General features: G+C 44.5%; 2 protein-coding genes across 6 annotated transcripts; one reads left to right on the forward strand and one right to left on the reverse strand.

The window, feature by feature from the left end:
• The first annotated feature begins 10,682 nt into the window (after positions 1–10,682).
• On the forward strand, positions 10,683–30,272 carry LOC142661549 (interferon regulatory factor 3-like). Of its 3 annotated transcripts, none has more exons than XM_075838966.1 (11): positions 10,683–10,781; positions 11,789–11,859; positions 14,328–14,518; positions 15,578–15,743; positions 17,994–18,097; positions 19,904–19,958; positions 21,845–22,054; positions 23,289–23,369; positions 25,632–26,000; positions 28,587–28,705; positions 30,043–30,272. In XM_075838966.1, the coding sequence occupies exons 3-11, from the start codon at positions 14,354–14,356 to the stop codon at positions 30,205–30,207; spliced, it is 1,434 nt and encodes a 477-aa protein (XP_075695081.1). In that variant the 5' UTR covers positions 10,683–10,781; positions 11,789–11,859; positions 14,328–14,353; the 3' UTR covers positions 30,208–30,272. The 3 variants fall into 3 exon arrangements, with proteins under 3 accessions (XP_075695081.1, XP_075695083.1, XP_075695082.1); XM_075838968.1 differs by having other exon boundaries at positions 19,907–19,958; XM_075838967.1 differs by lacking the exon at positions 10,683–10,781 and adding an exon at positions 10,810–11,276.
• Positions 30,273–33,868: 3,596 nt separating this feature from the next.
• SCAF1 (SR-related CTD associated factor 1) lies at positions 33,869–59,673 on the reverse strand. 3 transcript variants are annotated; one of them, XM_075840217.1, is made up of 11 exons: positions 59,581–59,673; positions 56,147–56,343; positions 54,790–54,844; positions 47,671–47,780; positions 47,199–47,335; positions 46,550–46,674; positions 42,841–46,398; positions 39,689–39,771; positions 36,300–36,566; positions 35,942–36,070; positions 33,869–34,545 (listed from the first exon to the last, which is right to left on the reverse strand). In XM_075840217.1, exons 2-11 carry the CDS (start codon positions 56,318–56,320, stop codon positions 34,360–34,362), a joined length of 4,824 nt encoding a protein of 1,607 aa, XP_075696332.1. In that variant the 5' UTR covers positions 56,321–56,343; positions 59,581–59,673; the 3' UTR covers positions 33,869–34,359. The 3 variants fall into 3 exon arrangements, with proteins under 3 accessions (XP_075696332.1, XP_075696330.1, XP_075696329.1); XM_075840215.1 differs by having other exon boundaries at positions 59,446–59,654; XM_075840214.1 differs by having other exon boundaries at positions 59,454–59,653.
• Between the last annotated feature and the right edge of the window lie 12,416 nt (positions 59,674–72,089).

Consider the following 72,089-nt stretch of genomic DNA (forward strand, 5'->3'; position numbering starts at 1 on the left):
GGGGGGGACTCTGTATGGCGTTACCTACAGGGGAGGGGACTCTGTATGGTGTTACCTACAGGGGAGGGGACTCTGCATGGCGTTACCTACACGGGGGACTCTGCATGGCATTACCTACAGGGGGGGGACTCTGCATGGCGTTACCTACAGGGGGGTACTCTGCATGGCGTTACCTACAGGGGGGTCTCTGCATGGCGTTACCTACAGGGGGGGGGGACTCTGCATGGCGTTACCTACAGGGGGGGACTCTGCATGGCGTTCTCTACAGAGGGGGCTGTATGGCGTTATCTACAGAGGGGGTTGTATGGCGTTATCTACAGGGGGGGCTGTATGGCGTTATCTACAGGGGGGGTTGTAAAAAAGGCACTATCTACAAGGGGGGGGGTTGTGTGACACCCAGGGGAGGGGGGCCCCAGTCAAAAGTTTGCTATGGGGCCCAGTCTTTTCTAGTTACGCCGATAAATAGATAGATAGATAGATAGATAGATAGATAGATAGATAGATAGATAGATAGATAGATAGATAGATAGATAGAGTACAAAGGTCCAGTAGCACAGGCAGTGTTTGGGTGCAAGCCCTAGGGAATTGACCAAAATCCTAGATATACAGCAATCAAAAAATAGGCAGGACTCCGTAGTATTAAGAAGCAAAAATCAAAGGTACTTTATTGCCCTCTGTGCAACGTTTCAGCTCTGTCCTTTAGAGCCGTTCTCAAGCAAATGACATGGTGAAAAACCACAGTTTATAACAAGGTGTCAATCAGCAATACAAATTAAACAATCAAGCATAAAAGATGCATAAAAAGTGAAAACATAGTGTACAGAATACAGCGTATAAAAAGCATATGGATAAATAAATACGTTATGCATTAGTGTATCACAGAAAAAATAGACCTCCGTGTATGGTAAAATAGTATAGTCTAAATTACCACTAAACATAACATATAAGTGTTCACACATGTGCAATAAATGAAGAGATACATTTTAAAATGAGATGGTATCACCTTACAGGTTCCTAATCACCGCCATGCATGCGTGGTGAAGCCTAACTAACCAATGTGAACCCTTAGGGTATCTCCACACGAGAGGTGCCTTCTACGGCTGAAATGACAGACTGTTTTCAGGAGAAAACAGCTGCCTCGTTTCAGCCGTAAAAGCTCCTCCTCGCATTATGCGAGGCGTCTGAGACGCTCGTAAATCTTGAGCCGTGCTTCATTGAGTTCAATGAAGAACGGCTCAAATTACGTGGCAAAGAAGTGTCCTGCATATAATGTATATAAGTGTCCTGCATATAATGTATATAAGTGTCCCGCATATAATGTATAGAAGTGTCCTGCATATAATGTATATAAGTGTCCTGCATATAATGTATATAAGTGTCCCGCATATAATGTATATAAGTGTCCTGCACTTCTTTGCCGAGGCAGTCAATTTACGCGTCGTCGTTTGACAGCTGTCAAACGACGACACGTAAATTACAGGTTGTCTGCACAGTACGTCGGCAAACCCATTCAAATGAATGGGCAGATGTTTGCCGACGTATTGTAGCCTTATTTTCAGACGTAAAACGAGGCATAATACGCCTCGTTTACGTCTGAAAATAGGTCGTGTGAACCCAGCCTTATACACTAAACTTAAGAGGCGGAGGAAAAGAGCGAGAGAAAGAGAGAGACAGAGACTCTTCTTTTAGCAAATGTCCAAAAAAAATTAATTAAATGAGATTGTTACTTGGACCAGAGAGTTCTTATGGGCTCACATATCAAAATTAAAAGAAAAATCTTGCAATTACATAACAAAATGTAGCACAAAAATATAAAATACGAAAAAGAACCTCATAAAATAAATAACAAATAAACAATATGGCCACCGTTATAATTTAATACTTGGTAGGCAACCAAAACTGTCATCATCGGATCCACAGGTGTTTCTGCTGATCCTTCTACTGTAAGTAGAGAACTCAATGCTATGGGTCTGAAGAGTAGAACATTTGTACTGGACAGGACATCTGAGATGCAGGGCCGTTTTAGCACATTGCTGGGTCCAGTGCATAAGTTTTCATGAGTGGGCCCCCTTCCGGAACATTTTGTTCATTGTCTTCCGATGTCTACACAGTCAATTAAACATCACAAAAACAATTCTATCTATTAGACGTGCAATTTTTTAGACACATTAATGTGAGAGATTTTGACTCACTGGTGACGCCTTCCCAGATTGGAGTTGTTCCATTTACTTTATCTTCTCTTTCTGACCCAGACCGCCATGAAGACTTCTTCCAGCAAAACTTGTCTCTGCAGGATTTGCTGTCTGAACATATTTGGCTCTATGCTTTTACAGAATCCAACACACCTGTTCCCCATCCTGCTGCTACCTGCATTGCTGTACCGGTTGCTGCCCCATTTTCTCCGTTACTGTACCTGCTGTGTTGTACAGTGCCCCCAAATAGTGAACTTCAGATATATTAGAACAAATTAAAAAATCCAACAACAGAAGAATTTGTGTCATAACCATAGTTAGATAGTGCCCCATATAGAAGTAGTACCACACATGATACTAGTACCCCTCTTTGTGTCCCACATAGAATGAGTGCCCCTTTATGCCCCAAACTGTATTAGTGCTTCTCTTAATGCCCCACACAGTAGTAATACCCCCTCTTTGTGTTCTACAGATTAACAGTGCCCCCTCTGTGCGCCACACAGTTAATAAATCATTCTACAGCGACATAACAAGCCAGAGCAAACTGCTGTAAAAAAAACAGGATGTACTAATCAAACAAAGAAGTGTCTGGCACTCTGAAAACAATTAGCGCAACCGAACCGAGAGCTCAGTTTTATTGAATTATTTTGAGATTTACCTGGATGCTGTTTTGGTTTGTCGCGTCTTTATTTTTTGTCTATTGTTTACATTATACACATAAATATACACTGCCGTTCAAAAGTTTGGGGTCACCCAGACAATTTTGTTTTTTCCATGAAAACTCACACTTATATTTATCAAATGAGTTGCAAAATGACTAGAAAATATAGTCAAGACATTGACAAGGTTAGAAATAATGATTTTTATTTGAAATAATAATTTTCTCCTTCAAACTTTGCTTTCGTCTTGGAATGCTCCATTTGCAGCAATTACAGCATTGCAGACCTTTGGCATTCTAGCTGTTAATTTGCTGAGGTAATCGGGAGAAATTTCACCCCATGCTTCCAGAAGGCCCTCCCACTAGTTGGATTGGCTTGATGGGCACTTCTTGCGTACCATACGGTCAAGCTGCTCCCACAACAGCTCTATGGGGTTGAGATCTGGTGACTGCGCTGGCCACTCCATTACAGATAGAATACCGGCTGCCAGCTTCTTCCCTAAATAGTTCTTGCATAATTTGGAGGTGTGCTTTGGGTCATTGTCCTGTTGTAGTATGAAATTGGCTCCAATCATGCGCTGTCCACAGGGTATGGCATGGTATTGCAAAATGGAGTGATATTCAAAATCCCTTTTACCTTGTACAAATCTCCCACTTTACCAGCACCAAAGCAACCCCAAACCATCACATTACCTCCACCATGCTTGACAGATGGCGTCAGGCACTCTTCCAGCATCTTTTCATTTGTTCTGCGTCTCACAAATGTTCTTCTGTGTGATCCAAACACCTCAAACTTCGATTCGTCTGTCCATAACACTTTTTTCCAATTTTCCTCTGTCCAATGTCTGTGTGCTTTTGCCCATATTAATCTTTTCCTTTTATTAGCCAGTCTCAGATATGGCTTCTTCTTTGCCACTCTGCCCTGAAGGCCAGCATCCCGGAGTCGCCTCTTCCCTGTAGACGTTGACACTGGAGTTTTACAGGTACTATTTAATGAAGCTGCCAGTTGAGGACCTGTGAGGCGTCTATTTCTCAAACTAGAGACTCTAATGTACTTGTCTTGTTGCTCAGTTGTGCAGCGGGGCCTCCCACTTCTCTTTCTACTCTGGTTAGAGCCTGTTTGTGCTGTCCTCTGAAGGGAGTAGTACACACCGTTGTAGGAAATCTTCAGTTTCTGGGCAATTTCTCGCATGGAATAGCCTTCATTTCTAAGAACAAGAATAGACCGTCGAGTTTCACATGAAAGCTCTCTTTTTCTAGCCATTTTGAGAGTTTAATCGAACCCACAAATGTAATGCTCCAGATTCTCAACTAGTTCAAAGGAAGGTCAGTTTTATAGCTCCTCTAAACAGCAAAACTGTTTACAGCGGTGCTAACATAATAGCACAAGTGTTTTCAAGTGTTTTCTAATCATCCATTAGCCTTCTAACACAGTTAGCAAACACAATGTACCATTAGAACACTGGAGTGATGGTTGCTGGAAATGGGCCTCTATACACCTATGTAGATATTGCATTAAAAACCAGACGTTTGCAGCTAGAATAGTCATTTAGCACATTAACAATGTATAGAGTGTATTTCTGATAAATTTAATGTTATCTTCATTGAAAAAACTGTGCTTTTCTTTAAAAAATAAGGAAATTTCTAAGTGACCTTAAACTTTTGAACGGTAGTGTATATTTTTTGCAGGATAAAAAAGAAAGCCCTCTATTGAAATGATTACTATTAGAAAATGAATTAACCATTGGAAATATAACGCATGTTTGGCAGCACCTAACATTAAAGGGGTTGTACCGCCACAACAACTTATCACCCATCCACAAAATGAAGGGTCATTGGACTGTCACCCAAGAGGCGTGCACCCACCTAATTTATCTGTCCGGTGCTGCTGATTTTTGCTTTATTCCCAGAATAAGTGATAAGTGTTTGATCACTGGGGGTCCCACCGATCAAGAGAGTGGGGGTCCCAAACCCCTATATGAACGGAGTAGCAGGTCACGGATGCGTGCTACTGCTCCATTCATTCTCTGTGGCACTGCCGGACATAGTCCTCCGGTATCTCCGGCAGTCCCTTCGAGAATAAAAGGAGCGGCAACGTGCATCCGTGACCTGCCTCTCCGTTCATACAGGGGTGAGAACCCCAGCGTTCAAACACTTATCACTTATTCTGTGGGTAGGTGAAAAGATGTTGTGGTGGGACAACGCCTTTAAAGAGGCTCTGTCACCAGATTTTGCAACCCCTATCTGCTATTGCAGCAGATCGGCGCTGCAATGTAGATTACAGTAACGTTTTTATTTTTTAAAAACGAGCATTTTTGGCCAAGTTATGACCATTTTCGTATTTATGCAAATGAGGCTTGCAAAAGTACAACTGGGCGTGTTGAAAAGTAAAAGTACAACTGGGCGTGTATAATGTGCGTACATCGGGGCGTGTTTACTACTTTTACTAGCTGGGCGTTGTGTATAGAAGTATCATCCACTTCTCTTCAGAACGCCCAGCTTCTGGCAGTGCAGACACAGCCGTGTTCTCCAGAGATCACGCTGTGTCGTCACTCACAGGTCCTGCATCGTGTCAGACGAGCGAGGACACATCGGCACCAGAGGCTACAGTTGATTCTGCAGCAGCATCGGCGTTTGCAGGTAAGTCGATGTAGCTACTTACCTGCAAATGCTGATGCTGCTGCAGAATCAACTGTAGCCTCTGGTGCCGGTGTGGCCGACACGATGCAGGACCTGTGAGTGACGTCACAGATCTGCACTGCCAGAAGCTGGGCGTTCTGAAGAGAAGTGGATGATACTTCTCGTCAGAGCGCCCAGCTAGTAAAAGTAGTAAACACGCCCCGATGTACACACATAATACACGCCCACTTGGACTTTTGCAAGCCTCATTTGCATAAATACGAAAATGGTCATAACTTGGCCAAAAATGCTCGTTTTTTAAAAATAAAAACGTTACTGTAATCTACATTGCAGCGCCGATCTGCTGCAATAGCAGATAGGGGTTGCAAAATCTGGTGACAGAGCCTCTTTAAGGCTAGGTTTAACCCGGGGTGGAGCCATGGTGCTAGAAATGTGGTAAAGTATACAAGAAAAACTTGTTTGACTATTTTTTCCTGTACAATTTGTGGGGTGTTGATTATTTAAAGAAGCTTTGAGATTAAAGGGGTTTTCCGGAAGTAAAAAATTACTTTTAATTAAACTAAACAATAAAAAACATTTAACTTTGTAATGCACTTACGTTTGATTAGCTGGATGTATCGTCGTATCCCCTCTTCCGTCACGTGACCGCTTGTCCATGTAAAATTTGCACTTCCTGTGCATACCCGTCCATTCGTGCCTAACTTCCGGTTTGCGGTTTCCGGTTTTCACAGTGTACGGTTACGTCATAAATGACGTAACTGTACCACGTGTTTTCCCCATCTGCTTAGAGCATGCGTGGTTGACACTATCACGCATGCTCTGTTAAATGATATGGCTGCGTCTTCAGCAGCCGTGTTTCATTGCGCATGCGCAAGTTTTAATACGTGGAGACGGTGTGTACTGTGACGGCCGTGCCTGCCGTCGCTCGCTCTCTCCTTCTCCTCCTCACAGTCCGAAGCGCATGTGAGGAGGAGGAGGAGGGTGTTTATTTGCTCACTGTAGGAGCGGAATCCCCAAGCCCGGGATTGGGGATTCCGCTCCAGGAGAAGTCACAGACTTCACTGTGTCCATATATGGACACAGTGACTTCTGAAGCGGAATCACCGGCGAATTGGCCGGGGATTCCGCCCCAGGAAAAATCACTGACTTCACTGTGTCCATATATGGACAGTGACGTCAGGGACTTCTGAAGCGGAATCCCCGCCGATGTGGCCGAGGATTCCGCTCCAAGAGAAGTCACGGACTTCACTGTGTCCATATATGGACAGTGACGTCAGGGACTAATGAAGCGGAATCCCCGCCAATGTGGCCGGGGATTTCGCTCCAGGAGAAGTCACGTACTTCACTGTGTCCATATATGGACACAGTGACTTCTGAAGCGGAATCACCGGCGAATTGGCCGGGGATTCCGCTCCAGGAAAAGTCTCTGACTTCACTGTGTCCATATATGGACAGTGACGTCAGGGACTTCTGAAGCGGAATCCCCGCCGATGTGGCCGGGGATTCCGCTCCAGGAGAAGTCACAGACTTCACTGTGTCCATATATGGACAGTGACGTCAGGGACTAATGAAGCGGAATCCCCACCGATGTGGCCGGGGATTCCGCTCCAGAAGTACCTCACTTCACTGTTCATATATGGACAGTGAAGTGAGCGATTTCTCCAGAGCCGTCCCCTACAGGAAAGTAGGGGGGTGGCACTATCTACAAGGGGGGCTGTGTAGAATTGCCTATAGGGGGGCTGTGTGGCACTACCTACAGGGGGGCTGTGTGGCATTACCTACAGGGGGCTATGTGTCATTACCTACAGGGGGGCTATGTGGCATTACTTACAGGGGGGGCTATGTGGCATTACCTACAGGGGGGGCTGTGTGGCATTACCTACAGGGGGGCTGTGTGGCATTACCTACAGGGGGGCTGTGTGGCATTACCTACAGGGGGGCTGTGTGGCATTACCTACAGGGGGCTGTGTGGCATTACTTACAGGGGGCTGTGTGGCATTACTTACAGGGGGCTGTGTGGCACTGCCTACAAGGGGGCTGTGTGGCACTACCTACAGGGGGGCTGTGTGGCATTACCTACAGGGGGGCTGTGTGGCATTACCTACAGGGGGGCTGTGTGGCATTACTTACAGGGGGCTGTGTGGCACTGCCTACAAGGGGGCTGTGTGGCACTACCTACAGGGGGGCTATGTGGCATTACTTACAGGGGGGGCTATGTGGCATTACCTACAGGGGGGGCTGTGTGGCATTACCTACAGGGGGGGCTGTGTGGCATTACCTACAGGGGGGCTGTGTGGCATTACCTACAGGGGGGCTGTGTGGCATTACCTACAGGGGGCTGTGTGGCATTACTTACAGGGGGCTGTGTGGCATTACTTACAGGGGGCTGTGTGGCACTGCCTACAAGGGGGCTGTGTGGCACTACCTACAGGGGGGCTGTGTGGCATTACCTACAGGGGGGCTGTGTGGCATTACCTACAGGGGGGCTGTGTGGCATTACATACAGGGGGCTGTGTGGCATTACTTACAGGGGGCTGTGTGGCATTACTAACAGAGGGCTGTGTGGCATTACTTACAGGGGGTTGTGTGGCACTGCCTACAAGGGGGCTGTGTGGCATTACCTACAGGGGGGCTGTGTGGAATTACCTACAGGGGGGCTGTGTGGAATTACCTACAGGGGGGCTGTGTGGAATTACCTACAGGGGGGCTGTGTGGAATTACCTACAGGGGGGCTGTGTGGCATTACCTACAGCGGGAAAACCGAGAAAACTGACCAAAACCGCCGTTTTTTATAGGCCGACACTCAGACCCTCTCGTGTGAATAGAGCCTAAAGGTAGTTGATGACGCGCCGTGTCTTTACAGAGTCGAAAGTGCTGTCTTAGCAAAGACACGGAGCGTCATCAATCACAGAACACGCCCCCTCCTCTGACAATCTCGTCGTCCACACCTTCTCATCCTTCTTCACACTTGTAGTTCCCGCACTGTGTGTGTATATATGTGTGTATATATATATATATCTATATATATCTATAATTTTGTGTGTGTGTATGTATATGAATTTGAGCATATGTATATGTATATGTATATATATATATATATATAATTTGTATGTGTTCATATATATGTATGTGTGTATATATATATATATATTCACACACACACACACACACATTTTATATATATATATATATATATATATATATATATATACACACATACACAAAATTTTATATATAAAAATATATATAAATAGTGAGACACACTAAGGCCATGCACATGACCGTAGCCATGTGTACGGCCGTGATCTTTGGGTCGGCCTGCCCCGGAGTGTCACCCGCGAGCCACCCGCAAATCGCGGGCCGTGCACATGGCCGCGTCCATTATTTTCTATGAGCCTGGACCACAGAACACGGCCGTACTAAGAAATGTCTGTTCTTTCCGCGGTCCAGGGTCCTGGGCCATGCACGGACCTTGGAAACCACGGTCTTTTGCATGGGCCCATAGAAGTGAATGGGGCCGCAATTCTCTCGTGGATTTTCGGGGGAATTGCACCCACAAAAGCACGTTAGTGTGTATGGGGCCTTACATACATTTATAGTACATTATGTAAAAAAAAAGAAACGTTTTACCATTGTTTGGAGTAGTGTTTGGTGTTTGCTTCACTGTAAGGCCCTGTTCACACAGTTATTTGCAGGCAGAAAATTCTGCCTCAAAATTTCGCTTGAATTTTCAGGCAGATTTTGATCTGCCTCCACGCCGTTTGCCACGATTTTCGCCCGCGGGCATTGAGCGCAACGGGCAAAAACGCTGCGAAAAACGCTTTCTCTGCCTCCCATAGATGTCAGAGGAGTAAACGCCCGAAGATAGGGCATGTCGCTTCTTTTTCCCTCAATGGCCGCGGGCAAAAAACGTGGCAAACGGCGTGCAGGCAGGTCAAAATCTGCCTCCAAATTCAAGACAGAATCTTGATGCAGAATTTTCTGCCAGCAAAAAAACTCAGTGTGAACAGGGCCTAATACAGGATCTATTGGAACAGATCCAGCAGCAGGTGAGGTAAATGTGCTGACTGGATTGTGTGTACCGAGATGTCTGACTTAGGTGGAGTGGGCAGACTTAGGGCATGTTCACACGGCCTATTTTCGTCCGTTTTTCAGGCGTAAACTCCCGAAAAACGACTGAAAAATCTGAAGCAGAACGCCTTCAAACATCTGCCCATTGATTTCAATGGGAAAACGGCGTTCTGTTCCGAAGGAGCGTTTTTTGATGTGTTTTTTTACACATAAAAAAACTACCGCTTTTGGAGCCGTTTTCCATAGACTGTAGTGAAAAAAGCTCCAAAAACGGGCGTAAAAAACGCAGCGAAAATCGCGATTTGCACAAAAAAACTTCTGAAAATCAGGAGCTGTTTTCTCTTGAAAACGGCTCCGTATTTTGAGACGTCTTTGCCTGTGAACATACCCTGACATTTATCAGGCTGTGGAAGGGGCGGGGGAGGGAGATGGGTGCCTGTACTTTGATCAGGGATAGATGGAGGCACAAAGGATAATGATGATTATTACTGTGTAAGGGCTTATTCAGACGAACGTGTAATACGTCCGTGCAACGCGGGTGATTTTCACGCGCCTCGCACGGACCTATATTAGTCTATGGGGCCGTGCAGACTGTCTGTGAGTTTCATGCAGCGTGTGTCCGCTGCGTAAAACTCACGACATGTCCGATATTTGTGTGTTGTTCGCGCATCACGCACCCATTGAAGTCAATGGGTGCGTGAAAATCAATCGCAGCACACGGAAGCACTTCCGTGGTACGCGCGTGATTCGCGCAACAGCAGTAAAAAGTATGAATGAAAACAGAAAAGCACCACGTGCTTTTCTGTTTACAAACATATAAACGGAGTGTTATAATGATAGCGGCTGCGCGAAAATCACACAGCCACGCATCATACGCTGCTGACACACGGAGCTGTTATGGACCTTTTGCGCGCACAAAACGACGTGTTTTTTGCGCAAGCAAAAGGCACACGCTGGTGTAATCCGGCCTCAGACAGTGTGCAGGGAGGGAGAGTCTGCCTGTAATCTGTAATTAGAGCAGGGAAGGACCATGTGACCATAGAGGGGCGTGGCAGTATGCAAATAGCTGAGGTGCTTTGGAGGAAGGGGGAGGCTGCAACTGTCTCCTCAGATGCAGCTGGGGATCATGGGTATGGTGGGTTACAAGACAGGAAACAGCCAGTAAGGGATGTAAACAAACAGAAAAAGCAGCAGTGACGATGGAAATCAAACAGAAACTGGTTAGAAGTTTAATAGGGGGTATTAGGGAAGGCAAATCAAGGCTGGGGGACATTTTTTAGATTCTTTTTTTTCCTGGACAACCCCTTTAAATCTCTTAGGCTTAAGATAGTGGAGAGAATGTTTCCCGCTTCTCTCGTGGTCTAGGTTAATAGAGGGAGTTACGCTTGCTTTCCTGGCAGTCAGGGTAATAGAAGGCTTAACGCTCCCTTCCTTGGTGATCTAGGGTAGTAAAGGATATCCTATTTTATTCCCTGATGCATGGTGGGTAGTTTACTCATCTCCCAGCAATGGGTCCTACCGTGATAGAACAATGTGGACAGGAAGTTGAACGCCATGTGCTCATCCCATTTAGTTTCCCTTCCTGCCCTGCACTTATAACACAGATCAGTCCGAGGCAGGGACAGTGCAGACTGCGCACCTATGCCTGATCAATAAGGAAACAATCAAGGGGTATGGCGCTGCCTGGATCCCCGAAATTCGATTCACACTTTTTAGTAAGATTAATTTTGTTTTGCTAGAAAGTACATCTTATACTCCGAAAAATATGGTAATTATAGAAAATGTTCGTAGAGCTAGAATCATATAATGATCTAACTTCGGTTCAGTACAAACACGAGGGTCTGGATATTATCTCCATTATACAGACAGTTAAATGCCCATCTGAAACTGTCCTTATAGTATGTCAATAAATGCAGGATTTGTACTTTTATTCCTGAAAATTTGTACTCATTTTCTGGTAAGGCGGAAAAACTTTTAGCCTTCTGAGAACCATATAAAGAACATTTTCAAGTTATAAAAGTTATGCAACATCCCTTGGTTGAACTTGAGGGACATGTGTATATCTTCGACCGTACTATGTAACTATGTAAGTTATAAAAGAAAATGTCTTTAGCGCCACCTAGAGGTACAAAGATCCTGCTTAGTAACAAAAGAGGGTAGAGCCGGAAATAATGCAGAAGTCTGGAAAATGAAACTTAGGCTCATATAAAAGCTTTACACTTTCCAGATTACTTGAAACCTATACAGACTGCGATGGATGGTGAGAGCTTGAAGATCTTGATAGCTGCAATATATTAGGTCAGTACAGTCCATCTTCTCGCAGACATTATATATAAATATCTATATACATATCTATATATATATCTATATATATAGATCTATATATATATATATATATATATATATATATATATATATATATATATATATATATATATAATATCCAAAAATGGCAACAGAACTCTGCAAACACTAATGCCACCTAAACACTATAAATAAATGAATATGCATTGCTGCTGAATCTACTTACAATGTTGAGGTTCTTTTGATCAAATTGTGTGAGCCTACCTGCCACGACAAGGCAACCGCTATAGGGTGGGTCCCTACGCTGCTCGTACCCCCAGAACTGAGACTAAGCCTACATATACATGGGGATAGTAGGAATATATATATATATATATCATGTGGCCATCGTATATACAATTTTTAGCATAATTTTTCTACCTTCTTATTGCCTGACACCAATGGGACTATTAATAAATGTTCAAATTTAAAAAAAAAAAATACTGTATATATTTTAGTGTATGTTTGTGCAAAATTTTCCATTTGGACCTTCTAGAATAGCAACTGAATAGGATCCGTTGATGGATCGAAAAATGTGAACGTCAAATGTGATTTAATATGTAAAACACAAAAACATAAGTGTGACCCTTAGGACAATTTTCACATTTTGGGTTTGAAAATCGTCCATAACACCTAGACCCCTTGTGGTTCTAAGGAACAGGACGTAGATTATGATAGAGTTCTGTCCTGTTCAGTAGAACCCCAGGTTGGGGGTCCAGGTGTTGCAGCTGCAATACAGACACTAAAATGCAACTGTATTATGATCTCGTGAGATTGACCAGGGCTTCATCGGGATAAATATTGCACTAACACGTTATATCATATATGTTGTTTTCTTATAAGGTAAAATGAAGTTGTATGCTACGCAAAAAGCTCAAAAATTGTAAAGTTCTTTTAGAATTGCATGTAATATTATGCAATCACAATTTTACGTGATATCACAAGGCTATTTTTATATTTAGAACGCAAAAAAAGAAGAAAATCAAAGAAAATGAAGTGTAAAATAGGTTGCGATGTACTTATCGTATGATCTTGGTGCAACTTTCAAAATACTTTTTTATTAAAAATTATTTTTACTTTATGAGATACAGCTGCTTTCTATCCTGTATACAGAGCAGCTGTATCGAGCGCTGAGACCTGAATCCGTCAGGTCAGTGAGACTGACGGGTTCAGTGACAGCGGGTCCTGCGTGTCTCTGACATGCAGGCTCGTGTGATAGATAACAGGTGGGTCCTGTGTGTCAGAGACACGCAGGACCTGCTTTCACTGAATCCGTCAGTCCCACGGACCTGAGAGATTCAGGTTTCAGCGCTAGATACACCTGCTTTGTGTACAGGATACAGAGCAGCTGTATCTCAAAAAGTTAAAATAATTTTTCATAAAAAGTATTTTGAAAGCACCAATCACACTGATACACATTTTTATTTAAAAAAACAAACAAAACGATTTTAAAGGTGTACATTAAAGTTAAAGTTTACCTCCAATTATAAAGAAAGTGTTCTGGATTTTGCAAAATCATTTTTCTATATAACTTGTTTAGTGAATTCTGCTCATAACTTTGCAGCAGGAGATAAAACGGAGGTCCGAGGGCCCGCACCATAGAATTTATTGTAATCCTGTGTATTTAAATTTTGCCCAACTCGCTAGACCTGTCGGACAGTTTTCTTTTTCTTACTCTGCCATATAAAACCCCTTTAAGCCTTCATATTATGTCAGACCTCCTCTGGTTCTACTGAACCAAACTTGGATCACCCTAGGGTTTAGTGATCATCTAAGTTTGATCTAGTAGGACCGTGGGGGTGGTCTGGGTGACGTGGTCATAATTCAGAAGCTAAAACTGCTGCGTGAAACCATCCTTAAAGGGGTTGTATAAGAATAAAAAATGATCCCGTCTGCACAGGATAAGTGATATTTGTATGATCGCTGGGGGCCCTATGGCATGGACGCCCAATTAATCACGTTAACAGGGGTCCCTAACCCCTTTTTTCTCCTCACTGCTTGACCGCAGTGAGGAGGACATTAAAAAGAGCGGCTCTATTTAAGCTTTTCCTTACTGCGGTAGGCGAAGTTAGTGTCAACACGGGTTTGGGACCTCCGTTCTTGTGATTGGCGGGGGTCCCAGCGTTGAGCTGGTGGATAAGTGAGAATTGTCGACTCCGGGAATACCCTTTTTAAACCATGGAACAGGAACCAGCATTAGAATTTCCACACAAACCAGTGCTTGCCGACACAGCTGAAAATGGTAAGAAAGGGTTGTCCCTAAAGGAAATCCAAATCAATGGATTTTATTCGCTACTCTAGGGTAAAAGTGTATCTCCGATGACACTAAAAAAAGTTGCTAGAAACAACTATGGAGATAAAGTAATTTCATGTTACTGTTAGACTTTACCATACAATTGTAACACCATTGCTTTGTATTTCAGTCTCCTACTCACCACAGGCTCCAAACATGAGCTCCCAAAAGCCTCGTATTATCCCATGGCTCATCAGTCAAATTAACAGCAACTTATACCCAGGGCTGGAATGGGTAAACAGAGAACATACTCAATTCCGGGTGCCTTGGAAGCATGGGCTTAGGCAGGACCTGTCTTTAGATGATTTTAAAATTTTTGAGGTAAAAACAAATTTTTACTATTATTGTTGATTTATCCTGAAAGTCGTTTACGCTGGACCTCTGGTAAAGGGATTTTTTTTCGTCAAGACAACCCCTGTCCATGTCTCCTATTATAGCATATGGACATCATAGAGGGGGGGGGGGGTCCTTTGCATAAGTTATGGCCGCTGCAAGGAAAATATCTGGCTGGTGATTTAACAGGCAGATTTTTCATCTGGAGTCTAAGAAAACAGAAGAAGCTGTTATGGTGGCCATATTGGTTGTCAACAGACGTTGAGAACCCTGAATAAAAGGTGGGGGGCAGTGTTTTTTGAAGGAGGAAAATGGAGAGTAATAGTCCCATACTGTGCCTATATTATACAGTGCCAAAAAACATTACAATACAGTGCTTAGTCCAAAACAGGGCCTAAATAATACTACCATACAGTCCCCAGTCCTTGACTCTGCCTAATTAATACCACCATACAGTGCCCAGTCACCTACTGTTCCTAAATAATATGATACAGTACCCAGTCCTCTACTGTGCCTAAATAATAACACCATACAGTGCCCAGTCCCCTACTGTGCCTAAATAATACCACGATACATTGCCCAGTTCTCTGCTTGCCTAAATAATACCACCATACGGTGCCAAGCAATAGCACTATACAGTGCCTAGTCCCACACTCTGCCTAAATAATACCACGATACAGTGCCCAGTTCTCTACTTGCCTAAGTATTAACACCATACAGTGCAAAGCAATAGCACTATACAGTGCATAGTCCCATAGGACATATGCCTAAATAATACCACCATTCAGTATTGTACAATTTTTCACAATTTACATTTTTATGGTAGGACTTATTTAAACAACAAGATCTGAGGGAAGGTGGACCTTTAAATTAAAAGGAGCCAAAGAAAAGCCATTCTCCAGCTGCCAAAAAGTGACATTTGACATTATTTTATGTGCAGTGGGCAGAACTAACAGTAGCCAATAAACCATAGATTATGGATCCATAGTATTGTGAAAGAAAATAGGTATTGTGGTAAATTATAACCAAATCTCATTGTCTCCACAGGCCTGGGCCATAGCCAGCGGTTGTTATGATCCCTTGACGGAAAAACCCGATCCAGCACGTTGGAAAAGGAATTTTCGCTCTGCTTTAATTCGGAAGGAAGGCATCCGTATGAAACTAGATCATGGCTCAGATTCTGTGAATCCCCACAAAATATATGAGATCACCAGTAAGCTTATTTTTTAGCAATAAGTTTATTAAAAGTTACAAAATAATTCTAACTATAGTGTATATATATGAGGGGGCACTTTGAGAGAGGGAGCCTAGTTCTGGTTGGTCCCATCCCTTTTGCTTTGGAGGACTCTCTAGAGGAACTGCATTGTTAGCTGGTGAATGGTGCCAAGAGTTAAGAGAGGGTGTGGAGGGAGAAAAACACCAGGCCCTTCTATTCTGGATGGCAAAACTAGACACCGTAAGAAGGGCCCAATTTGATCCATATTAGAATGGTGGGGGTCCTATTCTTTGGCACCCCGCCGATCACCTGTTTTAAGGGGACACAGCACACGTACGAGCGATACAGCATTGTTTACATGGTTTCCTGCTCACTCGTACTTTGCACGCGCTATTACATGTGTAGCGGCTGTGCAAGGGACAGTGGTGCAATACCTTATACAGCCTCTACAAATGTAACGGCGTGTGCCCCTTCAAACAGCTGATCGGCGGTGATGAGAATGAGAATCGAACCCTCACCAATCTAATATTGATGGACTATCCTAAGGATAGGCCATCAATTTAAAAAATCTGGATAACCCCTTAAATATTATGGTAGTCAATATTATATTTTGCTTGTCAGTATTATATTACATTGATCAGTTTAACATTACATCAGTCAGTATTATATTGCATCAGTTAGTTATTGGTGTGATTGACTACATTATGGTTCTGTAATAACAAAACATTAAATTGTCATCAGCTAATGTCAAAAATCCCCTTTTTAGTGCTTTATTCACACGAACATGTGTCAAAACGGCCGTGAAACATAGTACTGGATGCGTTTTCACAAATTCCTCATAGACTTGAGTCTATTGATGGATCCGTGAAAATGGGCAATAATAGGACATGTCCTATTTTTTCACAGGCCGTTCACACGGTCTGTTAAAACAACGGCCATGCGAATAGCCCCATAGAAGTATATTGATTTTTATGACGCCGTGTGACGGGTGACGGCCATTAAAAAAAAATGTCCGTCACACGACTGATTTCACCGTTCGTGTGAATAAGGCCTAATATTTAATAACATATACCTGACAAAAAAATTTTCGCACAGTTAAAGGGGTATCCAACAACTTATTGAGAACCTGTAATCTTCACAGATGTCATTAAATTATAACATCGGTGTAATATCCTAATAGCATTATGCTAGTAAATGTTATTGAATCCCCTAAACAGCCCCCCAAAGTGCCAAGCAAGGGTACTAAAAAGAAAGCACTTCCTGGTTCTGTGGGGTCACCTGGTGTATCACATGATCCCACTGAGCCAGTCAATAGCAGTAAAAATAATCATGTGACATACATTTCACAGCAGCTCAGAAACAGAAGTCACAGAATCTTTTTCAGAGCTGCTGACTGGCTAAGAGGGATCATGTGATATACAAAATCATTTGTAGAACCAGGAAGTGATTTATTTTCAGCTCTCTTATTTGGCACTTTGGGGGGCTGTTTAGTGGGTGTAATTATAACTCTATTAGGGCATCACACTGATGTCCTTATTGAAATAGGTCGGTCATAGTTCTCTTAAAATGATTATTTTATAAATTGCATGATTTAAAGTGTAGCTAAACGTTTGACAAACTTCTGACATTTCATAGTGACATGTCAAAAGTTTGGATTGGTGGGGGTCCGAGCACGGAGACCCCCACCAATCGCTAGAACGAAGCAGCTGAAGATCTCGTGTGAGCGCTCAGCCGCTTCGTGTCTATTCGGCTTTTTCCGGAAAACCGATGTATCGGAGTACGGGCTCATAGACTTTCTATTGAGTCCATACACTATACATTTATTTCCGTAAAAAGCCGAACAGAGCACTTCAGCTGCTTCGTTCTAGCGATTGGTGGGGGTCTCAGTGCTCGGACCCCCACCAATCCAAACTTATGACATGTCTCTATGACATGTCAGAAGTTTGTCAAACGTTTAGCTACACTTTAAGAATTTTTTTTTAATAAGAATAATAGGTTAGATTCGACCATTGTATTTTTTTGAGATGCAAATCAGTGGAATGCCAAAACTGGCGAATCAAATTGTTAATCTCTGGTCAAAATTATAGTAATTCTAGTCCACAAAAGTTCGTATATTACCAAAAACATCAATAGTACGATGCCCTCTAGTGGTCTTATCGAGAAAGCCTTGTAGTACTATTTGTAAGAAGTGTTTCTCTAACTTTCACATATTCCTATTGAAAGAGACCAATCCCTTGTCTCTTTAAGTTCCAGCGCAGGGAACCATTCCTGTTGAACACTTTAACAGCGCTACTGCGAACCCAACTTCACACCCAGTCTCCTCCGACAACCAAGAAGTGGGCACAACAATGGTGAGTTTATATTTTTTAAAGTGTCTTCAATGATCCCTCAGTGCAGTTACATGATCATCATCTTTTTCCACACTGGTGGTTTAGTTACATTTATTATATAATTATAATGTCTTTGTAATGAAATACAGCACTGACTTCCTTCTGAGCTCGTGCTTATAATACGGAGCAGCCAACGTAAACAAGCAGAGCTGCAGTGTAAAGCATAGAGTGGCAGAGCAGCCGCCTGAATTCCTGATGAGACTCCAGACTACTTCAGACTCCTATCAGACAATGCAGCTAAGCTTCAGCAACTGATCATAGCTGTACTTTAATTGTATTTCCACATGGGTTGGATACGATGCAATAAAGTATGCAGCGTATCCAAGCTAGAACCCACAGGGATGACCGCCAGCGAACTGACGAATTTGCTATAATTTACACAATATATTGGCATCAATTATAGCGAAATCTTAATTTGTGGTGCATGGGCAGCCTAAAATGCGACAAAATTAATAAAAGCCGTGCGCCTTACTCCAGTGGACTTCACAGAGTGGTAAATAGATAAGTAAATCGATTCTACACACATCAAATTAGTCCAAAGTATCCAAAAGTTTCCGATTCAGCAGAACACAAAACCTTTAGGGATTTGCAACGCAGGAATTGCAACAAAATGGCGGCCCATGGCAAGCGCCGGCCAACATTTTACACACTAGAAAAACTATCACATGACCTCAAGTCAACTTTTCTATAATGCCTTGCAGGAAAATGCACTGTGGTTATCCCTCCCTCCTGCACAGCCAATCAGGAGGGGTATAGGTAGATGATGTTACTAATGCTGGCTTTTAAAGGGGTTGTCTACTTTATATATAATGTTTTTGAACAGTGGATAAGGGGGATATATGGCACTTACTAATATACCGTGTTTAGAAGTTCTGCCCCGTTTTATTTCGCCTCGAAGCCCCGCCCCCTGGTTATTTAGGTCTACTCCCGGGACAGACCCTCTGCTCTCGTCCCAAATATGGCTGCTGATGGAAGGGCATGGGACGCGACCCTATTCATCAGCGACTCCTAATGCACTGCGCCTGCTCTAGTGTTCATCTGCACTTGCAGGCACATTGTATTACAATAGAAGACACTAATGGACGGGTCTCGTCACGTTCCCCTCCATCAAGGATCATTTTTGAGTCTAGAACGAGGGCCCTGCCCCGGTAGGAGACCTGCATAGCCAGAGGGCGGCGCTTTAAGATGAAATAAAACAGGGCAGAACTTCTAAACATAGTTTATGAGTATGTACCATAAATCTATTAACGTTATATATAAAGGGCTTGTATTTTATACACAGTCGTAAAAGAATCCGACATGAGTTTTCAGGGCATTTGGGGCACCTGCGATTCCCAGTGAATTTATTCGGACTGAATAGAACCCTGAAACGAATTTTGGAAAATTTTCTCATCGCTATCAGATACTAATGTAATAGAACTGACTGTCGCCCTGCATTATAGGAGCTCCGCTAAATTGTTAGCAACATCGTAGTGTATTTAGAAAGTTACTCAACTATTTAATGTAGAATACATAACTTGTAAAATGTTGTTTAAAGGGTAACTAAACTTTTCAAAAACTTTTGAAATGTCATAGTGACACGTCAGTTTTGATTGGTGGGGGTCCGAGCACTGAGACCACCGCCGATCACTAAAACAAAGAAGCGGAAGCGCTCACGAGTGCGTTTTGCTGCTTCCTTTCTGATCGGCATTTCAAAACTTTTTTAAAGTATCGTTACCCTTTAAGAGTGTCATGTTATATACATTATTATCCTATTATCGTCCATAGCAGAAAAACCTCTTTGAAGAACTGGAGCTCCTGAATCTTTACCAAGATGAAGAAGGTAAAACTTGACTTATAACCGATTTCTGGTACGTTAGGATTTTAGTTTCAGGGGATTACGTATTTACGTTTCATGCAGGGGCGTAGCTAAAGGCTCATGGGCCCAGGTGCAAACTTTGAGTTTGGGCCCCCCTACGCATCTTCTCTCTAACTTTCAGCTGCATTACTGGGTCTCTAAAGTAACCCCTCAAAACAAAAATATATACATCAGAGACGAATAAAACAACTTTTATAACACGGCAGGCTTACAGTGGCGCAGTTCTATGTATGATCGTATACCTAAATAATGAAGTCACCAAATAAAGGTCATATACCAGCTCTACACAGTGAAAAATTAATACACTACAGTTGTATCCCGATTTCCCTTTTCTACTCTATCCATGCCAGACCGGCATGACTTCTTCCAGCCACCACTTGTCTCTTCACACAAACTACAAATTATGCTGTTAGCCCCAATAGCCCTCTTAGTGCCCTCTCCACCTTAATAGTGGCCCCATTTGTGCCCCAAACTGTACTAGTGCCCCCTTTTGTTCCCTACAAAGTAATAGTGCCCCCACCACAAAATCAGAATGCCTTTTTTGTGCCCCACAGTAATACCCTCCTTTGTGCCTTATACAGCCACAATACCAACTTTTTTGCCCCCCACAGTATATTTGATCATTCTCTTATTGCTGGAGGCGATCGAGAGACCAGGGGTCCCAAACCCTCTGAGCCTCCTCACTGCACCCCTGCAGTAAAGAGGAGCTTGAATGGAGCGGCTGTTGAGCATACGCCCGCCGCACCATTCACGGTCTATGACAATGACGTAAATAGACTTTGAATGGAGCAATGTAGAGTGCATGCACGATCACTGCTCCATTCAATGTCCTGCTTACAGTGAGGAGGAATGGGGGGGTTTGGAGCCCCAGTTCTCATGATTGGTGGGTGTCCGAGCGAAAACAAAATGATCACTAAGGATAGGTGATAATTTATGATTCTGGCAAAAAAAAAAACTTTATAAACCTTTAGGAGCAGCCTCTTTATTTTTTATAGTTTCCTAATGGACACTGGCATAGCAGAGCTGTGTGCTTCACATTACAGCACAGCTCCAGACCTCCAGTAATGTGCAATCATGACCCACAGTAACCTCTAGCCCCCTTATCAGTGTCTTCCCGATAACTGGAGGCTGAGCTGTCCTGTGATGAATTATGACCCTCAGTAACCTGTTATCAGTGTCCTGTCTGCGCTGCTCTCACTGCTGAATCCTCCCGTTCTGTCCTCTATTTGCAGGATGGAAAGAACAGAGAGAGAGACAGCAAAGATCAAACAGTATAGGGAAAAACACTAAAGAGAGACAATGTAATTACAAGTGATGCCTGTCCAGAACTCACATAGATGTGGGGGAACGAGCAGGGATGAGACATGAGCTTTTTCCTTACACAGCGTGCGGCAGCGTGTGTATCTAGGCTCCTCCTCCCCTGTCTCCTTCAATCCAGTGCCTCAGAGCACAAGAAGGGAGGGGGAGTACACACGCTGATACACACAAGCTACTGCTCATGCGCTGTGTAAAGATCGATTTTTATCTAAGAAGCAATGATACGGACACTAAGTGTGGCGAGGGGGGCCCGTGGGCCCCTCAGGCTTAGGGGCCCGGTCGCAACTGCGACCGCTGCGACCCCTATAGCTACGCCACTGGTTTCATGTATTAACATAAAGACTTCTTCTGAAATCATAGAGATAGAGATATCCCGCGATGAATTTTTTCCATAGGAAAATTGTTCTTCTCGTAGCATACAGGGGCTTTTCCATTTTCATGCTTAAAAAACTTCAGTCATACGAATAATACCATTTTCTTAGAGATTTGTAAGTTACGTAAATTACCGCTCCTGTCTTTATATATCTTTTCAGAGTTGTATCTTCCTCATGAGGATTTTCGAGGCATTATGGAAGAAATGAATGTCAATAAAGCATTATTTGCTGAACAAACCGTCTTCAATAACGTTACATTACCACCAGAAGATTTAGGTGGTGCCGCTGCCGCCGCCCCGTTTTTACAGGAAGGCGCTTGTGCTGTTTATAGTGATATTCCACCATATGCAGCAGCTGGAGTGCAAGATGGTAGGTCCTGCTTTCTAGCTCCGCTCCATGAAGACACAGCTATCAACATTGACCCTAAGGCCAAGTTCAGACATAGCAGATTTGCTGCGTATTTGCGATGTTGAATCGGCAGTAACAGTGGATTGGGTTTTGAAATTTTGTTGCGTAATCGCCGTGGATTTCGCCACAGATTTCTTCCATTACGCCTGAACTTGGCATAACATAGCTATATCGTCTTACAAGGTTCAGAGTCTAAGGCTATGTTCACACGCTTACTAAAAAACGTCTGAAAATACGGAGCTGTTTTCAAGGGAAAACAGCTCCTGATTTTCAGCCGTTTTTTTTAGCAACTCGCGTTTTTCACAGCCGTTTTTGGAGCTGTTTTTCTATAGAGTCAATGAAAAACGGCTCAACAAGTGACATGCACTTCTTTTTCACGGGCGTTTTTTTACGCGGCCGTTTTTCAAAACGGCCGCGTAAAAATACACCCCGTCGGAACAGAATGCTGTATTTCCCATTGAAATCAGTGGGCAGACATTTGGAGGCGTTCTGCTTCCAATTTTTCGGCCGCATTGCCAGGATCTTGCTAGGAAGTCAGTGCATAGAGATCATTATTATTAGGCTTCATTCAGACGAGCGGGAATTACGTCCGTGCAACGCGCGTGATTTTCACGCGCGTCGCACGGACCTATATTAGTCTATGGGGCCGTGCGGACATGTGCGTGATTTTTACTCAGCGTGAGTCCGCTGAAAAAAAGTCACGACATGTCCGTTCTTTCGGCGTTTTGCGCGAATCACGCACACATTGAAGTCAATGGGTGCGTTAAAACCACGCATGCCGCACGGAAGCACTTCCATGGGACAAGCGTGATTCGCGCACCAGCTGTCAAAAGGATGAATGTAAACAGAAAAGCACCACGTGCTTTTCTGTTTACAAACATCCAAATGGAGTGTCATAATGATGGCGGCTGCACGAAAAGCACGCAGCCGCGCATCCTATGCTGCTGCCACACGGAGCTGGTAAGTGGTTTTTGCGCACGCATGAATCGTGTGAATCCAGCCTTACAACGTGGATACAATTTTTGTACATTACAAAAAACTGAATGTAGCTTTTTCTAGGAAAGTTGGGTGATGACCAATATGGCAGCTTTACAGCACCCACAATGATTGTCCCCCAACTTTCCTAGACTCCTTAGTATTAATCTGCCATGTTCACATTTGATTGGAATTTTATTAATTATTTATTTTTTTGCAGAACAAGTTCAGTTCCAACCGGTTCAAGACAAGGAGAACTTCCAGCACAATATTCTTAAACATTTCAGCTACAATTCACTTGGTAAGAATCTCAACATAATAATTGGAAGAAAAAAATAAGGCTTGGCAAAATTTCGGACAGTTTAATACAGTACCATATTAAAAGAATTTCATCGGATTTTAAAACTCATGTATACTAATTATATTGTCACTGCCACACGAAGCTCTGTCCTAAGGTTAGGTGAACAAGTCACTGCCCCTCACAAGGTCACCACACTCATCTCCCGCTGCTTTGAGCATTAATTAATTAATCATTAAACTGATTAATCCCAGGCTGTTCTGTCCCTATCTACATCATGACTCACAGTCTATGTTCTCACTAACATAATCACATGAGTAAACAGGTCACTGCCTCCTGCAAAGTCAGCACACTCCTCTCCTGCTTCTTTCACCATTTTAATCATTTGATAGAATACCATGTAGTCAATCTCCACCTACTTCGTCAGTGATGACGATGCCTCAAATTGATAAAGATAATGGGGGAAATTTAATAAAACTGGCGTTTCAAGTCTTAGTCTAAAACACGCTGGTATAAAATGCGCCTAATTTATTTTGTCAGTTTCTGGAGTAAAGTATAGTAAATTTGTCGGGACGCAGGATGGGCCCGCCTCTTTCCGCACGGCTCTACCCACTTTTTATAAGTGTGTTTTAGTACCTGATTTGTTTTCACATTGTAAATCATGTGATTCAAAGTTTATGTCATTCAAAGATTCCTCTTTGCAACACACGATTTAGGCCTAGTTCACATCTGCGTTGGAGGCTCCGTTAGGGACCTCCAACTCAGATTCCGCCTAAAAATACTGGAAAAAATACTGCCGCATGCTGCGCTATTGTTTCCAGTAAAACCACAGACACCCCAACAGAAAACCAACGGAATCCATTTTAGTCAATAGGTTCTGTCGGCCGCAGGTGGTGTCCGTGGTGCAACGGAAGCGGCGCTTCCGGTTATTCCCTTGTTCTGCTGCTCTGATGGAGCAGAACAATGGAATAACGAACGCAGATGTGAACAGAGCCTTATTGTGAAATAATGCCACAAACGCTATAAACGCAAAACACATGTACACTTGCGTATTTTGAATTAGTTAAAAAAAAGAAGACAATCAAGGTAAAACCTCACTAGCTGGCTGAAAACGCCAAACCAACCCCTTTCTGCGATTCAAAAAAAATCATGCCCCAAAAAATGCAGGAGAAAAAAAATGGCACCAAAAAAGTCAAACTGTTTGAAGTGAGTTTCATTTTTCCTTAATTGTCTTCCAGCTAATATCTGGCACAGTGATTTTAGCAAAAAAAATAAAAAATTCAACAAAAACAATGCCAGGAAAAACAGCATAAATAACATGGCGTTCCTCTTAGGCCTCATGCACACGACCGTAGTGTTTTTCTGGTCCGCAAATTCCAGGACCGTGTTCTGTGAAATGTCCTCCGCAGTTCATCCGTATGTAATCCGCAAAATGCGGATAAAAAAAAAAGCCTAGGTAAAACAGGATGACGACAGAACTCATTCCCGGTCGTCGCCTAGCAACACTTCCGCAAATCCGCAAACTGCGGTTGACACATGGAGGTGTATCCGCAATTTCCACGGGCCCATTGACTTCTATTGGCATGTCCGCATCGAATTTGCGGTCCGTAATAAGACATGTCCTGAGTTTCTGCGGCACGGATTTGCGGACATGCGGAGACCCGTGAAAACACGGATAGTGTGTATGGGCCCATAGAAATGAATGGGTCCGCAATTCTCCCGTGGATTTGCGGGGGAATTGCGGACGCAAAAACACGTTCGTGTGCATGGGGCCTTAGGGTATGTTCACATGGCCTATTTTCGGCCGTTTTTTGTGTCGTAAATGCACGAAAAACGGCTGAAAAATCGGAGGCAGAATGCCTCCAAACATCTGCCCATTGATTTCAAATGGAAATACGACCTTCTGTTCCGACGGGGCGTTTTTTTTACCTGGCCGTTTTGAAAAACAGCTGCGTAAAAAGAACGCCCGCAAAAAGAAATGCATGTCACTTCTTGAGCCCTTTTTGGAGCCATTTTTTATTGACTCTATAGAAAAACAGCTCCAAAAACGGCCTTAAAAAACGCAGCGAAAAACGCAAGTTGCTTAAAAAACAGCTCCTTGAAAACAGCTCTGTATTTTCAGAAGTTTTTTGCTAAGCCTGTGACCATAGCCTTAAAAATGCTGTATGTGAAGAGACCCTCACATTTCACATTATCATGTAAATTAATTATTTGCTTACATTAATCAAAGTATTGTAAAACCTTTTGTTCCTCTTTTTACTACAGTTACAGATTTTAAAGTCGAAATTTATTACCGGGGAACCTTGGTTCAAACCACAATGGTGACAAACCCACATGGATTCTATATCACTGCTGAAAAACAGCCGGTTCAAGGCGACTACTTAGACCGTGTTTATCTGCCGCAGCCTGAAACAGTCGTCTCCGATACATTGTTGGTTGAAGCCGTCAACTTACTTCTGACAAAGCTGAGAGAAGGAACTCTTGTGGAAGTGCGAGAAGGCGTGATCTGTGCTAAGAGATTCGGCCAATGTCGAAGTTATTGGAGTATGACAAATACACCAAAAACAAAAATACCTAATATGATAGACAAAGCGGAGTACTCAGTCCTGTACAGCATCCAGAATTTTATTACCGGTAATCCATTCTTATTGTGCAGCTTTGATCTGGTATTGAGGGGAAGGGTCCTCATACATGGGCCGTGTAAACGAGCGTCGATCAACAAGACAGCTCGTTGATCGGCACTCGTTTGGTCCTTTCACAGGGAGCTAGTGTGGGGACGAGCACTGGTTACTACGCTCACTCATCCCCGTACATTTCTATCATGTCGGCTGCACATCTCCCAATTTACACAGCGAGGTGCTGCCGACAACGAGAATATTTCTTGCAGCATAAAAGATACAATCAGCCGATCGACCGATCATTTGCTCGTTCATCGGTTGATCGTTGCCCTGTTTAAACAGGGAAATGATCGGGAACGAGCATTCATATGAACGCTCGTTTGCCTGATAATTGGCCCATGTAAATGGCCTTAACTTAAGAAAATTCTAGGAAAAAAAAAGTAATATCAACAGAATTATCTGTATGATTAGGGACAGCAGCCTAGAAAAGAACAGCAGGTGGTCCCCGCAGCCATCTCTGGCAATGGAGAAAAAAAGTGCAGGTGGGGAATATCAATATATTCCACCAGCAGAGACGTAAAGCCAGGATCTCAGTTTTGATGGAGTTTTTGGCCCAGTTTTTGGAGCCAAAGCCAGAAGTGGATCCAAAAGGAAGAAAAAGTATAAAGAAAAGACTGATGGATCTCCTTTCCTTTGTGTCCACTCCTGAGTTTGGCTAAAGAAAACCTGAGCCAAAAACTCCCACAAAACTACGTGTGTGATCCTGGCCTAAGATGAAGCTCCTGGATCCCAATGCACCAGGGACATGGTGCGACTGCTACTTCTGCACCCCCTCTAGCTATGCCCCTGGCCACCACTGCTTTCTAGTAAAACAAGTGATATCTACTGGTTTATTCAGGCCAATGGCTAGCATGCAATGCACACAAAAAATAAAGGCATTTTCGAGGACTTCCTGTTGAATGGGGGTGCGGGACAGCAAATCCTTTGAAGTAGAAGCATGAAGGGAGCAGAAAAGCATAACCGGAATGTTGGCTTTAAAACGTCCCGGTGCCAAAAGTGAGCAAAGGAAAGGTGGAGTACGGACCTACTCACCAGGAGCGCGTCAGGGAGCAGTGGCCAAAGCTGTCCCATTGCACAAACTGCAGCACCATTATAGTGAAAATGGATTTTTTTTTCACAGTGGGTAGTGGGGTCCTATATTAAAGGGGGGTCGCTGGTGAGTGTTTGGGGTCTAGTTATTTTATGGGGTCATGAAGAGGAGACATGAAGGATATGGGGATAACAGAGCTGGCAGGATGACCCTCGAAACTTTAGGCCCAGTTCACACTGAATTATTTGACGCCAAAACCGTGTCGTAATCAGCACCAAAAACGTCCGAAACCGCCTCCCATTTATTTCATTGGGAGGCAGAGATGTTCTTTCTCCTGCTCGTGGGAAAAAAACGGCGTGTCTTTTCTTGCCGTAGTTCTGCCTCTGACCTCCCAATGAAATCAACGGGTAGCAGAAAAAGCGTTTTTCACAGTTTTTTGCCCGCTTTGCAAGGAAGAGCAGGCTGGTCAAAATCTACCTCAAAGTTCCTGAAGGAATTATGAGGCAAATTTTTTCTGCCTGCAAAATACTCCGTGTGAACTAGGCCTTAAAGAGGCTATGTCACCACATTATAAGTGGCCTATCTTCTACATAATGTGATCGGCGCTGTAATGTAGGTAACAGCCGTGTTTTTTATTTAGAAAAACTATAAATTTTGACGGAGTTATGACCTATTTTAGATTTATGCTAATGACTTTCTTAATGCCCAACTGTTTTTCTTCGGTAACGTTTGCGTGGGAGTTAATGACAGCAAGCGTGATCTCGCGAGATCATGTATACAGCTTGATCTCGTGAGATCACGCTTGCTGTCATTAATTCCCACACAAACATTACCGAAGTGTTGGGATTGTGAATAGACATCGCGTCCTGGCTGGTAGTGATGTCTATTCACTCTCAAGACACTTCAGTAACGTTAATGTGTGAGTAAGTGACAGCACGTCATCATCTCGTAAGATCACGATGTCTGAGTACAAGAATGCAGAGAAGTGTATGACGCTGATTGGTCACTGATTGGTCAGCGTCACTTCTCACTTCTCTCCACAACGCCCACATGGTCAAAAAGTAAAAACACGCCCAGTTGGGCATTAAGAAACTCATTAGCATAAATCTAAAATAGGTAATAACTTGGTCAAAATTTATTGTTTTTCTAAATAAAAAACACTCCTGTCACCTACATTACAGCGCCGATCACATTATGTACAAGATAGGCCACTTATAATGTGGTGACAGAGCCTCTTTAAGGGGTGGCTAGAGGGGTTTAACAAGCAATGTAAAGGGTGGTCTCCTCCTTTAAAAACATGGACCTCCTCTTTTCTATGTTATTTACCAGTTAATGTTGTAAAGTTCAGCTTTGGGAATGGTCATGTCTGGTAATATCCAGCTGGGCTATAATAATCTTCTGCGTCTTGAGAGAATCACTGCCATGTACGTCTCTAGATTATGTTAGACATGCAGTAGATGAGGCAGCAGCGATACTTTACATCTTATCATTTCTATTCTTTCCTTGGCCCAGAATTAATTGACTTTGTGGAACAACGGAGGAAAGAATCTCCAGAATATTCTACCTGGATTTGTATTGGGGAACAATGGCCGGATGACAAGCCCTGGAAGAAGAAATGCATCATGGTGCAGGTGAATGGAAAATCTAGCATTAAATGGTGGCCATGGACATGAAAGTACAGACACTGTTTAACCCGACTGCAGAGATAAAGATAGATAGATAGATAGATAGATAGATAGATAGATAGATAGATAGATAGATAGATAGATAGATAGATAGATAGATAGATAGGAGATGATAGATAGATAGATAGATAGATAGATAGATAGATAGATAGATAGATAGATAGATAGATAGATAGATAGATAGATAGATAGATATGAGATAGATATGAGATAGATAGATAGATATGAGATAGATAGATAGATATGAGATAGATAGATAGATATGAGATAGATAGATAGATAGATAGATAGATAGATAGATATGATTAGATAGATAGATATGATTAGATAGATTGATATGATTAGATAGATAGATATGAGATAGATAGATAGATATGATATGATATGATTAGATAGATAGATAGATAGATAGATAGATAGATAGATAGATAGATAGATAGATAGATAGATAGATAGATAGGAGATGATAGATATGAGATAGATAGATAGATAGATAGATAGATAGAGTAGATAGAGTAGATAGATAGATAGATAGATATGAGATAGATAGATAGATAGATAGATAGATGATGATAGATATGAGATAGATAGATAGAGTAGATAGAGTAGATAGATAGATAGATAGATAGATAGATAGATAGATAGATAGATAGATAGGAGATGATAGATAGATAGATAGATAGATAGATAGATAGATAGATAGATAGATATGAGATAGATAGATAGATAGATTAGATAGATAGATATGAGATAGATAGATAGATAGATATATATGATATGATTAGATAGATAGATAGATAGATAGATAGATAGATAGATAGATAGATAGGAGATGATAGATATGAGATAGATAGATAGATAGATAGAGTAGATAGAGTAGATAGATAGATAGATAGATAGATATGAGATAGATAGATAGATAGATAGATAGATAGATAGATAGATAGATAGATAGATAGATAGATATGAGATAGATATTAGATAGATAGAGAGAGAGATAAGATAGATAGATAGATAGATAGATAGATAGATAGATAGATAGATAGATAGATCATAGATAGATAGATAGATAGATAGATAGATAGATAGATAGATAGATAGATAGATAGATAGATAGATAGATAGATAGATAGATAGATAGATAGATTTAAGGAGAAATGGACAAACCTACGTTTTCTCCAGTTAGGTAAAAAAACAATAACATCACATCGACCTGAATGGTTTCTCCGTCCTATAATATATCAGTTTTCCAATAAATCTCATTGTCCTTTTCTTTATTGTAGGTGACCCCTGTAGCAATGCGTCTTCTTCACGACTTAAGTTACAGCACCGGAGCTTCTTCTCTACACAATAGTGACATAAACCTGGAAATCTCGGACTCCTTGTCCAGTACAAATAACCTGATGTCACTTCTGAGGAGCATCGAGGGCATGATGGACTGGGAATAGAGAAGAGTTTTTCCTTTGTTAATGTATACAGCTAATAATAAAATGTGAATAAATCGCTGCTGTAATTGGGCTGCAGTAGAGTAAACAGCCCCTGGTCCGCTCAGCTGCTGCCACATGAAGATTTAGATTGCCAGTTCTTGTTTTCGACAGGGAGGTGAAGGCTTCTTCACAGTAAGGGTATGTTCACATGGCCTATTTACGGACGTAATTCGGGCGTTTTTGCCCCGAATTACGTCTGAAAATAGCGCCTCAATAGCGCTGACAAACATCTGCCCATTGAAAGCAATGGGCAGACGTTTGTCTGTTCACACGAGGCGTAATATACGCGCCGCTGTCAAATGACGGCGCGTAAATAGACGCCCGCGTAGAAGAAGTGACCTGTCACTTCTTTGGCCGTAATTGGAGCCGTTATTCATTGACTCCAATGAATAGCAGCGCTAATTACGCCCGTAATGGACGCGGCGTTCAAGCGCCTGCACATGCCGTTACGGCTGAAATTACGGGGATGTTTTCAGGCTGAAACATCGCCGTAATTTCAGCCGTAACGGACGCCCTCGTGTGAACATACCCTAAGATTTTCCAGCCCACACACAGGACAAATACAGCAGCCATACTGTAATTCTTATTATGAGGCCACCAATGGAACAGGAAGACAGGGATGGCTGGCGCTGCTAGTAACGTGGGACTAGTGCTCCATTAGGGTCAGTTCACACAGCGGATTTTGTGTGGTGGGTCCCACCGAAAAATCCGCAACTGAACTTTTCCTGGCAACAGAAGGAAGATTCCTCCTCCCATTTACTTAAACGGAAGGTTTGGGCGGAATCTGCCCAAAGATCGAGCATGACTATTTTTTTTCCCGCTAGCTGAAAAACTAGCGGGAAGAAGCGTTAGACTCCCATTGAAATGAATAGGATGCATAATTTTGCCGCTAGAATTCTGCTGTGTGAACAGGGCCCTAGAAAGGAATTGACTATTGATGGATTATCCTTAGGATATTGAGCGAGCGCCACGTCTTCATTGTTTACACTGGCACATGAACTCATCCGTACGAGAGATTGTGCCAGTTACTGCAGCTCAGTCCCCGTCACAGAATATAAGGCCTTATTCACACTCTGTGCTGTCTGCTCTAACATTGGACAGCACATTCATTGACCCGTAAAAGTCAATGTGGCTATTCACACATCCGTTTTGTTTTTTTAACAGAGAATGTGTCCATTGCAATAAACTCACAGCATGTCTTATTCGGGTCTGTTATTGAGAAGCACTCACCCATTGAAGTGTATGGGTGTGTGGGAAAAAAAAAAAAAACAGTACACGAACATCATCCATGTGCTGTCCGTTTACCACAGATCAGTTGCTAAAAACCAAAAAAAACCTGAAACCACAAAACTGGTGTAAATTAGAGAGGAAATCTACGACTAGCTGGCGTAGATTTCACTCTGCGGGGTGTAGTAAGTTAAGAGGCCCGTGCTGGACACTGTACCTTATCCTCCTGATCGGGTTACCCCTAACTTGACACAAAAAAGAAAAAAATCCTTACCCCACCGCTCCTCTTCTCCCCTCCGGGTTCCCTCAGCGCGACGCGGCTCATACAACGTACGGATGTCGGGCAGTGTCAGGACATCGTAGGCGATGCAGCACTGTTGACGTTGAGTGCTGCATCGCATACACGACCCTGCCGGTGCTCGGCCTCAGGATCTGTATGAACCAGGCTGAAACGCTGATGGGACACGGAATGCCCCCCTGCCTGTATTGCTGCTGAATCCCCAAACTGAAATGCAAAATAGATAAATGGCGGCCATAGTGGTATCTGGTCCTGGAGTGGAAGTGCTGGCGGCATATATCACACACTGGTAGCACTTGGGTGCCTATACACAGTGGAGTCCCATTATTATGACCACCAGCTAATATCCAGAGTAACCGCCGTGTGCAGCACTGACAGCAGCTAGACGGGCAGGGGAGTGACTCAATAAGGTGCTGGTCGGTGGTCTCAGGTATCTGGCGCTTTGCTGACTGCAGTGCACCCCACATTTGCTGGAGGGTGCGTGGGGGGAGGATCTATAGAGCGAAGACGACGATGGAGGTCCAACAGATGCTCAATTGGGTTCAAGTCTGGTGAATTAGGAGGCCGGGGAAGTACTTGGAAGTCTTGGTCAAGCTCTTCCAACCACTGCCGGACATTTCTAGCCGTGTGACATGTCGTGTTGTCTTGCTGGAAGATTCCATCTGTCCCAGGGAAGACAATCAGCATGTATGGGGGGACGTGGTCTGCAACGATGGATTCATACCCAAATCAGCTTAGACTGACTTCCACATGGGTGAGGGTCACAGAGAATGCCATGAAAACATTCCCCAGACCGTAACGCTGCCGCCACCGGCTTGTGTTCTTCCAGCAATGGTTGCCGGGTGTTTGTTCTCTGATATTTCTCACCTGACGCGCCAACGTCCATCCGTGCGATGAAGCAGAAAACGTGACTCATCGGAGAAGACAACCCTTTGTCAATCATCGGTGATCCAATTCCGATACTGCCGTGCAAATTGAAGCCTTTATTTCCTGACGCACCTTTGTTACATAGGATCAGTGACCATGCGTCTGCTTCGGAGCCCCATACGCAGTCGGGTTCGCTGAACTATTTTAGACACACGTCTGGTCGCCCCCTGGTTGATTTTCACGGTGACCTTTTATTCCCCTTTATTTTCAACATTCACTACATGAGCGTGGAGATCTGCATGTGTTAGGCCCTGCTCACATCTCATTTTCTACCTACGTTTAGCGAATACACTGGGGAGAGCTCCATCGTATACGTTAAACAACAGCTGTGACCGATGCCTAACAGTAGCATCAGTCACCCATAGTCTCTTATAGGATCCGATAAACGGAACCGTTGAATCCGTTTAACGTGTATGTTATGAAAAGCGATTGAAAATGACGCATATGATAAGCCTAACTAAAGCAAAAGGACAATATTTAGCCCTATGGACACATCTAGCCTATACAAAGGGAGCTTTTCCGAAGTTCACACTACACATAGGTCAAAAATGTGATGTAAACAGGGCCTTAGGACCCATGCACACGACTGTAGTTTTTTCCGTAATTATGGATAATTTGCGGACCCACTCATTGGCCATGGACACCTTTAGGTATGCGTGTCCGGGCCGTAGAAATGATCCGCAAAATATATGTGCATCCGTAATTGCAGAAGTGTTGCTATACAATGGCGGGAGAGTCCCCGAGAAAATGGCGCCTGAGCATTTGTGTGACTTTTTCATTTGGGTAATGTCGGCGACATCATTTGTAGGCTTTTTTTTTTTTTTGCGGATCCGTAAATACGAATTTGCAGGCAGCATGCCAGATATGCGGATGACTCGCGGACGATTGCGGATCCGTATTTGTGGACAATAGAAACACTACGGTCTTGTACGGGAGGCAGGCGATGCCAACCAGCAATTCTAGCACATTCAGGCTGCCGCTTGGCGCTCAGCAGGACTCAAAAATCGCACGTATAAAATGCATGTGTATTATAAAACGGAATAACCAGTCGCCCCTGATAAAACACGCACTAAAAACAAAACATTAAAAAAAAAATCACAAAAAGAAAATACAAGCCCGGTCACGTCACCTCCGCACGAACAATATTAAGAAAGGCAACGGAAACAGGCAGAGGCTTACAGGATGGCATTTTAATACAGCGATCAGGAAAATGAGCTTATAACAAGAACTTGCTATCCTGGAGATGAAACCATGGCGATGTGTAAAATCATGCAAAATAAAATAATTATACGGTAGTAATAATAATAGGGGGGAGAATAACAGTATTAAGAGTTAAAATCAGATAGAGAATATGGATAATAAAGCCGCAAATCTGTGAAGCAAAAATATATTTACAAGAGACGACTATTTAAAACGAGACCGCACAGCAAACAAGTGGCCTGTGCCGGACTATCTAGAAGTTCCCCGCTCTGTGACCGCAGCACAAGCAGAGGGAGGGGACCTGTCAGGAGTCACATAGATTTATTTCTAAAGATCGGTATCTCTAAAATTCAACAAATATTTGCATAAAAGTTTTTTTTTTCCGTATTTCATCAGTTTTTTTTTTTCTTTTGAAATTGAATAATTATTTGAATAGGTAAATTTCAATAGTCCGCTAGGGCTCAAATTAACGGTAAAGGGGGTAGTGACCGTTCCATGCCCCCCTGATCCTTTCCACTGCGGTAACTGGTCTCGTCGTCGTCCATTTTCTTGCCGTGTTTCCGGAAGTACTTGTAGCGCTGGACGTAGGCTTTCACCAAGTTGTTTACTTTAACGGGGTTAATTTCACCGCTCTTGCTATGGCAGATCTGTAAGAGGCAAGCGACAAGTCATTTATAGGACTGACATACTGTCATCCACTCTGACACATGACAGAAGAGAACATCGATGGGTCACTGAGTCTTTGTAAAAAGCCGCGGTACCCTTAGGACTGCTCTGATACGATCGCCATTGGATGTCGGAGTACCGTGGATGTCAGTGGCACGATCACAATAAACAATATATTCAAAGCACTGCTGTATGATGTTGGGTGCTTTACAGACTTGGTGGGGGTTTGGCATGCCACACTTCAGGTCAATCCAAGGGGCCGATCAGCAGAATTAAGGGGCAGCAGCCATCACTGCAGCACCAGACACAGCCACGAGAACACGGATGACACTTTGCTCGGTACTGCAGTGAATGCCACAGCCGGTTTACAAGATTCAAACCCATATATATATATCTGGGGAGTTTGGAGGCCTAGTCAACACCTTGTCCCTCAAACCATCCCTAAAGATTTGTTGCAGCGTGGCAGGGCCATTATGCTGCCATTAGGCAATAAAGCTGCCATGAAGGGGTGTACTTGGTCTACAGCAATGTTTAGGTCGGTGGTACGTGTCAAAGTAACAGCCACAAGAATGACAGGACCCAAGATTTCCCAGCAGAATGTTACCAAGAGCATCACGCCGCCTCCGCCGGCTTGTCTTCTTCCCATAGGGCATCCTGGTGCCATCTCTTTCCCAGGTAAGCTTGGCACACGCACCCGGCCATCCACATGATGTAAAATGAAAACCCCATCTATTAGACCAGGCACCTTCTTCTATTTCTCCATAATCCAAATCTGATGCTCACGTGCCCATCGTACACGCTTTCGGTGGTGAGCACTCTGACCGGTCTGCATCGAAGCGGCCCCCTATACAGCAAGCTGCGATGGTCTGTGCGTTCCGACACCTTTCTATTAAAGCGAGCAGTAACTTTTGAATACATTTTTGCTACAGTAGTTCTTGTGCGATAGGACAAGACAGGCCAGCCTTTACTACCGACATAAAACAACGAGCCTTGGGCTCCTATGATCCTGTCGTAAGTTCACCGGTTGTCCTTCCTTGGAACACTATTGGTAGGTACCAACCACTGTACACCGGGAACACGCCACAGGACCGGACATTTTGGAGTTGCTCAGTCGCTCGGATCCTTACACCTGCTCATTCTTCCTGCTTACAAAACATAGACTTCAGGAACGGACTGCTCCCTCGCTCCCTAATATATCCCACCAGTCATTTTCATAATACCAAACACTGAAGTTAATAATCCCCCATATGCCACTGCCACACAATGAAGTTTATAGATCAGCTCAGCTGCGGACTGAAGCCTAGTTCGCTATAATCCGATTATTAAGTGTTTGCACTAAGTGAAGGATAAGTGGAGCAGATGAACCGATAAACCCACCTTATGTACGGCCTTTCTTAGTATATCTTTATAATCGTCTTTAGTAATCTCCTTCCTCTGATAATACGGCTTAATGGCCAGTTTCACCTCTTCCACGGCTCTCTCCTGTGTGTGCAGTTTCTTCAAGTACTGGTTAAAAAAATAAAAAAAAATTATTTATTGCGCTAGAATTAAATTGTGCCCATTGGTAAGCAGAGGGCTTAGCGGCTGTCCGGGTGTAAATCCACACACACCAAAAACATAGAGTTCATTGGCTTTCTAAAGAATTAACCCCGATGTGAGCCAGCTAGACAAATGGGTTGGAAGCTCCAACGCGGAATATGTTGGATTAGTATTTGGTACATCATCGATTGACTACCTTGTCCGTGTCGCCTCGTCCTTCGGAGCTTGTGCTGCCTTCCCGTTTGCCCAGGTCGCAGAGAGATGAAGTGTTGAAGAATGAGCTGGATGTAGAGCCGGGCATTGCTAGTGTGCTGAGGCCTGTTGGGGTAGGAGGGCTGGAGCTACGACTGAGGGGTAGACCACCAAGGAGATATGGAGGAGCTGAATGACCCATAGATGACAGGACGGATGAAGATGGCGGCTGGTTAACCAGGGAGGTAGAAGGCTTGCCGTGACTGAGGATCTGTGGGGAAGAAAAATACAGGACAAGGTTTCATACACATCTACGTTGGAGGTTCCTTTAGGCGAGTTGTAGCTTTTAATGGCAGAATAAAAATAAAAATATTTTTGTGGGGTCAAATGGAAAAAAAAAAAAAAAACAGCAATTCCGCCATTATTTTCTGGATTTCATTTTTACTGCGTTTACCTTGCTGTAAAAGCAACATGTGAACTTTAGTCAGCGGGTCAATATGATGCCCTATTTTTACAAAAAAAAAAGAATAATTTGTTTTGTCGCCGTAACTTTTTTTTTTACCATCGATAAAGCGGTGTGAGGGCCTGTTTATTTGTGGGGCGAGCTGTGGTTTTGTGTCATTTTTAGGTACATTCAAACTTTTGATACATTTTTTTATCCGTTTTTGGGGAGCGAAAAAACAGCTATTCTGGTGTTTATTTTTTGTAGTGTGCGATATACATTCAGGTGGGGAATGCAGACATGAAAAGTGGAGTTACAGCTCGAGGTCTTCTTTACCCCCCTTCATGACCAGGCCCATTTTTAAGTTTTAGCCATGTGCCAATTTAAAAGCAAATTGTTGTCCTATTATTTTTCCAACCTTCATGTATTTGGTCTAGTCTTTCTCAGAACATATTGGGCTTCCAATTGTGTAAAAAAAAAAAAAAAAAAAAAAAAAAAGAAGTGATATATTTAACTTTTTTTTTTTTTAAAAGGTTAATTTAATTTTAGGTTTAATGTTTTTGGACATCTGGTGCATGCCACTGGGTAAACATACCTGAATACATATTTGGCAACTTCTGCCGACTTCAACGATACCAAATATGTGCGCATTTCTTACATGCTGGGCGCACGGCGGAGCTTACAGTGAATGGTGCGCACTGGCTTTTGGAAGCAAATTTTCCAAAGCTGGTTTGCCGACACCGTACGACCATTACAGATATTGTGACGTTTCCAGTCCACAAAAATCGATGGCCTATCCCGCCGATCAGCTGTTTTGAAGGAGCCACAGCACTCGTATTAGCGCTGCTTCCACTTAATTTCATTATATCGCGGACACACTAGCGGCGGTTCAGAGTATTACAGCTTTCTCCCATTCACGTGTATACTGTAAGCCACCGCTACAAGTGTGTCCGCGATTCAGTGAGCAGTAAGGCCTCGTGCACATGGTCGTAGCCGTCTGCAATCACCGACCATGCACAAAAACAATGCACATTCATTTCAATGGTGCCAGACCGCAAGTGCGGACCGTAAAATGACCTGTCCCGAGTTTTTGCGGGCGCCCACACGGTCCGTGTAAACCACAGTTGTGTGGATAGGCTCATAGAAATGAACGGGTCCGCAATTCATCCGTTTGTGTGCATGATCAAAACAGCTGATCGGCAGAGGTGCCGGGAGTCGGGCCCCTACCGATCAGAAATGGATGGCTTATCCTGAGGATAGGCCATACATTTTTGTGGACTGGAAAACCCCTTTGACACCGGCAAAATAACTGTTTTATGGAAATTAGACCCCCCCAGGTATTCATTTAACGACATATCAAAGATTTGAAAATCTGCTGTGTAAAGTGTCTGCAGCATGGAGATGATTTGTAAAATCTCATCTACTAGCCTTGTACTATAATCCGCGACAGACTTTGCCTGCGCAAATCTGAAAGATAAAATCTGCAGTGAATCTGCCACATGTAACGTCACCCTAAGGCCCAGTTCACACATAGTTTTCTGGCACGGATTTTAAAGTGAAAACCGCGTCTGAATCAGCACCAAAAAACTGCTGAAAAAGGTTTTTCCCCGGGCGGCTGGGAGGCAAGAAAATGCGTTTTTCACAGCAAATAAGTGCAGGCAGGTCAAAATCCGCCTCAAAAAATTCCTTCAGGAATTAAGGCAGATTTTTTCTGCCTCCACAATACTCCATGTGAACAGCACCTAAGGCTGGGGTTACATGGTGACTTTGACCACGACACTACGGTCGTCCCGCCAAAGATTGCTATGTCCCATAGCCTACACCGCAAGTAATGAAAGTCCATGTGGTCGCATTGCGAGCTGCAACACGACAGTACGGATTTCTTGAAATGGTCATGTCACGGCAACTTTGATTTTTATTACTTGCAATGTAGGCTACAGGACATAGCGATCTTTGGCCGAGCGACCTGTGTCGCGCGTGGCCAAAGTCACCATTTAGCAGATAGACAAAACTTATTTATGGCAAAAATCTTTATTGAAAAAAATAGAAATAAAGAGTGTCATGTTTTTTACATTACATTATTCTGGCAGCCTGCCAGAGATGGAGAAGATGCAACTGGTGATCGACAGCGATCACCTGACCAGAGACCATACTGAATGGACTCTGGATAAAGTCCCGTGATACAGCTGTATCATGGAGCGCCTTACCGTCAGCGTGCAAGTGCCACTGGGAGGAGCAATGTGATCGCCGTGACAGCGATCACATGACTGGAAACCACACCGAGTGGTCTCCGGGTGAAAACTCCGTGATAGCAGCTTGATCACAGAGCTCCTCACAGTCGGCACGTAAGCGCTGCTGTTCGGAGCAATGTGATCGTTGTGACAGGTGTAGAGACATCTGTATCACACAGCTAAAGGTCTGCTAACTCTGCACGACGGTCTGGAACGTCCTTGCAGAGTTAATTGCAGACCGCCCGGACGTTTATAGTCTATGGGCGGTCTGCAAGTGGTTAATAGAAGCATAAAGATAGGAGACCTAGCGCCCCTCATTAGACGGCCAGGCTGCCATGACAACCACCGGCACCTGGTGAACGCTTGGTGGAAATGGGTCGATAGGACGACCGAGGAAGACTGCCCCTCTTATTAAATACTTAGAAGCGGCGGCCACTATTGACCGCAGCATCTAAGTGGTTAAACGGTCCCGGCCATTATAGTGAAGTTTCAGCTGTAACATTCAGCAGACACACGCGGAGTATGGAACAGGCTCAACACGTGAACCCATTCCACACTCCCTATTTCTGGCCATTACGTACAGTTACGTGGTTTCATATTCCCAGCATACCTGCACGGTCACAAGTCATATAAGTGAAGTCGACTTTCCTGTAAGAACTAGGTGCCATAGTAAGGGGTTCTTCAGGCAGCTACAGGTATAAGCGTTCTCGGTATCTGTACCTGATTGGTAGCTTGGATTAGCTCCTGCGCCTTGGCTCTGCTCGCCATGTTCGCTTCTTCCATCTTGAACAGCAAAGCCGTCACTGAAAAGCAAATCAAATAGAATGTAAAATATTTTATACTTCAATCCTTATGATGCATATATTTTAAAAGGGAATGTCCAACTTTTTCTACACAATAAGTTCAGCAAGTGTAAATACGTTGTATTACTTATCTTTTTACTAATCCTGATTGACAGTCTGTATTATGCTCCAGAGCTGAATTTACAATACAGCAGGCTTCAGAGCTGAAATCTCTCAGCCTTCCTTGCTGGTTCAATGTATGCTTAAGGCTTTTCTCGGTGAGTTCTGGCAAGTGCAATCTTTTGATAAATTCCCCTAATGTGTTTAGTTAATCAACTTTCATATAGATTATATGTGTACTGTACAATGGTGCTCAACAGTGAACATACCCTTTAACTATTGACTTATGTACCAACCGCCAAGTAAAATTAACATGTAAAAAAATTCTCAAACAAAATATTTTTTGTCAGGAGAAGGTAAAAGAGTAGTAATTATGCCCATTACCCTGCCCAGAATAGTGAGCAGCACAGGGCATGAGTGACCACATAATATACATCACAAGCACTCCTCTACCAGGTCTACAATAATTGTGATGAAAAGAATTTAGACTGACCCATTAGTGCTAATTAATTTTTATTTTTTTTAAAGGAACACTCCAGGCAAAATGTATACACTGTGTTATGCCTAGTGTAGGGCTTGAGGGGGCGGGGCATGACACAGGGATTCAAAGAACACCAGAGAGGGAACCCCTGTGTCACCGCTCACTCCAATACTGCACTGGGTATTACTTAGTGGGTCAGTCTTGCCCATGAGTGTTCCTTTAGGCAGAATCAGAATGAAAAATGAAGCTGGAAACCAACAAGTATGCGCAGTCATTACCATACCGGCTTGCCTTGTAAATAGCTCATAAAAAAATCTGTAAGATTTTAAAATACTAAAGGGGAGCTACACTTAGAGACACTCCAGAGATTTTTTTTTTAATCTGGCCCCGTTTGTAAAGTACACCTTGAAAGAGTGGCAGGTCATCCTCTAACCGGGCGCTATGTTGCCGAACTATCCCGGCCGCACTGTGACTGGCCGATTCCTACGACGTCTTCTGTGTGGACCGGTAGTTTCTTTCACTGTGCATTACTATGAAACTCAGAGTGTCTCATAAAAATGCAGCGTAAAAGAGACTCCCGGTCCACACAGAAGACGCCGTAGGATTCGTCCGATCACATGACATAATTGCGGCCGGGATGGTTTGGCAACAAAGTGTCCGGTAAGAGGATGACCTGCTCTACATTTTAACGGCTGTATTTTACAAACGGGGGCCACAATAAAAAATCACTGGATTGTCTCTTTAAAAGAGGATCTGTCACCAGATTTCACAATACAAACTGCATACATTATTAAATAGATCTCTTAGACCTGATGAAGCTGGTGTATTTACTTTGAAAATCCATGCTAGAATGGGCGTCTAATCCTTTCTCAAGGTTTTCCTACCGGATATCAAAATGGACATTTAGACCAATTATATGTATGAGGTCATTTCAATCTACTCCCACCTAGAGCTGACAAGACCCTTTCAGTGTCCCTCCTCTCCAGTTTGATGCTGAAATCTTGCACATGCTCAGTACAAGCTGCATGTTCCCCTGGTTCTGCAGTGAGAGCCTGTCTTCCAGCAGCAATTTTAGTGTAGAATTACAGCTTCTAACTCCATCTGCTGCTTTCTTATACTGCAGAGCCAGGAAGACTGCAGCTTGTACTGAGAATGTGCAAGATTACAGCATTGGGTGGGGAAGGAGGGACACAGATTGGATTTTCTCAGCTATAGGGGGCCAGAAATTGAGATTACAAATACCCGGGTCTCAAATTGCACATCTTAATATAATTTGCATTGACCTGAGGAAGAAATTTTTATTTAGTTGACCACAAAAGTGACAACCATTTCTTGGTTACCTCTATTGGACTGGCACCACTTGGAATGCATCTCATAGAAGCAAAGTTAAAACCGGTGTCATCCAATGGTTATTTAAAGGGGACATCCATCTAAAAGTGATTTTCTGATGTTTCAGATACAGTATGTGCCAGACTGCCACTAATTTCCAGAACAAAATGGGCTGCAATATCGCTTGAGCTGGCCATACATTAGTGAATTCAGACGGCTGCTTTCTGCACATTTTGCCGTTCATGTTTGGCCTACGAAAGTTATCGTTTTGGACGACAACTTCACGACCCACATTTTTCAAAAGAGGCGTCATTTCAGCCAATTTCTAAGTTAAAGGGAGTTTTGCGGGACTTTCATATTGATGACCTATCCTTAGGCTAGGCCAATCAATATTATATTGGTGGGGTCCAACTCACGGCACCCCCACTGATAAGCTGATTGAAGGGGCTGCGGTGCACCGGTGAGCACTACCAAGCGCAGTTCTATGCATTCCGTAGCGGCTTTGCCCGGTACTGCAGCTCAGTCCCATTCACTTGAATCGGACTGAGCTGCCAAGAACTGCAGTACCGGGCACAGCCGCTACCCAATGTACTCTGCTGTGCCTGGTAATCAATTAAGAGGCCGTAACGCGCACCAGAGTCCCTTTAATCAGCTGGTCGGGAGCGGGACCCCCAGCGTTCTGATATTGATAACCTATTCTAACAATGACAAATTTATGACTGTATCTGCCTCCTGCATCTGTCACAACTTACATCACGGTCATTAACTTTTACACTGCCTAAAATTGTGCTACTTTTTCTACGCCAGGTTCTGTGCGAAGTAGAGATGCAACTATTTTTCTAAAAACACTATTTTGGGATAAAGTGCACAAAAATGAAAAAAAGTTTCAACAACATTGATACATGTAAGTTAAAACGACAGTCTAGCTTCCTTGATCTGTGGCCTGGTGTGGGCTACTATTGATGGGACGCAGATCAGAAAATGGTCTAAATCCACATTTTCATCCATCCAAAATCTCTAGTTTATGGCCAGCTATACAAAACCTATTCAGCACCACTTAAGAGTTACTGGAAACCTCTGACAACATTGTAAGCATTTCCCTAGAAACATATAATTTTCACAAGAACAATGGAGTGGAATAAGCGGCCAAATATACTCACATGCCAAAACACCGCTCGTGGCGCAATCCACTCCTGACTGAAGATTCCACGCAATTGGCGCAGGAGTTGGTAGGGGTGGAGGTGCGCGGGGAGCTTCTTCTATAGGTTCTGAAATACTGTCAACCTCCAAGTCAATACTTCTCTCTAGGTCTGGAGGGAGTTCCTCCGGCATGAACGACACATCCGGAGTCTTGCAGCTACTGTCTACAGTTTGTGAATCTGGAGTGAGCTCCTGGTCATTGGCTGGCTTGGGTGGACTGGGTGGCTTTACTTTAATCTCCGTCTTCTCTGTATCTGACCAAATTGGTTCTTCTTTGGTTTCAATGGGGCTTAGTATCTCCTGACTGCAGCTATCTGCCTTCGACTTCTTGAGCGAGGCCTTCGTTTTCATCTTCTTTTTCTTCTTCTCTAGCGTTCCCTTCGTTTTAACAAGAGCTCCTCCAGCTCCGGTAGTCTTTACTTTCTTAACACCGGTCTTGGTTTTTAAGCCTTTTGTTTTTTTAGGCCTTAAAAGAGGTTCTTTTATATCTTCAGTTTCAAGTTTGGGACGACTGCTCTTAATATCGGCCATCTTTTCTTCCGATTTAAGGAAGGGTGAACGGCTTTCTCTATCCCGGCTAAATTTAACCCCAATGGAACCGGCTTCTTTCACAGAGGTTGTACTACTTACTCCTTCACGGATCAAAACAGCCACTTTAGACTGAAGTTTGACTTTTCTGGTGGAACTTCCTTTGCTGTCTTTATGGCTCGTCTTAATTTTCTTCGGAGTCCTATCCTTCTCGACGCGAACCTTTTCTCTGTCCAACTTCAAAGGCTCCGGTTCTGGTTCAGGGGCATCTTTGAACCGCTTTTTATACCTCTCGCGGCTGTCATCCGGGTAGGCTCTTTTTCTATCCCGCTCTTTAGAGATTTTCTGCCTGCTCTCTCTGACTTCCTCTACCCGCTTTGTGTCGAATTCCATGGGTAGCCTCCTCTTTCCAGAATCAGATTTCCCTGAATGTCTGTCAAAAGTCCGATGACATTTGCCTTCCCGGTCATCGAGAGTCTCACGGTCAGAATAGGTTTCAAAGCTTAGACCTTCAGAATCATAGAGAACTTCTCTTTTTCCAGACAGCTCAGGAGTGCGAAGCAACTCCTCCCGATCCAATTTCTCTTCTGGATTGACGGTAATAGTGCGCTTAATAGTAAAAAGATCAGCATTATTGAGATCCTGTATAGAAGGTGGAACTACCGACCGACTATCTCGCCGTCTCCTTTCTAACAGTGGAGGATTTTCGACCTTGGGTTCATCCAGCGAGTGCCTTGATCTTGGTTTATCTTTATCCTTCTGTTCAATTGAGTGACGCGAAGACCGTCTGTCTCGGTCTCTTTCCCTGGATTTAGAACGTGATTTTTTCTTCTTTTTCTTCCCATCTGTTCGATGTTTCTCTTTGTGTTTATCTTTTCGAGACCGGTCGGTACTACCTGAATGGGACCAGCGACAACTCTTCTCTTTTGATTTTGATCTACGACTTTTCCTCCTTTCAGCTGATGTACGAGAGGACCCCACAGCAGATAAGCTGGTGCTAATAGAAGGTGACCAAGAGCGTGATCTCCTCCGGTCTCTAGAGCGAGATCGCGAAATCTTATTGTCCTTATTGTAAGAGTGTGACCTAGAACGCTTACGGTCCTTACTGTCCTTCAATTTTTTTGTACTGGACCACGAACCTGATGTTCTAGGTTCTTTTGACCTTTTTGGTTCTCTTGATCTCTTTCTTTCTCGTTTGGATTTTTTACGGCTACGCGAGCTGGAAGGAGAACGAGATTTTGACGGTTTTTTACCTCTGGTGGGTGAAACTGATTTTTTACGATACCTCTCTCTTCGCTGATTTGTGATTTTTCGTCTCAGGTCCAGCCCTTTCCATCTGTTATCCAATTGATTTTCACCAAAATCAATCTGCAATGCTCCTTCCTCATCTGAATCGGCATGCAGAGACAGAAAGTCATCTCCTTCAACCATTCTAAGCGGTCTATCTATAACACGACACCGGCTGCGGAACAATGGCATTGGGCTAAAACAGTCTTCATCTGGCTGGACAATTTCTCCTTCTTCGATTTCGGAATCATATTTCCGATCAGAGTCGTCATCCCGATCCCTCCTTTCGGAGGAATGTCTCCGTTTGTGGCGTGATCTTGACTCGCTACCGAGTTTTGCAATTTTTTCTAACCGTAAGTAGGATTTCATGTCCGGCTTCGCTAAAGACTCTAGCGATACTTTAATTTCAACCTTGGACTTAGATTCCGCTTCAGATGTAAAGTCGGTTTTACGATTAAAGTCCTTACCGACGTCTACAGTGAATACTCGTCTTATTGGCTCCACTGAATTATCCGATGTATTTGCTTCATTTAAGGTTGAATCAGCAGCTGGTGGTTCATTCACATTTTTTTCTTCAGATACTTTTGGAGAAGCTTCTTGTATCTCCACGTCATCAGTTGTGTCCAGGTCTATACTGGAGCTGGGACTATAAGGTTCAAAATCCAATTTTGACACATTTTTGGATGAAGAGTCTGAGGGATCTTTGGAAGGTCTCTGCTCCATTTTATTACTGTCAACTTCAGTATTGACCTCATGCTCGTCAATTCCTTGAAATTTATCACATTCAACAGATTTTGAACCTTCCATGTTTTTGTCAACGCCAGGAAATTCTTGGCTTAAGCTATTTTCATCATAGATACCGGCCAGGGCGTCACATATTCGACCTTCCGGTTGGGATTCACTCCCAATATCATCATCATCATCCTCATATGGTGAAGGGCTGCGCTCAGAGGAACTTGGATTAGAACCAGTAGGGTCGAAGGGATCATATTTCTGATCCTCCTGCTCATCCATTTCCTTCTCTGGGGAGTCGTCATATATATAATCTGCATTCATATTCTCCTCATCTGTTGGGTGAAAAGGGTCATAAATATCTAGGTCCTGTGATCTATTGGACTGTGTGCCGCTGCCGCCAGCAGAAAGCACCTGATTCTGTGAAGAGGACGATGAATAGGAGGAACTTGAATCTGTTTTTTCCAAAGAACCAGCAGGCTGTGAAAGTTGGTCGTTTGATGTGGACCCTTCTCCACCAAGTGGTCTTTGTTGTCCACCAGATACCCCAGTGCCATTTCCAAGAGCCAGTCCTAAGGACACTAATGCATCGGGTTGATTTTTAATAAATTTAGTATTGCTATTAATCAGACTAGTCCTGTTTGAGCAAAGTTTATTCTGTACCCTAGACACGGAGAAGGCATCTAATGGACCTTTGGCAGGCCACAAATGCCCTGGTACCACAGTTGCTGTAGAAGGACTTTCCTGCAGTGAAGTCCTGTCCAGATTTTTGAGGTGAACATCCTTTGAGTTATGTATTGCACCACATTTTGTGCTCATGCTAGTTCTGTGCCTTGTCCTGGGCATACAAGGTTTTATATTTAAAGGGGAAGTAAGGTGTTCCAGGGATTTCACACTTCTCGAGGGCCTGAGTGCCATCTCTTTGACTGATTGTCCTTCAGTGAGTTGCAGCCCTGAGGTACTTAGGCACACTGCAAAAGATAAAAAAATATATATAAACACACACATAAGCAGGCTATAAAAGAGAACACATTTAGACGCAACTTCATAGGTGAAAGACACCGATAAACTAAAATCTTTAGTAAAAAAAAACTATCGCTGTAATAAAAATGCACCACACACCTGATTTCTGAAATCTCCAGTGTCTGTCTCTTCCGCAGATTCCCGACCGCGTACTTGAATAAGCTTCCACGTCTCCAAGTCTAATCTCTGCCACAAATTCAACCTCATCCATTCCCTCCATGGAACTGAGAAGAAAAAAACAAACAAAAACATAACAATTATTATTATTAAGTAATTATAAGGGTTAATCAAATTAGCAGATAAAAAATAGAAAGAAAATGGTAAAGGGGATTCCCCACCATAGGCTTTGATGGTATATTGGCATAAGGGCGATGGTTGTCCAATCACTAATGAAGTGGCTGAGCATCCTTGGTCACGCTCCATAAAAAAAAAAAAGGGCGTCCACTAGGACAACTCCCTTTCTTGACGCCCTCGCCCGATGGTGTGCTGATCGCCAGGGCTGCTGCTGGAACCCCCATAATCAGCTCTTATCAGGGAAGCTGTCTGCGAGCATTATATGATGCCCATTGATGTAAATAGGGCATGTGGACAGCCCCTTTAAAATGAATGAAAGATATGGAAACAGACAAGGGTCAATGTTGTCGGCAATGTATTGTCAAAGATTACACGCTATATGTAGTATATCAAAATGACTTCTGAAGCGGCAGTGTGATCATGCTTCTTATTAATATGTTCCACTGATACTCACTACAAATCTTCATATTCTAGGTTCTCTTCTATAGAAGACTGGAGACGAGACCCTGGCGTGATTGTACTACAAGTCTTTTCAACATAGTCCGATACACTAGACAGACTAAACAACAGATCTGTTGTGGTTTCAGGAATCTAAAAAGAAAAACGGTCGATACAAATAATTGTCAATGTGTTCTATTCACTTAGGGTTACAAAACACAGTCAAATTCTTGTAATCCACCTACGAGCAAAAAAAGCAATATGGCAGCAAAAGGATGTATTAGAATAGAACTAGAAATATTGGCCATTCAAGAATTTGGAAAAGTTGTCTGTCACCCTTAGCGGAAGCTGTAACGGAGGCCATATTGTTTGTTAGTGACAATTCAAGGACCATTTTTTAGATTTTAGGGTCCAATGACACAACGACAATATGCTAATTTGAGGTCAGAGAGGTGATGTGGGAATTTTGCACATGCCCGAATACATACCGAACTTTCGTTCTCTGCATGGGGACAATTTGGCTCTTCCGGATCCACTGGCCTTTTCAATGGTTTCTTTTTACAAGTCTTTTTCGACTTTGCACATTTTGATTTGAGGCCTACAATATAAAACGGAAGACTGAATATACACAAAACAAATAAAACCCCCATATAAAAGTTACATACAGCTGTAAAACCACCTAAATATCTACCTTCGTAGCTCCTAATACATGATCTAGTCTTCATCGGAAGGATCTAAGCAAATTACAGCAAGAGGACTAAAGCTGGCCCGAGACACCATGAGCCATTAACCCTTTCCCATCGCTAATCTGTAGATTTACGTCCAAAAAGTTTTTAAAAATGGCTCCTGCTCAGAAGCTGAGAGGGCGCCGTAGCCCCCTGGTCTCTGCAGTGTTGCACAGCAGGGACCGAGCAGCAATGCTTCCGATCACAAGCATTTAACCCCTCAGATGCCGGTGTCAGATGTGACCACCGGCATCGGAGGAGTTTTTACTGCCCTTTTGACTTCGGGGCAAGTTCACCGACTCCCACGCAGCAAGCTTGCAGGAGCCGATGTATTCATATAGCAGCTGGGAGCCTTGTGAACGCTCCCAGCCCCGATATAGGAAGATTGCTCAATAGCAATGTACTGATTTTGCCATAGATTTCAATATTGTTATACTGCAGTCTATGGCATAAGCGATCTAATGATCGCAGGTTCAAGCCCCCTGGGGGGGCTAAATGAAAAAAAAAATTCAAAATATAAAAAAATAAAAAAAATTCAAAATCACATAAAAAATAAAAACAAAACAAACACATTAGGTATCTCCACATCCGAACTATAGAAATATTTTTCCAATCAAAACCACATCTTTCCATAAACAAAAAGATGCCATACACAGCTCTGTACACAGAAATATAAAAAAGTTATGGGGGTCACAATATGGCGATGCAAAAAAAAAAATGTTTATTTTAAACTTTTATATTGTTTATTAAAATGTACTAGAACATAACAAAAACTATATAAATCTGATATCACCGTGATCGTACTGACCCGCAGAATAAAGATAACGTGTCACATTCAACCGTACAGTGAACACCGTAAAAACTAAACCCATAAGAAAAGTGGAGGAACTGATATTTTTTTTCCAATTCCACCCCATTCTGAATGGTTTTCCAGCTTCCCAGTTCATCGCTAATCAATAATATTAAATAGTAATATTAGAAAGTACAATTTGTCCTGTAAAAATTAAGCCCTCATATGACCGTGTCAACAAAAAAAAAAAAAAAGTTTGAACTTTTTGAAGGCGGGGAGGAAAAAACAAAAAGCATAAAGATGAAAATTAGTCTGGTCCTGAAAGGGTTAATAGAGTGTCCAGACGAAAATAAAAGTGTCTGATTCCCTTAAATCTGTATGGATTTTCTTGGGTGAAACCGCGTCAGAAAGGAAAAATGGAACCTGTAAAATTGACCAGACCGCAGGTGAGAGTCTGTCAGTCCCCTCCGTATGATGGGGAGTTTCAAAGGAAAATCCAGTGAAAATTATCTACGGACATGTCATAGATACATAGAAGAAGATCATGCTGGTTAATTCTGTGATCTGAAGTCACCACTAATTTCCAGAATAAAAGGGGCTCTATAGAGATCAAACCCCTTTAACCCCTTCCCGCCCAATCACGTACAGCTACGTGATGGGAACTGGTGTCTTAACGCATTTCCACATAACTGTACGTGAAGGAGATGGAGCTGGCTCAGGAGCTGAGCCAGCGCCATCACCGCCGGGTGATAGCTGTATGTTACAGCTGGCACTCTGAGGTATCGGCCAGGAACGGAGCTAGCATCCGATCCGGCCGATTAACCCCTTACATGCTGCGTTCAATAGAGATCGCAGCATGTGAGGAGTTTTTAGCCACCGTACCAAAGCAACGTGATTGCTGGGTTGCCGGTGGCTGCAAAGGCACAATACTTACCTCCCGGTCTGCCAGCAACGGATGCCTCCTATGCACCGCTCGGCGGCGGGGCCTAAAAGGCTTCCGGTACCATCGGCAAGATGGCACCGGCATCATCAGCAGTGGGTGTCCACTGTATTTTACAGCGGACACACCGATGTATCAGCAGGAACCAGAGCTAGCTCCGATTCCTGTCATTAACCCCTTCGATGCAGCGATCCAATGCGATCGCTGCATCTTAGCGGTTTGTAGCAAATCGTCAGCCTGCCATGCGATGGTAAGGCTGGAGACTGCTACTACGGCAACAGGAGGCCTAACAATGGCCTCCTGTCTGCCATTACGGAAGCCGATTAGGCCCCGCCCAGAGGCGGAGCCTGATCTGCTTGCTGTCATTGAACAACTGACAGTTCCAATACATTGCACTACACAGGGAGTGCAATGTATTAGAACATCAAACAAACAGTTGGATCTTCAAGTCCCCTAGTGGGACTAAAGAATAGTGTAAAAAAAAAAAAAAAAAAAAAAAGGAAAAATAAAAAGTTGTAAAAAATACAATAAAAGTTTCAAGTAATAAAATAAACCACAAATCGCCCTTTTTCCCTTATCAAGTCATTTATTATTGAAAAAAATAATAAACCATACATATTTGGTATCGCTGCGACCGTAACGACCTGATCTATAAAAATATTGTTATTTATCCTGTGCTGTGAACGCCGTAAAAAAAACAACAAAAAAATACTGCCATAATTGCTGTTTTTTGGGTCACGGTCTTCCAAAAATTTAAATGAAAAGTGATCAAACAGTTGCATGTATCCAAAAATGGTACCTATAAAAACTAACTCGTCTTGCAAAAAACAAGCCCTCATACAGCCCCAACGACGAAAAAATTAAAACGTTTTGGTTCTCAGAACATGGCGACAGAAAAAATACATTCTTTTTACAAAAGTGATTTTATTGTGCAAAAAGTTGTAAAACATAAAAAAGTGCTATAAATTAGGTATCACCGGAATCGGACTGACCCGCAGAATAAAGTTAACATGTAATTTATAACGCATGGTGAACGCTGTATAAAAAAAAAAAAAATGAATTGCTGTGTTGTCATCTTGCCTCCCCAAAAAAAAAAAAAGGATAAAAAGTGATCAAAAAGTCGCATGTACCCCAAAATGATACCAATAATAACTACAGCTCGTCCCGCAACAAAAACAAAACAGCCCTCATACCACTACGTCTATGAAAAAAAAAAATTAGTTAAGGCTCCAATAAGCCAGGAAATAAAAATATCCAGTTGTGCAGCCCGAGGGGAACGTTTCTTCTGTTTCAAGAGGCGATTTATCAAGGCCGTAAAATTAGGGAACCAGGAAGTGTAGGGCCCAAACATATCTGCTGGAAGCGAGGTAGTGAGGGTGCCCGTATTATACCAGGACAACACTTCCCAGCAAAATTCCCCAAACCGCAAAGGTGCGGAATGTGGACCAAAAGGGGGATAATAAAGGACACCATTTATTAGTGCGACACCGGCCTGTGCAGAAAGGATTGCTTCACAGCGTAACACATATTTATGGATTATTTTATTACCCCATTATTATACCACCTGACTATGCCCCTGATGTACTCTGCCAGCTTACATGTGCCCGCACATTATAAACTGAAATACCAGTAAAACTCCAAACAAAACTACTACCAAGCAAAATCCATGCTCCGAAAACCAAATGGCGCTCCCTCCCCTCTGAACCCTACAGTGTGGCCAAACAGCAGTTTACTTCCATATAAATGGCATCGTCGTACCCGGGAGAACCCTTTTAACAATTTTTGGTGTGTGTGTCCCCAGTGGCATAAGCTGGGCACGACATATGTACCACTAAATTGGCATATCTAGGGAAAAATTTAAATTTTTACTTTGCACCTTCCGCAGCGCATTCATTTATGGAAAATACCCGTGGGGTGAAAATGCCTTGAGGGTGGAGTTTTCAAAATGGGGTCACTGCTCAAGGGTTTCTTTTATTATTTCACATCTGAGCCTCTGCAATTGTGAACCAATACTTTGTAAATCGCCAAATTAGGCCTCAATTTCGCATGGTACGCTTTTACTCCTGAGCCTGGTCGAATGTCCAGGCAACAGATTAGGGCCACATGTAGGGTGTTTCCAAAACCGGGAAACACAGCATAATAATTAGAGAGCTGTCTTGTTATGGTGGCACAAGCTGGGCACCACATATTGGCATATCTATGCAACAAAAAAAAACATTTCCCTCTGCAACATCGAGTGCACACTAATTTCTGGAAAAAACCTGCAGGGTTAACATGTTCACTACACCCCTAGGTGAATATCTTGAGGGGGTGTGGTTTCCAATATGGGGTCACTTCTGGCGGGGATCCACTGTTTTGGTCCCACAGGGACTTCGAAAATGCGACATAGTGACCAGAAACCAAATGCAGCAAAATCTGTACTCCGAAAGCCAGATGTCGCTCCTTCCCTTCGGAGCCCTGCCGTGTGCCCAAACAACAGTTTATGACCACATATGGGGTATTGCCGTACTCGGGAGAAATTGCTTTAGGGTTCTTTTTTTCCTTTATTTGTTGAGAAAATGAAAAGTTTTTTATTTTCACTGCCCAATTCTAATAAATTCTATGAAACATCTGTGGGGTCAAAATGCTCACTACACCCCTAGATGAATTCCTCAAGGGGTGTAGTTTCCTAAATGGAGTAACTTTTTTGGCGTTTTCACTGTTTTGTCCCCTCAGGGGCTTTGTAAATGCGACATGGCCTCCGCAAACCATTCCTGCTCAATGTGATCTCCAAAAGCCAAATAGCGCTCTTTTCCTTCTAAGCCCTGCCGTGTGTCCAGACAGCCGTTTATTACCACATGTGGGGTATTGTTTTACTCTGGAGAAATTGCTTTACAAATGTTGTGGTGCTTTTTCTCCTTTCGTCCTTGTGGAAATTAGAAAAAATTTGCTAAACCTACGTTTTCTTTGAAAGAATGTAGATTTTCACTTTCACTGCCTACTTCCAATAATTTCTGCAAAAAATGCTCACTATACCCCTAGATAATTTCCTCAAGGGGTCTAGTTTCCAAAATGGGGTCACTTTTGGGGGATTTCCACTGTTTTGGCACCGCAAGAGCCCTTCAAACCGGACATGGTGCCTAAAATATTTTCTAATAAAAAGGAGGCCCCAAAATCCTCTAGGTGCTCCTTTGCTTCTGAGGCCGATGCTTCAGTCCATTTACCACACTAGGGCCACATGTGGGATATTTCTAAAAACTGCAGAACCTGGGCAATAAATATTGAGTTGCGTTTCTCTGGTAAAACCTTCCGTGTTACCAAAAAAATAGATTAAAAATGAATTTCTGCAAAAAAATTAAAAAAAATGAAATTTGAAAATGTCACCTCTACTTTGCTTTCATTCCTGTGAAATATCGAAAGGGTTAAGACCTTTTCTAAATGCTGTTCTGAATACTTTGAGGGGTGAAGTTTTTAAAATGGGATGACTTATTGGGGGTTTCTAATATATAAGGCCCTAAAAGCCGCTTCACAACTGAACTGGCCCCTGTAAAAATAGCCTTTTGAAATTTTCTTGAAAATATGAGAAATTGCTGCTAAAGTTCAAAGCCTTGTAACGTCATAGAAAAATAAAAGGATGTTCAAAAAACGATGCCAATCTAAAGTGGACATATGGGGGATGTTAATTAGCAACAATTTTGTGTGGTATAACTGCCTGTCTTACAAGCAGATACATTTAAATTTAGAAAAATGCAAATTTTGGAAATCTTTCACTAAATGTTGGTCTTTTTCACTAATAAAGACTGAATTTATCGACCAAATTTTTCCACTATCATAAAGTACAATGTGTCACGAGAAAACAATCTCAGAATCGCTTCGATAGGTAAAAGCATTCCCAAGTTATCACCACATAAAGTGACACGTCAGATTTGAAAAAAATGGGTCTGGTCCTGAAGGCCAAAATGAGCTTGGTCCTCAAGGGGTTAACACTGCCCAAAGATTTCTGTTACTGGGAGACTAACAACCTTCTAAACAGATTGATCGGCCTAAAATGCGGTGTCAGATTTTCAGTAACAGAAATCTCTGCGCAGTGAATGAGGGGCTTGATCTCTATATACAGTCCTTTTATTCTGGGAATCGGAGGTGGTCTGAGATCATAGACTCTATGTGACCTTTATGACATATCAAAAGATCATTAAAGTCAGACGTCTTGATAGTGGGACATCTAGAAGTAGAGATATGGCAGCTTATTAGTAGGTTTACTAGTGAGTATGCTAAACAGTTTCTCCCTCGAGCGCTTTGGTTTGAGGTTCTGTTCAGACTACATTTGTGATGTCCGTTTAGTGTGTCCGTCGGGGGAACTCCCAACGTACATGCTTAACGTGTCTATAAGCCTCGGAGTCTGACAGAGGCCAAAAGAGCATACTTTTTGGTTTTTCACATGGGAGACGTATGCTATGCGTCACAGGCATCAGTTTAACGGACGCGTCATGGGCTTTCCAATAGCCTTTCATTATAATTTATGGGTGGCCGATGCGTTAAATGGATGCCTAATAGTGGCATTTGCCACCCATACACTATAATGGCATTCTATGAGTGACATCATGAACCCTCATGACCCCAGATCACAATGTATACATTAAGGCCTTGATCACACGACCGCTTTAATCCGCTGGGGCTGTCACATGGCTGCATTAAAATCAATGCGCGTCTTTGGGGCTATTCACACGGCCGTTACTTTAACGGCCTGTGAAAAAATAGGACATGTCCTATCATTGCCCATTTTCCCGGATCTCACATTAGACTCAAGTCTATGAGGGATCCGTGTAATCGGATCCCGCACGGGTGCAAATCAGCCGTGAAAAACACTCGTTTTGACACCTGCTTGTGTGAATATGGCGACGTATACGTTAAACCTAGGCAAAAACGTGATGTGAACAGGGCGAGCAGGTCAGATAATCCATCTCCGCCAATCCACTGAGACGCGCACGTCTTTAGTTGGCCCCCATTTCGTAGTTCAGGGGCCTTCAGTGGGTGTTATTGGATCTTCTTTATATAAAGAGCGCAGTTTAATGACAAATCCTATGAGGATATTCCGTGACTCAGGGAAATCACCAAAACAAGAGGTTCTACACAGGTAAAACGTCATTAACATTCCTCCTATGTGTGGACTTACCTGTAACCCTGCGGAGCGGATTCTGGCTTTCACTGACCACTTGCTGCAAAGCTTTCTACAATGAAAAAAAACAGAAACTTTAAATTGAATGTAATGTTCCTGAATGGATCATCGATGTGTTAGCCCTTCATAGAGGTCCCACTAGGAGGCAAAAAATAAAATAAAAGAAGATGCTCCCACTCTAGAGGATGGTGGTCGCCAACTCATTTGGATGGGCGCCATCTAAGTAGTGGCCGCTGTTGGAGAAATGTCTTGCTGGCAACAACTTGCAAAGCTGACGGCCGTGGGTTTCAGAAGCTGGACCCATGCCAATCAGGGACGGCTTACTTCTGAAAAGAGGTTGTCCTCTTGAGATGACACTTTTAAGGTCAAAATGAAAAAGTAAATGTAAGTGCATGTGTGGGTGTCCTGCGAGTGGCATGTGTGGGTGTCCTGCGAGTGGCATGTGTGGGTGTCCTGCGAGTGGCATGTGTGGGTGTCCTGCGAGTGGCATGTGTGGGTGTCCTGCGAGTGGCATGTGTGGGTGTCCTGCGAGTGGCATGTGTGGGTGTCCTGCGAGTGGCATGTGTGGGTGTCCTGCGAGTGGCATGTGTGGGTGTCCTGCGAGTGGCATGTGTGGGTGTCCTGCGAGTGGCATGTGTGGGTGTCCTGCGAGTGGCATGTGTGGGTGTCCTGCGAGTGGCATGTGTGGGTGTCCTGCGAGTGGCATGTGTGGGTGTCCTGCGAGTGGCATGTGTGGGTGTCCTGCGAGTGGCATGTGTGGGTGTCCTGCGAGTGGCATGTGTGGGTGTCCTGCGAGTGGCATGTGTGGGTGTCCTGCGAGTGGCATGTGTGGGTGTCCTGCGAGTGGCATGTGTGGGTGTCCTGCGAGTGGCATGTGTGGGTGTCCTGCTAGTGGCATGTGTGGGTGTCCTGCTAGTGGCATGTGTGGGTGTCCTGCTAGTGGCATGTGTGGGTGTCCTGCTAGTGGCATGTGTGGGTGTCCTGCTAGTGGCATGTGTGGGTGTCCTGCTAGTGGCATGTGTGGGTGTCCTGCTAGTGGCATGTGTGGGTGTCCTGCTAGTGGCATGTGTGGGTGTCCTGCTAGTGGCATGTGTGGGTGTCCTGCTAGTGGCATGTGTGGGTGTCCTGCTAGTGGCATGTGTGGGTGTCCTGCTAGTGGCATGTGTGGGTGTCCTGCTAGTGGCATGTGTGGGTGTCCTGCTAGTGGCATGTGTGGGTGTCCTGCTAGTGGCATGTGTGGGTGTCCTGCTAGTGGCATGTGTGGGTGTCCTGCTAGTGGCATGTGTGGGTGTCCTGCTAGTGGCATGTGTGGGTGTCCTGCTAGTGCATGTAACATGTGATGATCACGGATTACCAGAATGATGTGTCCGGGGCAGAGAACTTCAGAAGGGTCTTGTTCGGTGGCGTTGGCGGAGAGCTCATGTTCATCCTCTGTCGGTTCTGTTGTCAACGCTGATTCTGATGGTACCTCCTCCTCCTCTTCAGCATCTGTCTTGGTTGGTTTCTGTTCCTGGCGATCTTCTGCCATTACTACAGGTTGCAATTAAACACCTAGGAAAAGAAAACATCACAAATCTGCTAAGAATAAAGACTTCAGATGGAAAACATGATGGGATATGGCAGCAGTGATCTCCAACTAGGGTTGCAAGATGAATCGAAATTTTGATACCGTTTCGATACCGTGCAGCCTCAAATGGTGCAATACCGTTAATTCATGTATTTCTAAACTAAGCTGTGCGGCCGCACAGCTAAGTATAGTAACACTGGAATGTTGTTAGAGCGGGGCTGCGGCTGTGTAATACAGCCATTGCCCCGCTCCAGAGTCCTGACAAGTGTGCGTGTGGTCATCATGAGGTAATGCGACCAGCACTGCAGTGATTGCCAGCAAAAAAGAGAGAACATGGCGGGTGCACTGCAAAACACCCCCATGTTCTGTCTTCAGTGCCGGCACCGCCGCTCAATAGTGCAGCACCGGCCGCATCACCTCAGGCATGTGTGTATTACACAGCCGCAGCCCCGCTCTAACGGTGGAGATCAGAGAAACCTTTCATCTCCGCAGAATTCAAGGGGTAAAGGAGATGGGGGGGGGGATGCCCTTTGGATCGCGTCACGAGGAATCCCTGTGACATACCATATATGGGCAGACAGCTCAGGGTCCATTGAAGGACCCCAGGGCTGTCCTACCATATTTCCTGTTAGGGCACACTTAGGTATGTCCTAACAACTGCCTGTGTACAATCAGTATATAGATATATACCAACTGAGGCAAAACTACAGCTCCCACCATGCCCTGGACATCAGCAGGTCCTCACCCTTCATGACCCTTCAGAGAACCGCCATGTAACATTACATTTCCACTGGAATGGGCAAAGGGACGCGGGCAGAGATCTCCCACAGTCTAGGTTATTTTTTTGATCGCCCCTACGTACAATTCTCGAACAGTAGTCAAGTAATGCCACAAACGTAGCGTTTACCAATGACAACCAAAACAATGTTGACGCGCGAAGGATAAATGTTCTACACGATAGAGAAGAGGGACATGACTTCTTAGTACAATAGATGCAAGTCATGTTGAATTAATAATAAACTTACATCTATAACGGGTTCTCCGGGCATTTTATATTGATGGCCTATGTTTATTCAGCTGATCGGCGGGGGTGCCAGGAGTCGGACCCCTACCGATCTGATATTGATAACCTATCCCAAAAATAGACCATCAATAAAAATTGCCAAAGCTCTTTAACACAGAGTATATATCAATCAACTGTACAGAAAAACCGTCCCCAAGCAACAGTGTCAGGTCTCCCCCGCGGTCAGTGGGCACCTGATCAAACAAACCCGGCCGTTATTATTGGACTAAATGAGTCACAGATAACGAAAGAAAAAATACCCTAGGGCCAGTTTCACACGAGCTTAATACCCATTATGGCTGCAAATAGAGACCCGACTATGGGCACAATGACCCCGGGGTACAGCATCATAGGTCTCTATGATGCCGTTCGTTTGGGTCAATAGACCGACGGTTGGGCCGGGATGTGCATAAATATGCATGTGTGAAACTGGCTATAGCCCCCCCCTGTACAGGACCGTAGATTTCATCCGTTTTACGGACCCCTTCTCTTCTATGGGCGACGGACACCTTCCTGTATATTTGTGGGAAGGTGTCCGGGCCGTATAAGGCTCCGCAAAAGACAGGACATGTCCTATTTTTTTGCTTTTTACGGACCGTGCTCCCATACTTTATTTGGGAGCACAGCCCGCAAATGCGGGTGGCTGTCCGCGGCCGGCAGTGCCTGTAATCATGGACACGGTCGTGTGCAGAGGGTCTTAAAGAGGATCGGTCTCCTCTCCCGACATGTCTATTTTACTAAATACTTGTATTCCCCATTTGATGACAATTATGGAACATTTCATCTCAGAACTCTGCGTTAGGTGACTCCTCAGTTAGTCCTCCTAGAAATGTATGAATAAACTGACGACTGGGTGTTACCACTCTCCTTGCCCCTACACAGTCTGAACAGTGATCACCGATTGGACAGTGTGTAGAGACACCCCCCAACTGGTAACACCCAGTTGTCAATGTATTTATCATTTTCTAGGAGGAATAACAGAGGAACAGCACAACGCAGCGTTCTAAGAAAACATGCTTATCCTGTGGATATACAATGATTGCCGATTCTTGAAGAAACGTTATAATAAGATGGTATATACCCTCGCCAGACCATGACACACCAGAACACAGCAATACAATGCTGAAGACCATCGTAAATGCTAAATGTTGGAGATATTTTGAGAAGGCGACAAATATAGGACGTCCGGAACAGTCACGCCGTCTGGAGATGCAAAGAACGGCGCAACCTGAGCTTCTGATATGTCCTAGATACATGTGAGGAGGGGACATGGGTGACATCTCAGACCACCACTGATTTCCAAAATTAAAAATCTTTATGGAAAGATCAGGCGACTTGATGTAACGAAACTTATTTTAAGGGCAAGACCATTTTTTTTTCCAAGACCTGTCGCATGCGATTTACATTGCGCTCTATGGAAAGCGGTCGCGTACGACTTGCAACCAAAAATCCAACAAGTCTGTTTTTTTTTTTGCCAGGTCGCAGGCGTGTTACATCACATCGCGACCGCATAGACGATCATTAGCCGCGATGACGCAAGTGACGTGTTGATTTTTATGTCGCTGTATAGCCGCTACCGGTACTTCTAAATCAACCGGTAAAAATAAGGAAACCAGTCTGAACGTATGACAGCGGCGGTATCTGACATCACGTCATATTTACATGCAGCACGCCGGACGTAGAGAAGACTTTGCGTTTTTTAATGCATAATATATCGGAGATGGTGATTTTGTGTGTATATATACACACACACACACACACACACACACACACACACACACACACACACACGAGGTACAGTGCAGCAGGTCACACACATCCCCCACGTCTGCAGTGACATAATAGAGATTGCAAAAATTTATATAAAATGACGTCACTAGAAAGAAGACATCAGATCCCCCCCCCCCCCCCCCGATGGCTGCACATCCCGCAGTATAGATCCCATCCAGCAGCCCCGGCAGGAAGACCCCTCCCAGCCCCCGGCCTTCTCCCCAGCCCTCATCTCCTGTCTACCCCGACCCACCGACTCACACAGGCGCCTGCCGCTTACAATCCGCCTCTATTAGGACGGCCCGCAGTGGCGAAGGACGATTTTGGTGAATTTCCCAGCTTTACAACAAAGGGAGCTTCACCATCCTTCCAGCGGCCGCCATCTTACCCCGCTGCTTCAGCGGGTCCAAGCAGTTGCATGGTATGCTGGGCGTTGTAGTCCTGTGACGCAGATGGTCACTGCGTAGGCCGGGAAGCTACGCTGTCACATACTACAAATCCCAGAGCGCAGCACGGTCTACGTGCATAACTTGTCGAAAGGCACGACGGGAAGTGTAGTTTTCTGCATGTATGATATGACAGAGGGCCGAGATCTACTAGAGAAGGACGCACTATGTGACCCAGAATGCAAAGCGTTACAGAGGAAATGACTCAGAACGCAACGCGTATGGAATGTCGGGAGTTGTAGTGTACATGTAGTCCTGCAGCAATTGCGCATTTTATGTATAGCATTAAAACTAATTATTCCATGTCTGTGTGGATATAAATGTGACAGTTTTTCAGCCAGTGCCCTGTGTGGATAAAGTTGTTGCTGAATGTTAGTAGGGTGGACAGCTTTTTTTCCCAATTATGTCTGTGACTACCACATATGAGTAATGTGGGATTATACTGTCAGAATAAGACGGAATGTCCACAGGGAAAATGATAGTTCCGCTAAAGCGGCAACATTTTCCAAGCATTCCATTGCAACGGTGATTTTTTTGGTCGTCATCTGATGCAATGGGTGTTTATCAACCAAAATAAAAAATACTTGATAAAAATTCACCAAAAACGCAGTGCGATCCCAGCCACAATTTTGCCGGAAATACCACAGTTTTACCAGCTAAATTGTGTGGCCGTTCGTCACCCATGTGGGCGTGGTTTTGGCCGACTATGGTTGCCGCGCTGTGTGTTTTCACCCTAACTAATGTCATCGTCCAGAGCAACAACCTTTAGGATATGGACACCGATAGCTGCCCCTGCTTTTACAGACTAACCATGAATGACAAGTGGTCCCAAAAATGGCCGTCCAAAGTCTCTAGCGTATGGCTCATTTCACCACCAAAAATGTGTTAGGTGTGGATTTTGCGGCAGATTTGACTATTTACATTGCAAAGGGTGAAAAATCGCGCATAATGGAAAATCCGCATCACGCCCTGAAATCCGCCCTTCATTTTTTCACAGATGAGGTTTTGAAAATCCTATCTACGTTTATTATACTGTAAATTTTCACGGATTGTAGGTGGACGACCATTATTATTTAAGGAAAACCACTTTGGTTGCAAATGGAGATGTACGGAATTGGGTCACTATCCTACACTTTGGAATTTATTGGACAGGAACCATTATCTCCCCCCTGTGCAGCTTGTTAGATTTGTGAAAGAAAATGATGAACTTGTCCTATACTATATCGTGTCTGCAATATTATTTTCATGCTTAGGTTCTGTTCACACCTGCATCGGTGCTGTCCAGTTGTTCTGCTCCATCAAAGGATCTGAACAAGAGAATAATGGAAGCAATGGTAACGTTGCACAACGGACATTGATGGCGGCCGACGGAACCCATTGACTTTTGTCGGCTTTCTGCTGGGGTGCCTGTGATTTTGCTGCGCTATTGACTCCGGTAATCTCGGCTGGATCTGCGACAGAGACCCCTAATGGATCCACCTGTGCAGATGTGAACGAGGCCTAAGAGAAATATATTTTGTTGCGTTTGAAGAAAATGTTTCTTATGTGAAACTAAAGGCCTCATGCACACGACCGTGGTGTTTTTCTGGTCCGCAAATTCCAGGACCGTGTTCCGTGGAATGTCATCCGCAGTTCATCCGTATGTAATCCGCAGTTCATCCGTATGTAATCCGCAAAAATGCGGATGAAAAAAAAAAAAAAAAAAAAGGACTTTTAAACAGGATGCCAAAAGCTTGGTCAAACCCCCTTTAGAAGGTCACATGATCCGCAAATACGCAAACTGCGGATGACACACGGCGGTGTATCCGCAATTTCCACGGGCCCATTGACTTCTATTGGCATGTCCGCACCGCATTTGCGGCCCATAATAGGACATGTCCGGAGTTTCTGCGGCACGGATGTGCGGACATGCGGAGAGCCGTGAAAACACGGATAGTGGGTATGGCCACATAGAAATGAATGGGTCCGCAATTAACCCGTGGATTTGCGGTTGAATTGCGGACGCAAAAACACGGTCGTGTGCATGAGGCCAAAGACTTTAGGGCCTGTTACATTGTTCTGCAGTCTCCTGTTTGACCTCGCAGAAAGACGCTTTCTAAGACTGGGTTCACATAGATGTGGCTGAAACCACACCAACTCGTAGATCGGCGCGGTAAACTGCCGTTCAGCTGCATAACCGTGCGGCCATTAAAAATGAAAGTTATTTTTCCTGAAGTCAATTTAAAATTGCGATAATCTACGTGTTGGCAGGCTTGAGGTGCATCATGACCATACCTTGGCCCTGGTGCGTTCACCAAGCCTACCAAGTATGCCTGACAAGGGCCCCAAGGCTGGGTTCACACGAGCATGTTACGTCCGTAATTTACGGAATGTATTTCGGCCGCAAGTCCCGGACCGACCACAGTGCAGGGAGCCGGTCTCCTAGCATCATAGTTATGTACGACGCTAGGAGTCCCTGCCTCTCCGTGGAACTACTGTCCCGTACTGAAAACATGATTTCAGTACGGGACAGTTGTCCTGCAGCGAGGCAGGGACTCCTAGCGTCGTACATAACTATGATGCTAGGAGCCCGGCTCCCCGCAGTGTGTTCGGTCCGGGACTTGCGGCCGATATACGTTCCGTCCATTACGGACGTAACATGCTCGTGTGAACCCAGCCTAAGATTTCCTCTCAACGCAACCACCTGCATCAAGTGTGCAATGTTTACGGGCCTGCTTTTTGGATTGGCTGGAATGTAATTAAAGACAAATGTTCGGTCTAATTTTCTATAAAAACTCAGAAAACTGGCGTAAATTAATTTATAATTCTGCCCCATGACACAATGCCCCTGTCACTTGTACCATTACTGTCCTCATGGCCTCTCAATAGGTCTTATTGTTGCTCCCTGACAAAAAAAATACATAAATAATTCTCTGTTTGACAGTTTTGATAAATGAAGCCACTTTTGACATGGTGGTAAATGCTTCAGCTGTAGTGCTTACTTCATTATCACCCTCCCCCCAAAAAAATATACATGTGGGGCAATACATGGGAATCATACTGTATATATCACCAAACAGATGATTTTTCCATAGGTCAAAATAGTTTGTATTGTAGGAAATATATTCTTGTGTTTGCCCATTAGGCTTTCCAATGGCAAAGAGTATGGGAACATTAATTGGGTTGTCCCATGTACAGGCAGCTTTTGAGTAGGGGCCCAATCCAGTAATATAATGAACAAAGTAATCGGCACACCAATTCGGAGTGAAATCATTTTTCGTGTTTTTTATTATGCCAGTGAGAAAATAGAAAATAGTAATGGACAAATATTTTTTATCCCAACTGTAGATGAATAGTGTCAATTACAATGTATTTCGGGAAAATAGTGGAAAGGATAACATAATATTGCAGCCGAAAGACACCACGGGAATAGTTATGGTTAAGAATTTAACAATGTGTGGGGTTCATAGTGATGCTGATCTAAGGTAAATGTATCTTCCATCTCCATTAATGCTGAGCCGTGTTCGGAATTCATACGTGTAAGGAAATAGGAAAGTACTAACACAATAGTGTCTAATGTCTAGAAGTGAGGATATAGGGAAATCGTAACTGCATAGTCTATGATATACAGATTGGAGTGCACAGTCATGGTGAAATAGATGTAACATATTCTAATAGAATGAAAGATCAGTGCAGTGGGAGGAAGGGGCTGAGACCTTCTTATAGCCCAGGGTGCTCTGGGAGCAATCAGCTCAATCTCCCACATGCGTGCTGTGGTGATATTGGGTGTTTGGTATCGCCGTTGTGGGTGAAATAATCCAGGCGGACACAGAAAATAGTTTAACAGTTAAAACAGCGTGTTTATTTGAGGGAGACACAGAGGGGCTCAGTACACATACCACTCGCTGTGATAACGTCTATTGGTTGATAGTAAATACTCTGCTTTCTTTCTTTACTCTGGATCCTGGATACCCCATCTGATAATGGCGGACTCCAACCTCCAACTGCTTTTTCTTACCAACTGTCATGCAACACCAGCCACGCTTCCTGCGCACGGAACAGTCCAAAAGGGGAAATTCTATGAGGGGAGATAGAGGGGAATAATGGGAGAGTCCAGGAGGGGAATAGAGGGGAATAAAGGGACGATACAGGGGCCGATCACCGGGCTTCATTTAAGAACAACTGTCTAAAGGCGGTTAGGGTGGGAAAGACTGACATGATCTGACACTTTGTGCCAGTACACCCATTCCGCCACATACCTCCCCCTTCTTAAATCCACAGGGAGTCCGATTGGCCCTCTGGCGGGTCGACGGTGACGTGGAGGCCCGGTAATGAGGTTCTACGCCCATCAGTGTCTTGTTGCCTGGAGAGACGGTCGGCGTTTCCGTGGTCTCGGCCCTTCTTGTGGGAAACAACAAAATTAAAGGATTGCAGAGCCAAACTCCATCGCAAAAACCGACCATTGTCTCCTGCAGTCCGCTGCAGCCAACTAAGAGGATTATGATCCGTAATGACGGTGAATTCCCCCCCATAAACGTAGGGTTGCAGTTTTTTGAGGGGCCACACAATGGCCAGGCACTCTTTCTTAAAAGCACCAGACGAAGGCGTTTGCCGAAACGCGTTGGGGCAGGTCGCCATTCTTGAGTTCCAGTCACGTGGGTCAGTACTCTATTCTCCACTTTAGATTTCCCCTAAAAACCTTTTGCACTTAGCACTTTATGATCGGTAGTTGTAAATTCAATGGAAATAGTAGTATGGGTCCTATATTTGACTCTCTATAGTAACTGCCAATAATACAGGCCTATATACATAGTTTAGAGCAGGGGTCTCAAACTCAGCCGGGTAAGTGGGCCGCATATAGAAAAAATGGGAAGTTGACGGGCCGCATTACTTTCAAATTTGATACAATACAAAATTATTGTTAATCAATTAGTTATTTGAACTACTATAAAACTATATTACTATAATAATAATAATACTACATTACTATAATAATACCGCTAGTTTTAAAATTTGAGATATTTCTCCACGTGCTTATTTCAACAATCCAGCTTTCCAGTTTAAGTGTCGCTAAATGCAGTCCGGCGGCTCATGTCAAGATTGGGCAGCCCCTTTTTAGATAGTGCCGCAGTGCCCTCTGTAGATGCTGCCGCAGTGCCCTCTGTAGATGCTGCCGCAGTGCCCTCTGTAGATAAGGCCACAATGCCCTCTGTAGATAAGGCCACAGTGCCCTCTGTAGATAAGGCCACAGTGCCCTCTGTAGAGAAGGCCACAGTGCCCTCTGTAGATAAGGCCACAGTGCCCTCTGTAGATAAGGCCACAGTGCCCTCTGTAGATAATGCAACACACCCCTAGATAATGCCAGTGTCCTCTTCAGATACTGCCACACACCCACTTGTAGATAACGCCACAGTGCCCTCTGTAGAGGCTGCCATAGTACCCTCTGTAGAGGCTGCCACAGTACCCTCTGTAGAGGCTGCCACAGTACCCTCTGTAGAGGCTGCCACAGTACCCTCTGTAGAGGCTGCCACAGTACGCTCTGTAGAGGCTGCCACAGTACCCTCTGTAGAGGCTGCCACAGTACCCTCTGTAGAGGCTGCCACAGTACCCTCTGTAGAGGCTGCCACAGTACCCTCTGTAGAGGCTGCCACAGTACCCTCTGTAGAGGATGCCACAGTACCCTCTGTAGAGGCTGCCACAGTGCCCTCTGTAGAGGCTGCCACAGTGCCCTCGGTAGAGGCTGCCACAGTGCCCTCTGTAGAGGCTGTCACAGTGCCCTCTGTAGAGGCTGCCACAGTGCCCTCTATAGAGGCTGCCCCAGTGCCCTCTGTAGAGGTTGCCCCAGTGCCCTCTGTAGAGGCTGCCCCAGTGCCCTCTGTAGAGGCTTCCCCAGTGATGTCAAGGGCTTGCCCAGAGCTGGAGTCCCAGGCAGAGCGCTAGTAGGCTCTTCCTGGGACTCCAGCTGTGCTCCTGACATCACTGGGACTCCTGCTCTGGGGAAGCCCCTGACATCATTGTCGATGTATGGACAGCGATGTCAGAGGCTTCCCCAGAGTCCCGGAGCAGAGCCGATAATAGCGCTCTGGGGAAGACTCTGACACACTGTCCACATATGGGCAGCGATGTCAGGGAATTCCAGAGAGTCCCGGAGCAGAGCCTGTACTAGCGCTCTGCCCGGGAGTCCGGCTCTGGGGAAGCCCCAGACATCGCTGTTCATATGTGGACAACGATGTCAGGGAATTCCACAGAGTCCGGGAGCGGAGCCGACATCAGCGCTCTGCTTGGGACTCCGGCTCTGGGGAAGCCCCAGACATCGCTGTTCATATGTGGACAGCGATGTCAGGGAATTCCACAGAGTCCCGGAGCAGAGCCGACACCAGCGCTCTGCTCCGCTCTGGGCAAGACCCTGACACACTGTCCATATATGGGCAGCGATGTCAGGGAATTCCACAGAGTCCCGGAGCAGAGCCGACACCAGCGCTCTGCTCGGGACTCCGGCTCTGGGGAAGCCCCAGACATCGCTGTTCATATGTGGACAGCGATGTCAGGGAATTCCAGAGTCTCGGAGCAGAGCCGATACTAGCGGCTCTGTGTCCCGCGGGCCGCAGATGACAGCCCCAGGGGCCGCATGCGGCCCGCGGGCCGCGTGCTTGAGACCCCTGGTTTAGAGTATGCATACTATGCTTGATTTCTCCTTTGCACTATGCACTTTTCTGTGGCACATATTGATATCTGTTTTGGTATAATCAAGTATCTGCTGAATACTTACCCTTCTTTGGCGATCCTCTTGTTATCTGTGATTCATTTTTAATATTGTGTATATGTAATTGTTGTAATTTATTGAATAAAAAGATTGTGCTTTTACATTTCACTTATAGACTCAGTGGGTTCTTGTTTTTGGTGTTATACTCTTTCTCAATTGTAGCGTTAGCTTGCTCTCGGTCCAGCAACTTACGGGGGAGGTAGGCAATGGGGCAGGGGCGGCCAATACAGGGGATGATGCCAGGGCGGCCTTAAGACTCTCAAAGGCCTGGTCACAGTCAGGGGTCCAGGGCATATTCTTGTTGAACCTTTTGGCCGTGAGGTCTGTCAGGGGTTTGGCCAGGTAGATGTAGTGAGGTATGAATATATCCTGTGGTCCCTAGGAATGCCCTGACCTGTTTCTGGTTAGTTGGCCAGGGCCACTGGAGAATGGCTTCCACTTTGGCCGGCTCAGGGCAGAGGCGCCCACTTCTTACCTGGTGACCTAAATAGGAAACCTCAGCCATTCCCATTTGGCAATTGTCAGGGCGAATGGTCAGGCCTGCGAGCCTGATGCGCTCTAAAATTTGCGCCACATGAGCCAAGTGTTTCTCCCAGGTTTCACTGAAGATGGCTATGTCATCCAGGTACGCCTGGGCATAGCCTTAACACCCAACGAGAATCCAGTCGACCATTCTCTGGAAGGTCGCGGGCGCATTCTTCATCCCAAATGGCATGCCCGTAAATTCGAAACAGGCCAAATGGGGTGATAATGGCGGAGCGCTCTTGGGCCTCTCTGGTCAGGGGAATCTGCCAGTAGCCCTTGCTGAGGTCCAGAGTAGACACGTAGCGTGCCCAGCCTATCAAGCAGCTCGTCGATCCGGGGCATGGGATAGGCATCCATAACGGTTAGCTCGTTCAGCCTCCGATAGTTGACACAGAACCTCGTGGTTTTGTCCTTCTTGGGGACCCCATAACGCCAGCCGCCCAAGGGCTGTGAGATGGTCCAATGATCCCCATCTCCATCATTTTATCCACCTCCTTTCGCATCATGTCTAACACTGCGGGAGCCACGTGATATGCTGGCTGCCTCATAGGCCGGGCTCCCCCAGTGTCAACCTGATGGGAGACCAAGGAGGTACGGCCTGGATGCGTGGTGAACAGGGGCTCCTGCGCATCCAACACCTCCCCATCTTTCTGCTCTGAGCGGGGGACAATTGGGACCCTAGCTGTACTTCTGCTATTCCCTGACCTTGTCGGGCTTCGGCTAGCAGGTCAGGGATGTGATCGGCATTGGGGTCATCCATGGGCGGACAACAGACGGCCATGGCAGTGACTTCCCGCTCCACGTAGGCTTTTAATCTGTTAAAATGATACAGGCGTATCCTGGTCCTTTCTTTGTCTAGGCCTACTGAGTAGTTAGTATCCCCGTGCCGTCCAACTACTGTGAAGGGTCCTGCCCAGTTGGCTTGCAGCTTGTTACGCTTTCTGGGCACCAGAACTAATACCTTCGTTTCCACTTCTAACTCGCAGGGCCTGGCTCGCTGATCGTAACCTCGCCTCTGGCGTCCCTGAGCGACACGTAAATTCTTATGGGCCAAATCCAGCAATTTGGCCAGGCGTTTCCGCAGGTTGTGCACATATTCTACTACTGGGGCCACCGGGCTTGAGAAAGATCCCTCCCAACCTTCCCGGACTAAGTCCAAGGACCCTCGGACCTTCCTGGCTTATATCAACTCGAACGGGGAGAACCCAGTAGACTCCTGCGTAACCTCTCTATAAGCGAAGAGAAGCTGCTGCAGAGATCGTTTCCAGTCCTTCCCCTCCGTGTGGACATACCGGAGCAGCAATTGCTTGAGGGTTCCATTGAACCTTTCGCGCAGTCTGTTCATTTGGGGGGGATAGGCAATAGTCCTTAGTGGACATACCCCGAACTGATTCCAGAGGGACTGCATCAGTTCCCCTTGGAATTGGGAGCCTTGGTCGGGCATCACCTCCTGCGGGAACTCCTGGCCAAATTGCTGGATTTGGCCCATGAGAATTTACGTGTCGCTCAGGGACGCCAGAGGCGAGGTTATGATCAGCGAGCCAAGAGCAGGAAAAACTAGGGGACCATTTGCAAGACAAACTTAGGATACGACAACAATGCTCAGGCGTGGGAGGAAGGGGCTGAGACATTCTTATAGCCCAGGGTGCTCTGAGAGCAATCAGCTCAATCTCCCACATGTGTGCGCTCTGGCTTCTTATGTCTGGACTGAGCTCGCGAGCGCACCCTGGTGGTCACTGTGAAACAGGACGGCCGTATGTGCAGACATCTCTGGAGAGAAGGGCGTCGACTGGATGGAAGGAGTTCGTGGTCAGCGACCACGGACGTTACATATAGTAGCTGTAATGACGGGGTAGGGAGACAGACAGGTGAGCCCTAATCTACCCGCCACTCAGTCCCTGCCTACTTGCAACGGCCCGTCCTAGGCGACGGCGTACAACTAGGCGACGGTCCCTACGCTCAATAAGTGCACGACAGACAAACAGACAAGGGTACACAGAAGTTAGGGAAATGGGGCAGTTGCCCACGGCAGAACCGTGAGCAACGAGAGTAGTGAACGAGCCGAGTCAAACCAGGAGTGTACGAGGTACCAAACGCAGAGCAGGAGAATTGTCAGTAAAGCCAGGGTCAAAATGAAGCAGAGGACAAAATGTTCAAGCAGCAGCAGAGCCAGGAAGCAGACAGAATCACAGGCAAAGGAGGAGCAGGAAATGCATGTATAAATAGACAGAGGGCGGGAGCTAGCTCCGTCTGGCCAGGCTGTGATAGGCTCTCCCACTCCTCAGCCTCCCAGCCTGACTGGTAGAAGATCGTGTCACTCTCTCAGACTTAGGAGCATGTGCAGACTGATTACCCACAGAAGCTGTGTCTGGCAGATCCTTTACAGTAGCATAGTATATCAAAATCACCTATAGTAGTATATAGCCATAGCCCCTCTAGGGGTATACTGGGAGCTTGCCTTAAGACATTTCTGGGATTGCTTAGTGTCGTGGCGTATTTAGAATAGCTGATAGCTGCATAGAGAGCGCATAGTTTGTGTTTCCGTTTACCCGCTATTATATGTTCCGCGAGGTGGTGGGTGGGACGTATCGAATAACTCTTCAAATAGTGCCTAACGAAATTCACAGCCGCGATCTAGAAAAAACATCAAGACGCCTTATTAGTTAGGAATTCTGCAGCGCCACATTGGCTGAAAATATTAATGTTCAACGGATCCCCAGGGGCCTACGCATGCCCACTAGACCGACCATTTTCAAGGACAACCCAGAATATTGCACACAGTTTGAGCATATTCTGAACAAATGTTCCTTTGACCTCATGCTACTAACGGTCTCCTACATACAAACCAACATCTCAAATTTAAAAAGCAACATTTCTGCAGCCGAACAACTGAATATCACACTATCAAACGCAGACTACATGGAATTCGAGAAGAATCTCAAAGCAAATATCAACACTCACAGTAGCGAAATTGAAGCCCATAAACAGAAGAAATTTCAAAGGGACATTGAGGATTACCGCAACAACCAGGTCTACAAATGGCAGGAATGCTACTCCGCACCAAGGTCTGGTTATAAAGCTCATTACGCGCCAGAGTCCTCACAATCTGGCTGTGGAAGCGAGGGGTCCAACTCTTATCCTCAACGATACAGGAACTTTTTAGGCCAGTACCGAGGACGCCGACCAAGACGAGGAGAGGGGACAAACGGACCAGATGAAGGAGGTCGGTCCATGGCGATGAGATCGCAGGTAGGAACACTCCAACGAGGTCGCTGGTGGTCAACATATCATCGAAGCTATTAGGCCCGGCCCAACTTTGTCTACTAGAGAAGGGCCTATCATTCTGCCCCACATACAGATATGACCTTTTTCAACTAGATAAGGACCTCAACCACTTCTTCAGGTCCTTACGCCTTCAGGTCCATTTCTCCAATTTGGGGGAAACCCGAAGACCAGATGGGATGAATCAGCAACCAGTTTCATCCACTATCATCACTGCCCAGGAGTTGGGTTTGAGGCACAAGAGTCTGTTCTCCCCATCCAAGAACTTGCCACCCGAGATGACTTCACTATCTGTGTCCAGTGCCCATGCCAAACCGAGTGTCCGAGACGACTTCACCATGTGTGTCCGTTGCCTATGCCAAACCGAGTGCCTGAAACTACTTTACTATCCCCGTCCAGTGCGCATGCCAAGCCGTGTGTCCGAGACAACTGCACTACTCCAGTCTGGAGTGCTAGCCAAGTCCAGTGTCCGAGACGACTGCACTACTCCAGTCTGGTGTCCTTAGCCATGTTCAGTGTCCAAGACGACAGTGTCCAAGACGACTGCACTTCTCCAGTCCGGTATCCTAGCAAAACTCCATTATCCTGCACAGGCCTGCTTCCCCCTGACTGTCTGGCATATACCCACTTCTGACCTTCCAGCACTAGAACTAGACACAGATACTGGATACAGAAAACGGGATTCAGGATACGGGATACAGCTAAGAAACCTTTTGCAAGACAAACATACGAAAGACACAACATTGCTCAGTCACTGGGGAAGAGGGCAGGCCAGATTATATATCCCAGGGTGTACAGGGATAGGCTATGGAAACTTTTAGTGGTGCGCGCTCTACCCCTAAGAGACTACCAGAGCGCGCGCATGCACCATACAGGAGCAGGGACCAGGAAGCAACACACACCGTCATCCCTGGGGAGGAGGGAAATGCTGGCATAGAGGTGATTGAAGCTGGCGGCCGCCAGAGGAGGTAGGATGGCGGTGGTCGGCAGCCGTCAGCGTTACATGACAATCACACCTTCTTATTATTCTATATGAAGTAGATCAACAGGGAATCTAGCTTTAGAAAAAAATATTGAATTTAAATATGATGGTGCTTGAAAGAGTATTTAAAGTATTTTAGGTAGGAGGATCATCTTGGTGAGGCTGAGTCTAGCCATAACAGAGAGGGGGAGATTATTCCAGTTCAGTATCTTGGAGCGAAGTTTAAAAGAGAGATCATATTTCATGTGTAGAATTCATTTGGACGTCTAGAAATATTTATTCCTAAATATGTGAACTCAGAGGCTACAATAGTGTCTATTGGTAGAAGGCAGGATTTATCCCAGTTGGTTTTCAAGCCTGAATGTTGTCTGAAGGTCTCAATGATTTCCAAGGCGTTAGGGAGAGTTCTCTCAGGATCTTGTAAATAAATCTACGCATCGTCTGCATATAAACGTATTCTCTCATGTAGAGCGTTACATTAATACAGAATTCAGCTGCAAGTGGTTCGATTGCTGGGGCAAACGGGAGTGGTGACAAGGGGCAGCCTTGCCTGGTTCCACTATAAAGGAACTCGAACTCTATAAAGAAACTGTTTACTCGAACTCGTGCAGTTGGGTTTATATAGAATAGTTGTATCCAGGAGATAAATGTATTGCTAAATCCAAATTTATGGAGAACAGTCCATAGGTAGGTTCATTCCACTGAGTCGAATGCCTTAATTGTATCAAGGGATACCAGGATCCTGGAGCCTAGGCATGAGTGAGTGTCTGGCATATTCATATAGAGTTGACAAAGGTTTATTACTGTATATTTTCCTGGCATGAAACCAGTTTGATCTGAGTGTATTAACGAGAAATTGACTTTGATCACTTAGGCGTATAGCAAAAATTTGGACTAGAATTTAAATGTCCATTTGAAGT

Source organism: Rhinoderma darwinii, chromosome 10 (assembly GCF_050947455.1).
Source record: "Rhinoderma darwinii isolate aRhiDar2 chromosome 10, aRhiDar2.hap1, whole genome shotgun sequence".
Taxonomy (NCBI): Eukaryota; Metazoa; Chordata; class Amphibia; order Anura; family Rhinodermatidae; genus Rhinoderma; species Rhinoderma darwinii.

What these genes read in the sequence shown, in the direction of transcription:
- SCAF1 (XM_075840217.1), bottom strand. Translation starts at nt 56,320, where the DNA reads ATGGCAGAAGATCGCCAGGAACAGAAACCAACCAAGACAGATGCTGAA. An exon ending in ATGCAGAGAACGAAAGTTCG is followed by an intron (nt 47,336 to 47,670) that starts GTATGTATTCGG and finishes TTTTCTTTTTAG; the next exon opens with ATTCCTGAAACCACAACAGA. An exon ending in CTAGAATATGAAGATTTGTA is followed by an intron (nt 46,675 to 47,198) that starts GTGAGTATCAGT and finishes TTTTCTTCTCAG; the next exon opens with TTCCATGGAGGGAATGGATG.
- LOC142661549 (XM_075838966.1), top strand. Translation starts at nt 14,354, where the DNA reads ATGAGCTCCCAAAAGCCTCGTATTATCCCATGGCTCATCAGTCAAATT. An exon ending in CAAAATATATGAGATCACCA is followed by an intron (nt 15,744 to 17,993) that starts GTAAGCTTATTT and finishes TGTCTCTTTAAG; the next exon opens with TTCCAGCGCAGGGAACCATT. An exon ending in AAGAAGTGGGCACAACAATG is followed by an intron (nt 18,098 to 19,903) that starts GTGAGTTTATAT and finishes TATCGTCCATAG; the next exon opens with CAGAAAAACCTCTTTGAAGA.